At 31.2% G+C, this 62,270-nt stretch overlaps 7 protein-coding genes across 12 annotated transcripts; 4 read left to right on the top strand and 3 right to left on the bottom strand.

Annotated features, from left to right (window-relative positions):
* Positions 1 to 3,684: 3,684 nt before the first annotated feature.
* On the top strand, positions 3,685 to 8,179 carry LOC111417364 (uncharacterized). The gene is made up of 6 exons (XM_023049616.2): positions 3,685 to 3,979; positions 4,043 to 4,193; positions 4,254 to 5,211; positions 5,269 to 5,470; positions 7,080 to 7,272; positions 7,326 to 8,179. The coding sequence occupies exons 1-6, from the start codon at positions 3,972 to 3,974 to the stop codon at positions 7,476 to 7,478; spliced, it is 1,665 nt and encodes a 554-aa protein (XP_022905384.2). The 5' UTR covers positions 3,685 to 3,971; the 3' UTR covers positions 7,479 to 8,179.
* Positions 8,180 to 8,269: 90 nt separating this feature from the next.
* LOC111417365 (methionine sulphoxide reductase A) lies at positions 8,270 to 11,755 on the top strand. Of its 4 annotated transcripts, XM_023049618.2 has the most exons (6): positions 10,385 to 10,471; positions 10,531 to 10,659; positions 10,877 to 11,044; positions 11,101 to 11,221; positions 11,276 to 11,412; positions 11,466 to 11,755. In XM_023049618.2, the coding sequence occupies exons 2-6, from the start codon at positions 10,586 to 10,588 to the stop codon at positions 11,698 to 11,700; spliced, it is 735 nt and encodes a 244-aa protein (XP_022905386.2). In that variant the 5' UTR covers positions 10,385 to 10,471; positions 10,531 to 10,585; the 3' UTR covers positions 11,701 to 11,755. The 4 variants fall into 4 exon arrangements, with proteins under 4 accessions (XP_022905388.2, XP_022905387.2, XP_022905389.2 ...); XM_023049620.2 differs by lacking the exons at positions 10,385 to 10,471; positions 10,531 to 10,659 and adding an exon at positions 8,270 to 8,470; XM_023049619.2 differs by lacking the exons at positions 10,385 to 10,471; positions 10,531 to 10,659 and adding an exon at positions 9,852 to 9,948.
* A 163-nt stretch (positions 11,756 to 11,918) lies between these two features.
* On the top strand, positions 11,919 to 22,091 carry LOC111417346 (structural maintenance of chromosomes 4-like protein gluon). Its single transcript, XM_023049593.2, has 18 exons — positions 11,919 to 12,031; positions 12,184 to 12,440; positions 12,502 to 12,693; positions 12,747 to 12,923; positions 12,983 to 13,087; positions 13,144 to 13,331; positions 13,391 to 13,531; positions 13,587 to 13,776; positions 13,840 to 14,022; positions 18,631 to 18,993; positions 19,051 to 19,253; positions 19,308 to 19,728; positions 19,780 to 20,096; positions 20,150 to 20,328; positions 20,752 to 20,891; positions 20,965 to 21,377; positions 21,446 to 21,629; positions 21,688 to 22,091. The coding sequence occupies exons 2-18, from the start codon at positions 12,195 to 12,197 to the stop codon at positions 22,018 to 22,020; spliced, it is 3,975 nt and encodes a 1,324-aa protein (XP_022905361.2). The 5' UTR covers positions 11,919 to 12,031; positions 12,184 to 12,194; the 3' UTR covers positions 22,021 to 22,091.
* Positions 22,092 to 24,475: 2,384 nt separating this feature from the next.
* On the bottom strand, positions 24,476 to 26,382 carry LOC111417367 (lipid droplet-regulating VLDL assembly factor AUP1-like). Its single transcript, XM_023049623.2, has 5 exons — positions 26,211 to 26,382; positions 25,862 to 26,150; positions 25,393 to 25,809; positions 25,146 to 25,338; positions 24,476 to 24,877 (listed from the first exon to the last, which is right to left on the bottom strand). Exons 1-5 carry the CDS (start codon positions 26,249 to 26,251, stop codon positions 24,570 to 24,572), a joined length of 1,248 nt encoding a protein of 415 aa, XP_022905391.2. The 5' UTR covers positions 26,252 to 26,382; the 3' UTR covers positions 24,476 to 24,569.
* A 5,700-nt stretch (positions 26,383 to 32,082) lies between these two features.
* Positions 32,083 to 34,461, top strand: LOC111417379 (mucolipin-3-like). Its single transcript, XM_023049635.2, has one exon. The coding sequence runs from the start codon at positions 32,133 to 32,135 to the stop codon at positions 34,023 to 34,025; it is 1,893 nt and encodes a 630-aa protein (XP_022905403.2). The 5' UTR covers positions 32,083 to 32,132; the 3' UTR covers positions 34,026 to 34,461.
* Positions 34,462 to 37,417: 2,956 nt separating this feature from the next.
* Positions 37,418 to 41,150, bottom strand: LOC111417381 (facilitated trehalose transporter Tret1-like). Its single transcript, XM_023049636.2, has 3 exons — positions 40,790 to 41,150; positions 40,646 to 40,709; positions 37,418 to 38,811 (listed from the first exon to the last, which is right to left on the bottom strand). The coding sequence occupies exons 1-3, from the start codon at positions 40,868 to 40,870 to the stop codon at positions 37,514 to 37,516; spliced, it is 1,443 nt and encodes a 480-aa protein (XP_022905404.2). The 5' UTR covers positions 40,871 to 41,150; the 3' UTR covers positions 37,418 to 37,513.
* A 5,705-nt stretch (positions 41,151 to 46,855) lies between these two features.
* Positions 46,856 to 59,554, bottom strand: LOC111417413 (facilitated trehalose transporter Tret1-like). 3 transcript variants are annotated; one of them, XM_023049681.2, is made up of 3 exons: positions 59,444 to 59,554; positions 48,529 to 48,593; positions 46,856 to 48,320 (listed from the first exon to the last, which is right to left on the bottom strand). In XM_023049681.2, the coding sequence occupies exons 1-3, from the start codon at positions 59,455 to 59,457 to the stop codon at positions 46,981 to 46,983; spliced, it is 1,419 nt and encodes a 472-aa protein (XP_022905449.1). In that variant the 5' UTR covers positions 59,458 to 59,554; the 3' UTR covers positions 46,856 to 46,980. The 3 variants fall into 3 exon arrangements, with proteins under 3 accessions (XP_022905449.1, XP_022905453.1, XP_022905450.1); XM_023049685.2 differs by lacking the exon at positions 59,444 to 59,554 and adding an exon at positions 54,700 to 54,871; XM_023049682.2 differs by lacking the exon at positions 59,444 to 59,554 and adding an exon at positions 48,739 to 49,036.
* Positions 59,555 to 62,270: the final 2,716 nt, after the last annotated feature.

Genomic DNA, 62,270 nt, shown 5'->3' with positions numbered 1-62,270 from the left:
CTTCGTAACGGTTTCTTGGGTGAGCTAACAGTTGTAAGAACCCCGAGGACATGTGTCAGTAGAGTACGATGTTAACGTGACCTGAAGAAAAATTAACAATAACGTACTTAACTAGAATCTTAAATTAAATATAAAAGAAAGGCTGGGTGGAATTCTAAATATTTGAACCAATTTTTATTGTATAATTTTCATAATGATGTGGTGGGTTTCTTGTAACTATACAAGTTTGTAAATAATTGTGGTAGACTTTCTCGATTCGAACAGCTTCCTAGTTTGAATCGAACATGATATTTCACGGTAGTTTGTGACACTGATTAGGTTTATTAGGAGTAAGTTGGACGTTCAGCGAGTAAAAGGATCAGTTCATCTAGATCAGTTACAAGATGACTTGCTCAAGAAACTGAAACGGAAGTAAGTAGAGTGGAAGGATTTGACATGATTATTACGAAGAAGACTTCTATTTTAATCTGATTTTATTTTGTGATTTCAAATATGATTGAAGAGGATAAATCTCACTTCTTTGTTATTGATATTTTTTTTAATTATAATTTTATAGTAAGAGATAAGCACAATTAATTAATTATTAATTAAATTATAAATTGTCGATTAATAATAGTATTAATTTAGTAATTGTACTTTATATTGGGTGATTTGTTACGGATGAGACAAAGTAGTAAAGATAATCTTATTAAAAATTAAGAATGTTTTACTTACTGGATTCACTCTGAAAATCTTGCAATAAAAAAGTTTATTCAATAGATTAGTTTGTAGTATTGTTGGTGTTCCCAAGAGCCACATCTGTTTATTTCATTTAAGTTTTCAATCTCATTTGAAAAAACTTGCTATTCATGCACAGGTAAGTTGCTTCTTGGATCCCATCTGAAATTGAAATTGAAATCGTCATAAAACGCTTAAACACAAAAATTAATTTATTATATATAGTTTTTCTATTAAAGTCAACTAACAACTTTTGAAAGTGACAAACCAGACTTTGATTAGGAAGTATTTCAGGAAAAAGTGAAATAATCTAAAGTGGTCCCAATATTAAAGATAAAGATAAAGTATTAAACAATACCAGTGTTGTATTGTTTAATATTAATGCTGGCAACATAGCCAAAAGTATTCTAGATGGTTACGGCACGGTTATGTTGGATGTGACTGAAATTGTTGATGTTGCTTAAGCAACATTTTGTGAACTCTACAAGGTAAATTGCGTGCAGAATTCTATTCTCCTGGAAAAGCTATCATATTGTAATGTTTGGGTACCAGCAAGAATGGAATGGAATTATAAATTCTCCATTATAGAAATACAGAATCTAGAATCTCTATTATGTTCTTAATCTAGTATCATCAGTATCCTGATAATACATTAGAACAGCACTATTAGGAGTTCATTAACACAGGCAGAATTGGCAGTTGGAAATCGTTCAATAATAATGGTTTGTACATGAAAAACATCAAAAGCTAATCATTAATGGTTATGAGCAAATAGACAGTGAACCAATAACAAAATCAAAGATTTGAAATACACCGTAAAAAACCGGCCACTGCAATTCATGTTGTATGACGTGTAAGTACCTATGCTAGCCTGGCTTTCCAGATTCTTCTGAAATATCTTAGGTTCTTATTTAGGGAGATAGTGCCGCTTAATTCCGTACGATTTTGTTGGAAGGGCTTGATCTTGTGACTGTTTGGCAAAGACAATACCTTATGGTCCTATATATATGTATACCGATCGTAGACTGTATTGCCTAAGCATTCATATTATGATGTCCAACATGGCTGAATACATCAACTCCCCATGAGGCGCCTTTCTTCCATTGTTATGTAATTTAGGTTCCTGCTTTCATATTCTCTAAGGAGTCATTATCCGGCTGCATTAGTTTCAGCAGGATAGCTCGTTAATAAACAAAATGGTTTCCCAGAACTTTTAACTAAATTAAATGAAGTGTGGACACGCTAGGTATTTCCGTCTCAAACATTTTTCTTATTTAGTGACCCCATTGTTGATAGATCCAAGAATAATTCGACAATGGAAAAAACTACTAATAAAATTAAAGTCAATCTTTACAACAACAAGAGTTCATTTTGTAAAGATGCGCAACTTTTTTGGTTGTTATTGTAGAAATTTTTTTTTCTTAACGAACACCGCAAATCATTTAAATAACCGGCTTTCTATAGACTAAAAAACGGCTTGGTTATCTAACAGTGTACATCACGTAGAAACAATCCATTTAGATTCTTTGTATAGGCAGATATGGGCTTAATCGATCAAGGGCGTAGATATCTTTTAGTTCTAGGGGGGTAATATTACAGCGTTATGCTCGCCAAATAGTGCTTAGAATCAAGGTTTATGGGGGAAAATAAAATAAACGTTAACGTCAGAAATTAGAAATATAATTATTGCTAAAGCCCTAAAGTAGTAGTAAATTAAAAAAATATATACGAAAATACACATTTTCTTTTCTTTATTCTGGGGGGGGGGTAATTACCCCCTTTACCCCCCCCCTTATCTACGCCCTTGTAATCGATTGAAGCAACAGTTGTTTCCAAAACAAACAGAGCTAAAGACAACACAGATACTTGAAAACATACATATAACCAGATCTTTAAACACGGCTGTTTCTGTCATACTTTACTTCCTAAACTGGTTGTAAATATTACAAATGTCTTTTCAACTTTTATAATCCAATATTACAAGAATATCCACAACTTTAACGGCATCATCAAAAAAATTTTGGTTCACGTCGTCCAATTCCTTGAAAAGTTCTTCAAAACGTCGGGCGTCTTGTTTGTGTCTTAAAGTTTAAAAAAAAGTGATTTTATTGATAAAGTTGTAAAGTCCAAACAATTAAATCCTGTTGAATAACTATTTGGACTTTCATGGGGGGAAATTAGCAATATATTAAATAGGAAAATAATTCATTTGGAAAGTTTTTAGTTTCTGCCATATACCAATTTTTGGTAAACTTTTTTTTACTGATAATTATCAAACCCTATGGTTCTCAAAGCTTATTCTTTGATAGAACCTTTATCGCTTAACGTCCAGAAATAAAATAAGGTGTTTTTTGAAGTTTCTTAGTTTTCTGACAAGTTCCACATAACCTAAATTTGCAATTTTCTCTTAAAGATTTTTCTTTCAGTCATTTTTTTTAATCAAAGCGCACATTTCATGATTCGAATCATAAAGAGAGTCATAAACAGAGCATTTTAATGGTAATTTAAGATATAAATCATTCAGTTGCAGTTCAAAATAAAGAGGAAAAGTTTTTTTAAAGTATCTAGTTTTTAAAAGTCATGGTAATTTTTTGAAGTTTATTTAATAATGATTAAAGTTTATTACCATTAATACCGCTTAATTAACTTATTAATATTAGTTTTATCTATGTCCATACACTTTTCTTAATTTCACAAGTTTGACAAATATGTTGAAATGATTGACATTTAACTATTTTAAGTGTCAACTGATAAACAACAAGAGATGGCGCGATTATCATAACATAACTATGCAGATTTTATTAGTCGTTTCTTCATTAATTATTTAAATCCATAAAATAAAAGTTTAATTTAATAAATTTAAAGAAAAAGATCCATCTATTAAAGACTAGTTTAAATATAAATTAAATCTTTTAGTTCCTTTGGAAACACTTGTTTGATTAGATTGGCATCACTGTAATTTTTTCCTCTAACCTGCCAAACAAAACAATTTTACAAATTGACGTAAAACCTTTTAGAGGTATTTTAACTATTTATAAATTCCGACAAATGTGATATTTCGCGACCATACTTTGTTACGTGCATTACCCGAACGCAGCAATAATGTATCCCAAGTACAAACGATCGAAATCCTAGCGTAACATTCGATTTAAGGGTAAAATAGTGAGGTTTAAACATAGTTATTATAAGTGTATTATGTTTCGTTATTTATTGTGATAATAATTTCCGTCGGAACGCGTTTATTTTAATCCAAAATGGAACGGTATGTTAATCAATTCATTTACTTTTGTGAGTCACCTCTAATTTTATTCAACATCCTTTTTAGAAACACTCAAGGTGCCACTATCTCTGATACTGAACCAAGCAGTTTTGAAGGAAAAGACAAAAAATTTGAAGAACCTACTCAACCTCCCAGTCCTAATGCTCTTAAAGTCGCTGCTACCGAATGTTTAAATAGTTGGATTTATTATTTACAAGTAATATTTAATTATATTGAGTTGTTTATGAGTTAAGTATAAAATGTGGTTTTGTTTTAGATGCTAAATAGTTTATGTTCAGCTGGTTTACGTTTATCTCAAGCTTTTACAACCTTAGCTCAAATGCAAAATATTTCGCTCGCATCTCAATGTCTTGCAAGTTGGGATGAGTTGGCGAAATCGACAATAGTTGCTAGTCACACAGTGAAGACTCATATAGCAGCGGCAATGCAAGATATGATGATAGGAGAAACGTTTACAGAAGAAGACGCACAAAGACAACAAGAACATAATCAACAAATAATAACAGAAACGATTTTTACATTTATTAATTTACAATATCAATTCTCATTGGCTGGTTGTGAATGCCTTGGGGGAATGGCAATGTGTCCTTCATGTCAAACAACGGCGGGAGGAGTCCACGACCCAGAATGTAGTATGGCAACTTTACAACAATGTTTCGCACAATTAGGAGGCCCTGACGTACATTCATCGATGTCTAGTCCCCATTTAACGTCGGAAAAAGGGATTTTAGATAGTCCAAAAAGTCAAGAAATTCCAAGACCTCATCCCCCAGAACAGCATCCCCGTCAACATAGCCCTTTAAGTCAAAATCCAGAGCCCCCTCGTGGATCTTCACCATATAACGAACCTATAAGGGGAACAAGTCCTATTGGTGCTTTTGCAGATATGATTAGAGGTGCTGGCCATATTGAAAGTATAAGAGGACCTTTACCAAATCCGGGACAATTACACACAATGAAATCGCCATTTCCTAGTCGGGGATCAAGATCTCCTCTACATTTTCCTTTATTTCCCCTTAGTGGACAACGAAGATGGTCTGAAGCAGCTGCTGGGGATGTTGGAAGTGATACAGGGGATAGTACTATGAGGAGATGGTCAATGCCTTGGGATTGTGGAAGGGTTGAAGCTGCTCCTTGGCAGCAAAGGTATTTACCATCAAAATTAGCTGTTCCTGGAACGTCGTCACAAGAACGAAGTCGAAGTGCAACACCAGGTTAAAATAAAATTCTTTTTTTGTAAGTTTTGTTAATTTGATTTTTTTTCTTTTCAGATGCTTCCCCACAACCAGGTACAATAACAAGTGGAGAAGGTTTAGCTGAAGCAATACAATTGTTATCATGCAGACCAACACGATGTGTGATTCCTCATAGTCCTTATTCAGGACCAGCTTATCCAGGATATCCATCGATGGTTTGGTCAGATTCACATGAGGAACGAATTCATCGCAGAATGTATGGAAGTCATATGCAAAGGTGCAATAAAAATTTTATATTGAAGTCTGCAAATGTCAAAGTAGCTTCTTCTCCTGATCCTTATGCCTGATGGCGTCAGATAAATCTTTTCCTATTCCTCCAACCACTTCTTCCACTCCCTCCAGTTGCTGGGTAATTCCTTTATATCTGCTAGAGTCTCTTCTTCCCAACTTCTGTTATTCTTTCCTCCCAGCTCTTCCTTGGTCTTCCCTTCTTCTTCTTTTCCTTATTCTTTGCTTCAAATACCTTTCTCACTATTGTGCTATGGTTCATTCTAATTATGTGGGCGTACCAGTTTAGTTGTTTTCTCTCTATTTTGCTGATTATCTCCTCTTGATCTACTCCCAGTCTTATTTACTCATTCCTTATCCTATCCCACTTCGTTCTCTCCACTATTTTCCATAAAAATTTCATTTCAATAGACTGCCTAAGTGTGATGTCACAGAGATGGGCGGAGCTTATATCGTCTCCAAACAATTTCGTTGCTAACGATAAATCGCCATAAAAATGTCGCTGGAAATGTCATTTAAAAAGTTACTAAGGCTCGTACTACCATCTTCTGGTTAAGCTATCTAAGGGATTATTACCACAGTTACGGCTATTTTACGCTAATGGACCTTAGGTCCATTACTACCATCTTTTAGTTAAATGTATCTTATTGATAAACCCATCTACTAGCCAACCAGAGCGCGTAAAATAGCAATAACCTTGGTAATAATCCCTTAGATAGTTTAACCAGAAGATGGTAGTAATGAGCCTTAGTTTATTTTATTTTAACTAATAGACTGCCTAAGTCTGACGTCACAGAGGTGGACAGTTGCTAAAATAACCCGCCAAAAAATGTCATTTCAAGTGTCATCACTTAGTTTATTTTATTTTAACACTAATGGAAAATTGCATATGGTGATTTACCATTAGCAACACAGAAAATGTTTGGAGTCAGTATAAGCTCCGCCCATCTCTGTGACGTCAAGGCTTAGGTTGTCTATTGCATATGGTGATTTACCGTTAGCAACGAAAATGTTTGGAGTCAGTATAAGCTCCTCTGGGATGGGATTCACTGTCATATGTTAATATTGGGACTGCCACCAAGTTTGTACACTTTCAATTTTATCTTTTTATCTATCTCCTTATTCCCAAAAGTTGTTCTGTTTAGAGTATGATATACGTTGTTTGTTTTCCTTATTCTTGCATTTATCTCTAAATCTATCCTTCCATCTTGTGATATTATACTACTCAACTACTCATATGATACTTCTTACATCATTTGTTCCTTAATAAATATTTCTTTGCGGTTATTTCTTATTTCCTCTTTATTTATTATCACGATTTTACATTTATTTACATTCAATTCTAGGCCCATCTTCTCAATTTCTTCTGCCCATATTTCAACCAACTTTCTTCTCTTTTTATGGTTCTCTGCTATCAGCACTATGTCGTCAGCATATAGTAAATTATCTATTTTTAGTGGTTCCAAACTTTTATAACCTATTCTTGTTTGATATTTATTTGTTCTTGCTATCCTTAGGGTAGATTATGGTAGCATTTATTTATTTTATTATTTTCTTGAATTTTTTTAATTATAATTATATTAAATTTTTATGTCCAGAGGAAATTGGCAATCAATTGATGTACCAAGTACTAGTGGTATTCAAGGTGCAGATCATTTCGATATTTTTCCACAAGGTTTTCCATTAACTTCGCGTAAAAGTAGTTCTTCAACAGATTCGTCTTCGTGTCTTTCCATTCATAGTAGATCTACGAGTTCGTCTGAGCGAGGTTCTGAAGGATATGCGGGTGGTGTAAGTTGAAAATAAATTATTTGTATTAAATTTTTATGGTGATTTTGTTCTAGGATGCTTTAAGAATGCATCAAAATTTTTATTCAATGTGGAGTGGAAACGAACATCTTCCATTTATTCGTCTGCCAGAATCTCAAGAGCCTCAAGATGATAGCGACACAGAAGATACACCGACGGAATCGAAAACTTACCCCAAACCAACTTAAATAAGTTTTATATTGTTTTGTTTTGTTGATTGAATTTATTTCTTGCCCAATTTCAGACAGTATTAATAAGATCTAAGCACTGTCAATATTTATATCTTATTTTAATTAATTAATTTGATTTTTAAAACAAAAAGTTTATGGATTTCTTAAATCTTTATTCATTTGAATTGTTAAATTAAAAAAGAGAGTAATATTTTTATTTAAAAAACATTGAAAATTATTTAATTAGTAGCATGTTGAATGATATTTATTAGGGGCCAAATATTTTATACCTTTGTATACATCAGTGGTAGGTGTGCGTAATGTCTTTAAGTGTGATAGGCTATGGATTTATTACTCAGGTCTTTTATTACTTGATAATTATTAATCTCTAATCATTTCCATTTTACGCTTTATTATTTATTTATCAATCATTATTTATTCCAATCAGACATAATTAAAAGATTCAACAATAATAGTTTTAGTGTCTAGTTAAATATTTGAAAAAATAGAAAATTTTGACAATCAGTCTACATTTGTAGGATTAAACCCATTTTTAATAAAGTAAAAAATTATTTAGGATATATAATTAGTTATATTCAAGACAAATTAACATGTTTTATAATATTTTATGTTTCAAAATGCCCTTTATAAATTCTAAATGAGATATTAATTTTGAGTTAATATAGATATTTAGATTAATAAATATATGCTCAAATTAAGGAATATAATTATTTGAATTGGTGTCTAAATATCATATATTATTAGATCCATTGCAATAGGTATAACAGACGCAATATCTGTTGATAATGAAAAAAATAAAGAGCATTTTGCTTTATTTTTAAAAGTAATGATAAGAATATAAAACGTTTATGTTCCAATGAAAATCGTTAAATTAATCTTGTTGTTAAGTTTGATTCTTTTTGAACATTTTTGTATTAACAGATTCTTTCTTAAACAGTTATACTCGATTTTATTGAATGTCTTATAAAATTTGATTGATCTTATTAAAAGTAAGTACAATATTTTCAAATAACACATCTATGCAATACTTATTTATATCTAGTCAATTAAAAATGATCATAGTATATTAAAAAAAAGAAAGAATATTAATTTTTGTAAATTGAAAGTTTATATAATTACGTTTTAATGCTCTTTAAAAGTTGATATTTATGAATCATTACAATTTTTGTGATCTTGATGTAGTCTTTAGAAAATATGAGACCAATAAATTAGCTTGAACTAATTCAAATGTATTTTAATATTATCGTGGAATTAAATTTAAATAAAAAAGATCCCTTGTGAAAAATTAATATAATATATACGATATTAATCGCAATATAAGTACAGTATAAAACTTTATTTAAAGTAGAGGTAAAACCAGAAACATCTAGGTTGTGCCATGCACCTTCGTCACAATTGAAAGGTAAGAGCGCTGCTAAAATGCTGCGAAGAATATCCTTGGGAGTAATTTATTTTGATTCCATTACTTTTTCGTCGTGAAATAACAACTGTTTACTGCTGATAGTCATGTAGCGTTAATTCTTTTTTATGTTTTGTCAAGTCAAGTCTCTACAAAGGCCAATTTCTCGTTCAAGATTGCTTAAATTCTCCATACAGTACTTATTAATTCTGTATCAAGTCTGTATTAAATCTCTAATATGCAACATGGTGTGATAGAAGCTTAATTTAACCACTAAACTGCCCACATTCATCAAAACTGCACAGAGATAATTCCATATAAACTCTACATCATCACTGCAATTTGGTATATTCCTATGAAACCAAATCGAGACTGCATTGTAGATGTGCAATGCAGTCTCGATAGTTTATTAAGACTTCTTCTAGTTTAAATTTATACAAATTCGCTAAAATCCCCATAAAATCTACATTATACCTCCTGGCTTGATAGACGCAGCTAGCTTGTATCACTAATTTAAATCACTTTCATGCATGTATCAAGTCAGCATGGAAATAACATCATATAAAATGTACATTTTCTCTGAGATCTAATGATTTGAGTTTATGTGAAACTTTTAATTTAAAATGAGTTTTATATTTAATCCCTGAGCGCCTCTTTGTTTTAAAACGGTTATTTTATCAACGTTTATGAATTCAAACAGTTCAAGGTCATGAATATACTCCCAATGAATTCTACCGCTTCTTATAAATCCATTTCAAAACGTTAATTCATAAGATGACAAAATGAATATTATATGCTGATATGGAATTAAAATACAAGATCTTTCACGGGGTCTCAGGACAGATATTAAAAATAGGTATTATTCGAGACTTTATTTTATAATATTTAAATGGTAACGATTTAACTATTAAACTGTTACAATATTAGAATGTGTTTATAAATAAAAAATGACGTTGAATGTTTAAAAATACGTTGTAAGTATAGATTACGAAATAACGGTTGTAATTTCAAGATGTTTGGGTTCATTCATAATCTGTTTCACCAAACATTCCAAAAAATTCCTTTCAGGTAAAGCGTTTTTTATTAATAATAAGCCACATTAAAATGTAAGATTTATTTAAATAAGTATATCAATTTATATTGTGTAATTCTTGATAAAAAGGGATATCCCGCTGATTTCTTTTTTATTGCGCAAGGCTTTGTAGCGATTTTTTGTCCCAGTTACAATTAAACTGTTGTAGAATTCAGTTGTAATTGGGATGTAAGTAAACAAAGCTATTTCGTTAAGATTAAGTTATTTTATTTTATATTTATAAAGGCTTTTATCTCCATATGTTAGGTTATAGGAATGAATTGATTTGACCTACATAGATACTTTCTTTTGTGTATTACATTTTTTATAAATTTATAATCAATGTTAAATAATATAACGTTTTCAAATTTAAAAACTCAATTTTGAATGATTTTTTATGGTGCGTGATAACTTGTTTGAAATTTTTTTGTCTGAACAGTATGAAATCTTGTGTAACACTGAGGATTTTAACGTTGTAGGATTAGAGTATAAACATAAAAGATACGTGACAAATTTCAGGTATAACAAATACACTTTAATAAATTACCAAAGATGAATCATTAAATTCATAATTCCAGCTTTAGTGTTATATTTTGCGCGGATTCAATGAGAACTGTGTTTAAGTGATTTAAAATGTTAGGAAAATTAATATCTATTCTTGTGATTCCTATTATGGGATATTATCTTATTAATTATTTCAATATCAGGTAGGTAAAGTAAAACCTAGTTTTACATTACTGCTTTAATCAAAAAATATCTAAACAAAACGTTCAAGGTATCAACAATCAAGATAAACTCAATATCAAATAGCGGTAATATTTCATTTCCTTATTTATTCAAACTGATAAAATATTTTCCTCAATCAAAATTGTAAATCATTTAAGTTAAAAATAAATCAGCAAATTTTATTTCCTTTTCTATTAGTACAATGGGACAAGTACTTCACGAAGTAAAAGTACCCGTCCAAAAGGCTACTTTTGGAATGGGATGTTTTTGGTCTAACGATGCTTTATTTGGTGGCACAAAAGGTGTTATAAGAACCGTCGTGGGATACTCAGGAGGAACATTTCCAAACCCAACTTATAGAAACTTGTAAGAAAAAGGAATTTATTTTATTAATTTACTTTAAATTCTTATTTTTATTGAAGAGGTGATCACACCGAAGTAATCCAAATCGATTTTGACCCAAAAACCATAACCTATGAAAATTTATTAAAATTGTTTTGGGAAAATCACGAATATGGAGTAACAACAGTGATTAAAAGACAAGTAATAAAAAACCTGAATTAATACACAAATTTTGCATCAATTTTATTATTTTAGTATATGTCTTTAATATTGTATCATGACGAGGAACAACGGAAAATAGCTGAGCAATCTCTTAAAGAGGAAATGAAAAATCATAAAGGAAAAATTACAACAGAAATAGCACCCGCTGGAGCGTTCTATCCTGCTGAAGAGTCAGTTTTTTAACCGATAAATAAGTCCAATAATTCATTTGATTTTTTTTTAGTTACCATCAAAAATATAGGTTGCAAAAACATGCAGTTCTTTGTCAGTCTATTAATTTAACACCAGAGTTATTACAAACATCGTATGCTGCTGCTAAATTAAATGGTTTCTTAGCTGGAGTTGGTGATAAAAAAACTTTTGACGATGAACTAAAGCAACTCGGTTTATCTCAAAAATTAAATGAGTATGTTAAGAAGCAGTGGGAAGATAATCATGGAAATGGATTGTATTGTTAAATTAAACTTTATTTTTATTTTAATAATGTTTTTATAATAAATTAATGGTATCATATATTTTCCTCTGTTTATTCAGCATCGTTGAAAAAATTAAGCGAAATTAAGCAGTTTAAGAAAATTCTTGATTAAGTTTTAAAAAATAAATATACAGTTATAGGCAACTTATCTTACAAGCATTAATTTCCTACATTACCGCTTCCGTGGCCACTTTCAAAACTAATTCGGCGTTGTCAAAATAACGGCTTTTGATTTGAAAGTTTTTAACCTAATCTAATAATTAAAATAAACAATAAACTAATTTTTAAGAAAAAATAAAGTCTTTTCGAACGTCGTAAGTATATTTCGCTTATTATTACAAAATCAATTGCATTATTTACGTTTAAATAGTAACAAATTCAAAAAGATTATAAAACATAACCTCAAAAAAAGAAGCCTTTTTAATTATTTTGTCCATTTATATAAATTAAGTCGTTTTGATTTTAGTATGATTAAAAATGCCGTCAAGTAAAGAAAAAGATCCTTATAATATGTCAATACAACAACAAGGAGACGAATCTGATGAAGAATTACACTTTTCTGATGAAGAGGGTGGTTGTAGAATTGGAGATATATACATCCCACCACCTCCACGTCCAGCCTTAACTACTGAGGATAAAGGACCTAGATTAATCATCACAAAAATTACTAATAATTGGTTTAAAAGTTACGCTGGTGTGGTCCATGTTGGACCATTCCACAAGGTTAATTTTTTAATTTTTATTACTTAATTCTTATTTATACTAATTTCATTTGAATTAAAAGAGATTCAACGCAGTTATGGGACCTAACGGGAGTGGAAAAAGCAATGTAATTGATTCTATGTTGTTTGTATTTGGATATAGAGCAACAAAAATCAGATCTAAAAAACTTTCTGGACTCATTCATAATTCTGATTCATATAGGAACGTCCAATCTTGCTCTGTAACAGTTCATTTTGCTCAAATTACAGATAAAGTAAGTTATTTTTGGTCTTTCATTTAAGTTGGTTAAGAAAACTTTTATAACAGGAAGGTGATGATTACGATATAATACCAGATAGTGAATTTATTGTATCAAGAACTGTGAACAAAGACAATACTTCTTATTATGAAGTTAATGGTCGAAGGGTTCAATTTAAAGAAGTTGCCTTATTGTTACGAAAATATGGAATAGATTTGGATAATAATCGTTTTCTTATTTTGCAAGTAATAAATTAAACTTAATAAATTTTTATGTTTTACATTAACTAAGTACTTTGTGTTAGGGTGAAGTTGAGCAAATTTCATTAATGAAACCTAAAGCTGAAAGTGAGAGTGAAACTGGAATGTTGGAATATTTAGAGGATATAATAGGAACTGGTCGTTATAAGGTACTCTTTATAACTGAAAATCATTTAACTATTTTAATTTTAAATTTATTGTGTAGGAAGCTTTAGAGAAATTATCTGAAAAGCACCGTGATTTATCTGATAAAAGAAATGACAAATTGAATAGGTGTAAAATGGTAGAAACTGAATTAAATAGATTACAAGCTCCAATGGAAGAAGCTGTAGAATATTTAAAACTCGAAAATAGTATTACTTCTTGTAAAAACGCCATCATTCAAATTGAAATGTATTAAGTATTTTAATTAATTAATTTTCGCATTATTTTCAATGTGTTGTTCTTTTTAGACATAATTCTGAAATGGAACTTGTAGAAAAGAACACTGAAAAAGAATTGGTTGAAGCTGAACTTCAAAAAATTGTTAACGAAGTTAAAGACTTAGAAGACGAACATATTACAATGAAAAAATCTTATAACCAAGCGATGAAGTAATATTGTTTTTTAATTTTTTTTAATATTTCATCTGTTTACTTTTTTTATTAGAGATTACACTACCTTAGAAGTTGCCACAGACAAGTGCAAACAAGTTATAGAGAAACTAAGCATTAAAGATTTCGAAATTCAAACGCAAATGGAGGAAACCAATAAAAACAGGAAAAAATGGAAGAAAATGTTGGAAACGGAACAAAAGAAACGAGTCGAACTGGTTAGTTTGCCAGAAAAAGCTGAAACTGTGAGTGAAATTTATTTATTATTTTAAAAGAATTGTTATTATTGAAATATTTCGTTATTTTAGTCAATTAAAGAATTACAAGTACGCGAACAAGAACTACTTACAAATAAAGCCCAACTTGATGAGGAAAAACAAGAAATTCTTGCAAGTCTTAAAGATTCAACTAAAGATCTCCAAGAGAAACGTGACGCTTTGCAAGATAATTTAGTACAATTGAGGAGCAAAGTAGATGACGCCAAATCAAATGTAAATATTTAAAAACAAACTTCATTATTAAATTTGTCATAATCCTTCAAACATTAATATCATAATAGGTTTCTTCAAACAAGCATTTCTAACCCCGTTATTTTATGACTTTATGATGATACTTTGCCTCTCAGAGGTAACCCCAACATTGATCTTTCCATTGCTTTTTGTGGAATTCTAATGTTGTTCACTGTTTTCTTTGTCCATGAAGAAACAATCCTTCTTCATCCTTAGGGTCTCTGCACGGTATATCAAAAGAGGGAGTACATATTGAGTGTTCAGTTGTTGTAACAATGCCTAAGGTGTCCTGTTCTATGTGTTTGTACATATACTGGAGCAAATTGTTAAATAATTTTGGCGAAATGGTGTCACCTTTTTCTATGCTGAACTTGTTAATATCTTCATCCTCTCTAACACAAGCTGTAGCGTTCTCATATATGTGTTTGATCATTGTAATGTATCAATAATCTCAACTAAGGATTTCAACATTTCCTGCTGGATGTTGGTATTGAATGCCTTTCCTTAGTTGACGAACACCAAGACTAATGGTTTATTGTATAACTTTTTAGGATTTGAAGGTTATCGTTTGTGGCATACCCTAATCAAAACCCAGCTTGCTCTGGCAGTTGGTATTGATCTAAATTGGCACTAATTATTTTCGTATGTAGTTATTTCTGAGATGTCTTCTGAACCCTGGTTAATACCTTTGGATATATTAGCTGCAATGTTTACTTACAAATAAAGCCCATCTTAATGCAGAATAATAAGAAATTCTTGCAAGTCTTAAAGATTCAACTAAAGATCTCCAAGAGAAACATGCTTTGCAAGATAATTTAGTACAATTGAGGAGCAAAGTAGATGAGGCCAAATTAAATGTAATTATTTAAAAACAAACTTCCTTATTAAATTTGTCACAATCCTTCAAACATTAATATTATAATAGGTTTCTTCAAACAAGCGTTTCTAACCCCGTTATTTTATAACTTTATGACGGTACTTTGCCTCTCAGAGATAACCCCAACATTGATCTTTCCATTACTTTTTGTGCAATTCTAATGTTGTTCACTGTTTTCTTCGTCCATGAAGAAACAATCCTTCTTCGTCCTTAGGGTCTCTGCATGGTATATCAAAGCAGGGAGTACATATTGAGTGTTCAGTTGTTGTAACAATGCCTAAGGTGTCCTGTTCTATGTGTTTGTACATTTACTGGAGCAAATTGTTAAATAATTTTGGCGAAATGGTGTCACCTTGATAAACACCTTTTTCTATGCTGAAGTTGTTAATATCTTCATCCTCTCTAACACAAGCTGTAGCGTTCTCATATATGTGTTTGATCGTTGTAATGTATCAATAATCTCAACTAGGGATTTCAACATTTCCTGCTGGATGTTGGTATTGAATGCCTTTTTGTAGTTAACGAACACCAAGACTATTGATCTAAATTGGCAGTAATTGTTTTCGAATGTAGTTATTTCTGGGATGTGTTCTGAACCCTGGTTAATACCTTTGGATATATTAGCTTCAATGTTTACTTACAAATAAAGCCCAACTTAATGCAGAAAAACAAGAAATTCTTGCAAGTCTTAAAGATTCAACTAAAGATCTCCATGAGAAACGTGACGCTTTGCAAGATAATTTAGTACAATTAAGGAGCAAAGTAGATAACGCCAAATTAAATGTAAATATTCAAAAACAAACTTCATTATTAAATTTGCCACAATAATATCGTAATAGCTTTCCTCAAATAAGCGTTTCTGACCCCATTATTTTGGTTGCTGATCATGCATTCAAATCTGTCGAAACGTGTCATCTTATCTGGTTCGAGGACAGCCTCTGTTCCTAAAAACATCTTGTCTTGGTGTCCATTCCTTAATTTTCTTGGTTCATTAATCATCGGTTAGCCTCGCAATGCGCCCCCGATCAATTCCACTTCAAAGTAATAATTGTCTCTTCGGCAATCGGTACTTTGCCTCTCAGAGAGAGCTCCAACATTGATCTTTCCATTGATTTTTGTGCAATTCTAATGTCGTTCACTGTTTTCTTAGTCCATGTTAGGGTCTCTGCACAGTATATCAAAACAGGGAGTACACATTGAGTGACGTGACGCTTTGCAACATAATTTAGTACAATTAAGGAGCAAAGTAGATAACGCCAAATTAAATGTAAATATTCAAAAACAAACTTCATTATTAAATTTGCCACAATAATATCGTAATAGCTTTCCTCAAATAAGCGTTTCTGACCCCATTATTTTGGTTGCTGATCATGCATTCAAATCTGTCGAAACGTGTCATCTTATCTGGTTCGAGGACAGCCTCTGTTCCTAAAAACATCTTGTCTTGGTGTCCATTCCTTAATTTTCTTGGTTCATTAATCATCGGTTAGCCTCGCAATGCGCCCCCGATCAATTCCACTTCAAAGTAATAATTGTCTCTTCGGCAATCGGTACTTTGCCTCTCAGAGAGAGCTCCAACATTGATCTTTCCATTGATTTTTGTGCAATTCTAATGTCGTTCACTGTTTTCTTAGTCCATGTTAGGGTCTCTGCACAGTATATCAAAACAGGGAGTACACATTGAGTGACGTGACGCTTTGCAAGATAATTTAGTACAATTAAGGAGCAAAGTAGATAACGCCAAATTAAATGTAAATATTCAAAAACAAACTTCATTATTAAATTTGCCACAATAATATCGTAATAGCTTTCCTCAAATAAGCGTTTCTGACCCCATTATTTTGGTTGCTGATCATGCATTCAAATCTGTCGAAACGTGTCATCTTATCTGGTTCGAGGACAGCCTCTGTTCCTAAAAACATCTTGTCTTGGTGTCCATTCCTTAATTTTCTTGGTTCATTAATCATCGGTTAGCCTCGCAATGCGCCCCCGATCAATTCCACTTCAAAGTAATAATTGTCTCTTCGGCAATCGGTACTTTGCCTCTCAGAGAGAGCTCCAACATTGATCTTTCCATTGATTTTTGTGCAATTCTAATGTCGTTCACTGTTTTCTTAGTCCATGTTTGGGTCTCTGCACAGTATATCAAAACAGGGAGTACACATTGAGTGTTCAGTATTTTTAACAATGCCTGAGGTGTCCCATTCATCTGTTTGTACATATACTGGAGCAAATTGTAAATAATTTTGGCGAAATGGTGTCACCTTAACGATCTTTTTCTATGCTGAAATTGTTAGTATCTTCATCCCAGTATTCAATCGATTTTTCTGTCAGGCTTTTTAGAATTTGAAGGTGATCGTTTGTGGCATACCCTGATCAGAATACAACTTTCTCTGGCGGTTAGTATAGATCTAAATTTGCAGTAATTATTTTCGTATGTAGTTACTGGGATCTCTTCCAAACCCTGGTTAATAACCTTGGATATATTAGCATCAATGTTTTTGTTTTATTCTGTATACCGGGTGTCCCTCAGAAGTGGCTCACCCCCATATTTTTTTTATTATTATTGATATAAGAAAACCATTTGAAATGCATAATTAGGGCGTTAAAACGGATTATTACGACATGAAATCATTTACTCTGTACTTCCGGTTATACCGGATGTGAGTACTAATTTCGCTATTTTTTTAAATTTATAAATTTTTTTTCTTCAGTTGGGTAGACAGCATAATTTCACATAACTTTTACTTGAAAAAATTTTCACGATCGTTTATAATTTTTGAAAAAAAATTATTTTCATTGTTTTTTAACGTTTTAGTACCTTCGGAAAATGTACTATATCTTTTGACGCGCAGTAGCTAGGTTAATAGTATAAATTACGCTGTGTTCCTCTTGATTTACTATTTCTCGAGCAGTGCTATGCTTTAGTCAGTGGTTCTTTTTTAATAATGATGTAAGTTAACAGTTGTATTAAATTAGTTTTAAAAGAAAAACGCGAATAAACGCGTGAGGCAATAGAAAATTTATTTTCTAATGCCTCACGAGAACTTACAGGCGTATTATACCTCATTTTTGATTTTGCCATATATGACCATAGAAACACAGCGTAATTTATACTATTAACCTAGCTACTGTGCGTCAAAAGTTATAGTACATTTTCCGAAGGTACTAAAACGTTAAAAAACAATGAAAATAATTTTTTTTTCAAAAATTATAAACGATCGTGAAAATTTTTTCAAGTAAAAGTTATGTGAAATTATGCTGTCTACCCAACTGAAGAAAAAAAAATTATAAATTTAAAAAACTAGCAAAATTAGTACTCACTTCCAGTATAACCGGAAGCACAAAGAGAATGATTTCATGTCGTAATAATCCGTTTTAACGGCCTAATTATTCATTCCAAATAGTTTTCTTATATCACTAATAAAAAAAAATATGGGGGTGAGCCACTTCTGAGGAACACCCGGTATAGTATTACATCTATATATAGTTGCTGGAGCATCTTGTGGCAACTCTCTTTGTAGTTTGGGATCCCCTGGAATAGATCATCACCTTCAATATAAAAAAAATGTTTAATTTTTTGTATTATTATTTAGAACATATGGGATTTATAACCACTCATTAAATATTATAATAATTTTGGAAGTATATTCCCATATATTCTTTGTATTGATGAACATGCAACATGAATATCACCAATTATTATTATTTAGTTTACCATCGCTGAATCTGAACTGAACATTTTCACCAGCGCTGCAGATACCGAACAAGAAAAATTAAACTCGTTAAAAACTACCTATGAAAACATAAAGCAAACTGTAATTGAAAGAAAACGGAATGTTGAAAGTTTAAAACGTGAGATTCCTGACGATGAAAAACGTCTTAATACCGCAATGAGAGAGTCGGAAAATCTTACTGCTCGACAACATGAATTAACATCTAGCAGACGCGAAAAGATGGCTAGTTTGGAAAGTAGTAAGTCTGCTATGCAGTCGTCTCGGTCGAGGGGACGTGTTTTGGATAGTTTAATGCAACAGAAAAGGGAAGGAAAATGTCCCGGAATATATGGAAGATTGGTAATAAAAAATGTTTTTCTAATTTTAAATTATTGATATATTTTGTTTTTTCTTTAGGGCGATTTAGGAGCAATTGATCAAAAATATGATGTTGCAATTTCAACAGCTTGTGGGCCTCTTGATAACATTGTAACTGATTCAGTAGATACAGCAGAATGGTGTATTGAATTTCTTAAAAAACATGATATTGGAAGAGCTTCGTTTATCGCTTTAGATAAACAAGAACATTTAAGACATGCAGCAAACACTCCTATTAATACGTAAATATAACAAAATTAATTTTTTCACACCTACATTCATTAAACATCTTTTAGACCAGAAAATGTTCATCGTTTATATGATTTAATAAAAGTACAAGACGATCGTGTAAAAACGGCATTTTATTTTGCGTTACGTGATACTTTAGTGGCAGATAATTTAGATCAAGCGTCACGAATTGCTTATGGAGCAAGAAGATTCCGCGTCGTAACTTTAATGGGTGAATTGATCGAAACTTCCGGTACAATGAGTGGTGGGGGTAAAAAGGTGTCTCGAGGTCGTATGGGACAATCTGTAACTGCAATGGACATTAATCCAGAAGAAATTGAGCGAATGACTAAAAATCTACAAAAAATTGAAGAGGAATTTAATTCCAACAGAGTTCGCTTAACCGATTTAACTCAAACAATTAGAGAATTAAAACCGAAAGTTACAGAAATGAAATTAAATTTAAATAAACACACAATTGAATTAGATGTAAATAAATATAATCTATATATATTTTTTATTTTAAAATAACTATTTTAGGCATTAAAATCGCAAGAACCGGTTATTTTAAAGCAATTAAACGAACAAAATCGAAAAATGAAAGATATTAATCTCGATGCGAATGAAGTAAAACGATTAACAAAAAAAGTTGAAGCTGCTAAAGTGGAATATGAAGAGGCCGAACGTAATGCGGGCAAACTACAAGTAAAAGTTGATGCAATATCAAAAGAAATTAAAGAAAAGACGACCGGTAGAGTACAAACAGTTGAAAAGAAAATAAAGGATCTGATGAAAACTATAAATTTGGTCCAAAACCAAATTACGAAAGATAAAGTTGTTATATCAACCGCACCAAGGTTAATTTTTAAATAACTATTTAAAATTTTAAGTTAATTTAACGATTTTATAGAGATTTAAAAAGATGCGATGAAAAACTTCAAACTTTAGAGAACGATATTGCCAATAGTCAAAAGCGATTAATTGAAATGAAATCTGAACGGGAAGTTATTGAAGTTGATGCTACCAAGATGACTAAACATTTAGAAGGGCTCAATCAAGAATTACTTGAAAAAGAAGAAAATTTAGAAGGTATAGTATAGAATTAATTAAAATAATATTACCTTAATAGATTTTTGGGTAGATTGTTTTTGTTGTTTTTTTTTTAACTAATGTAAATAACTGATTAATGGCATAATATCTTAATTGTACCATCTATTCTAGCTATGTAAATTAGTTGGCTCATTTTTAACGCAAAGTTGTGCTGTAGTCAAATCTACTCTTTCACTTCCTCTCTCTCTCTTTTCCCTGCCACCACCATTCCTCTCTCCTACTTCTCCCCCCTTTGCAGAACTTCACGATCTTTGTCTTCTCAACGTTTACCTCCAACCCCTTCACCTTAACATATTTCTCCAGAACTTTTGTATAGAAGATTGTTTCAGTAATTTTTTTTTAAGAGTTATTATTACTAGAAGAGTTATTACTATTTTCTAAATCATCCCAAAACTATTTTAGGTTTAAAAAAAGATACAATTGCTTTAACACAAAAAGAAAATAAACTAAAAGGTTCAAAGATAGAAATAGACCATAAAGTAAAAAATGTCAATAAGGAAGTAGATCATTTAGAAGGACAGATTTCTACTTATAAATCAGTGGTATTTATTGAAATTATTATTATTTAATTATTAATTTGTTTGTTGTTAAACCTTAATAATATAATTTTTTTAGTTAAAAAATTTAAAATGTCACATAATTCCAAATCAACCCACAGAAGAGTTAAAAACGTACACTACAGAAGAATTGGGTGAGAAAAATGTTCAAAATCTAAAACACGAGATTAATTCCTGCAAGAAAGCTTTGGAAAAACAACAACCTAATTTTGCTGCTATTGAAGATTATAAAAGGAGTCAATCAGAGTACAATTCTAAAATGGAAGATTTAAAAGCAGTGACGGAGGAAAGAAACAAAATTACTACCGCTTTTGAAGGGTTAAAAACTCGGAGGAAAAATGAATTTTTAACGGGGTTGCGAATTATTAGGCTTAAATTAAGAGAAATGTATCAAACGATTACGTTGGGTGGTGATGCAGATTTAGAAGTAATTGATTCTTATGATCCTTTTTCAGAAGGTGTTAAATTAAAGTAAGCAAATTAAAATAGTTTAAATAATCATTTATAAACCAGAATAATTGAAATAAAATTTTTTTAAGCGTACGACCACCAAAAAAACCTTGGAAATCCATCACAAATTTATCAGGAGGTGAAAAAACTTTAACATCTCTCGCGTTAGTTTTTGCGTTGCATTATTACAAACCATCACCTTTTTATGTTATGGATGAAATTGATGCGGCTTTAGATTTTAAGAACGTTTCAATCGTTGCTCATTATATTAAGGTATTTAAATTATATGAATTACATAAAGATTATATAAATTTAAAAAAAATGTTTTTAGGAACGTACGAAGAATGCGCAATTTATAATAATCTCTTTAAGATCAAACATGTTCGAACTGGGTGATTACTTAGTAGGAATTTATAAAATTAATGATTGTACCTCTTCTATAACATTAGATGTTCACGGTTTTGAAAAGCAATGCGCTGGAAATATTGTACAAAATAATGGTGAAAATATGCCAAATTTATTAACTGAAGAAGAGTCTCAAAATCAAGAAGAAGATGATGCAGATACCATTACATCATCAACAGGTAGTTTAACTGGTTCATTATTAAACACAGTTGTTCCAAATTCATGTTCAGAATCAATGGAAGAAATGGATGTTGAATAAGTTTATTATAGTAATTAAAATGTTAACTATTTTATTAATGAATTATTAAATGTAGATAATAATACTGAAAATAGTAGGTGTTTTTTAACTAAAACTAGAACTAAAAACATTTTGGGTTAGGAGCATGGCTAAACCCGAAACTTTAATTCTAGGTCTAGTTTTAGTTCAATAAAAGTATACAAAAATCTAAATCTGAATAATAATGTAAAGCTAACTAACAGTAGCACTAGAAACATTCGGGTTTAGCTGTGCGTCTCTGAAGACACTGCTTGCTAAAGGTTAAATCTGCTTGGAAAGGACTAAACACTGTTGACAAAAGACTAGCTGCTACTATTGGAGGACTAAATACTGCTAGCAGAAGATTAGATCTACTTGCAAAAAATGGAGCACTGCTAGTGAGACTAAATGCTGCTGATGCAAGATTAGATACTGTTTGTGGCAATTACTTACTGTATGGAGACGACTAGATACTGTTGACATAAAATTGAATACTACTGAAAAAAGTCTAGTTAGCGCCAATTGAAGGTTAGATTTTTTTACAGTAGACCAGGTAGTGCTGACAAAAGACTAAATACTGTAAGCAGAAGGTTTCTTCTATTTGCAATAATAATAAGTAAATCCTTTATTGCCTAATTAATTCGTACAAGAAACCGCTCGTCATCTCATTCTATACATATAATAGGTACAATTTGGTACAATTTAGCGTCCAAATATTCTACCAAATAAAACCCACCATTCAGTAACACATTTAACCTTTTTTTGAATGTTTTTTTTTGTGTCATTAGTCTGATATTATTTGGTAATTTATTATACAGGTGAACTCCAATAATATAGTTGATACCATGTTGAATTTTCCGTAAACGATGTTTAGGTGGTCGAAAGACTTCTGCGTTTCTAGTTTCATAATAATAAACATTGGATCCTTTCTCTCGCGTATCATACACGCGAATATATATTCTGGTGGGATGGTAAGTATATTACTTTTGAATATATTCCTACAGCTTTCCTTTGAATTTAATTTGTAAAGAGCACTTACTGCTTCTCTTTTCCCCACAGAAGGATTCCGTATGTTACAACACTGTGAAACAGTGAAAAATAAGCTTGGCGAGCCGCTTCATACGTCGCTGTATTTAATACCCTGGTACGCTGTATATTATTGAACTTAATTTATCTAATACAATTCCCAGAAATTTTACGGTTTCTCTTTCCCTTTCAAGTCGCGTACAGAACCTCATAATCTGCGTTTTCTCCCTATTTAGCAGGACTTTATTGCTATTAAACGTCTTCCATTGTGATTACAGTTTTTCTAGGTAGACCTTCTTCTGTAATATTGTAATTTAAAAATGATGTGTCATCACCATATTGTAGTGTAATTGCTGCCTGTACGTTTATTGGTAAATTGTTGGTGTATATAATGTATAGCAAAGGACCAAGCACTGAACCCTGTGGAACACCCACATGTACCACGCTTTCAACGGATCTTTCATTGTTTCACTTAGTATATTATGTACGATCTGTTAGACAGAATTCCATTACTTTATTAGCAATGCCTCTTTGCCATAGTAGGTTAACTTTCCCAACAGTATCTTGTGATCAACTGTAACTGAGGTCACAAAACACTGCTTTTATCTTCAAGTTTTTATCAAACGGTTCTATAAATTCGATAATGCTTGCCCCTGCAGTTATCGTCGATCTTTGTCTGCGGAAGCCGTGGTAATTTTTGTTCCACATGCTGCCGCTATCACAATATTCTTCTATACGGTAATTTTCCATATCTTTGATACATTAGATATTGCTGGAAAAACTTGGATACTTCCAATAGAAGACTAAACACTTCCTGTAGATGACTAGACACTGCTAATAGAAGACCAGATTCTTCTAAACATTATTTTCTGAAGACCATGTAGGATTAATGACAGCCAAGACACAAAAAACTGACTGGTATTAACCCATTTAAGCATAACTTTGTCGATATCATTATGAATACAAGTTTTAAGTTTTGTTTATTATTTATATCAAAATCACCTCGTTTTTCTCATTTTTTCCCCATTTTCTACCATCTTAATTAGCGGTACTTTTTTCATAATCGTTAAGCACATTGATTTTTGCTTAGAACAGGAAGTACACGGGAACTTTACCGGAAGTTGCCTCACAGAATGGTTTCGAATATTTTATTCTTTGGAAAATTCGACATACAAAGGTAGAGCTAGAGGAATTTCACTGAAGTTTCAAAAAAAAAATTCTTTTAAATTCTTTTTCATTTATTGCAATAACATTTTCTATAAGGAACAGCATAAATATGTCATGCGACTAAAGAAAAAAAAAACAACAAAATGAAAATAATTTCGCATCACAATAAAATAAAATCAATATAAAAAAATTTCCCCAAAGACAAAAAAAAGATACTAAACATAAAAGACGAAAATACGAGTGTTGAAAGATGAATTTTTTGTAAAGATTTCGATAGATTTTTTTTTGTGAATTCTTTTTTATATTCCTTTTTTGGCACTAAACCTACGCAATAGAATATTAATAATTAATTGTGTCGGTTATGAACCGACGATATTAAGTCCGTGCTTTTCGATGTACTTTCTTCTGGCATTCTCAATTAATAATTTCTTTCGCTCCTGGAACGATAGCGTTCGTTCTTGAGGCGATTTTGCAAAAACGGCCGCGGCAGTATTTAGTGGAGTGCGTGATAAACTCGAACAACTACTATTTCCGCTTGTGGACGAGCTGGGTTCAGTCATCTTATTATTACTTGTAATTGATGTAGATTGTTTTGGTTGTTCTGGAGTGTACTCAACTATACCTTCTAAAATATTTGTTATGGTTATATCTACACTTCTTGTTTTTGCTATAAAAAAATGAAATAAATTAAATTATTTTATAAATACAGTAAAACCTTGATATAATGGACTAATATGGGGAAGGGAGTGTCCATTGTAGCAAATTTGTAACACAAAATACATTCTACATTGTTGTGTTCAATCTACCTAGCTTTATATTTATATCAAGAACTGAATGCTAACATTTATATTTAGATATACTGATGAATTAAATAGATAATTTGTCCTTTATATCGAGATTTTACTGTATATGATTCTATATATTTTAATTAATACCCAAATCTTTATAAACAACATTATATGGAACAAGAGGTAAAACTTCACGAACTTGAAGTGTCATTTGATGTAATTCTGGATTAACTGTTGGTGTTGAAAATGGTCTTTGTACTAAATTTGCTCTTTGTAGTTCAATGTGATGACGTTTTTTAAACTCTTTTAATTCATTTGCAACAAAATTAGTTAATTCAATCTAAAAATAAAAAATTTTTTTAACTCATCCACATAATTTTAAGAATAACTCAACATTTAAATCATTTCCAATGTTTTGTCTAATTCTATCACAAAATTCCCCATCTGAAACGCTTTTCTTCTCAACAGCAGGCAAAAATTTTATTTTATAAATGGTGCATGGTACAAACATGTACCAAAAAACATCGCTCCAATAATCAGATGAAATCGTTGAAATCGCTGCATTTAAAACAGGTCGATGAACGGTTATAGTTATTGGTTGAACTTTGCTGTACAGAATGAAAGGAGAAATATTAAACTTTAAAAGTCCTTTGCCGTTTGTAGCTGAAGACTCAGGTTGAAATAAAAGGGGAATTTTACTTCCGCCTAATACTTTTTCTATGCTTTTTCTTAAATCTTCAATGTTTGTTGTTGATCCAAAATCTTTAAATCCGAGTATGGACGATATTAAAGGATTAAATTTTAATCCAGGCTAAAATTAAATAATTTTTGATTTTTTATATAAATTTAAAAGAATTACTTACACTGATCGAATTAGTTAAAAAGTTAATTACTGTAGCATCGAAAGACGATACTTTATTGCTAATGTAAGTTTCAACATCTTCACATTTATCAGGATTGTCAACTTGCACAACAATTCCAAAAACAATGGTCAATAATCGGTGCAAAAAATGTTGGACATATGCAACTTTGGGTAGAATTATACTTAAAAGGTACGCCACTAGAAGGAGAGAAAGTCGAACGAGAAATAAAACACTTCCCAAGGGCGAGTAAATGAGTAAAGTAAATAAATCTCCAGTAGAATCTGATAATCTGAAAATAGGTTATGAGGAAATTTTATGGTTTTTCGAACGATTTTATGCAACGATTTACCTGTTGTAATTAAGTAGGTGTTTTATTTCGATCGATGGCATGGCTTGGATTTGTTTTTGAATTTATTTCAGGCATATGGTGATTGGTTTTTGCAAAGACATCACTCTCCTACTTAGGTTAGAAACTGACGTAAATTTGGGTTGTGAAAAATAACATGGACAGGGACGTACTCGGTACGAATTACTCTACAAAGGAATCGAATAAATTCAAGTCATAATCAATTTTTAATGTTTTTGTCGGATACTGTATCTTAATATGAATTAGAATACAAATAAATTTAATTATTTTTCTCAAAAAAACTTTAATCTATATCGTTTAATTGATTTTAGCTGTCATTTTGACATATTGGGAATGAGGTTATGTAACTTTACAATTATCATAAAAACATTCCATTTTACAAATTATAATGAAAATAAGCTATTCATTATGTAAAATAACATTAATATAAAAAAATGTTTATTTATATTTCGATATGTAACAATCGACATTTTAACTTTCAAGTTAACATTTCATTAAACGGAGGTTATTATGTTTATCCTCTCCTGCTTGGGTTTTAGAGTTCGAATTATGCTTCATATTAGGGCTGTAGTTCCAAAGAGTTCTGAACTACACAACTCTTGAACCAAAACAGACCTATTATTCCAGTAACAAGGTATTTGCAAGTATTTGTCTTCATATCTGTGGTTTAGTTGATAAAGAGAGTGAGGCTCAATGTTTTAAGAAAAATATGTTTAACGTTTTAATTTGCTATCATAAAAACTCTTATTGTATTTAAACGTGTTTTATTTAGAATATATAATTTTGCTTATTGTGCAATACATTTATGTTTATACAAAAATTTAAAAATTGTAAATTCTCAAAATATTTTTGAGTCCTAAAATAAGTTACTGAGCTAATTCTGTTCATTGGAGCTTCTTAAGTCTTAACGCCAATTAATATAAATTTATAATCAGCGTCAATCCAAGCCATGAGGCCATATAAAAAAAAACATTTTATAATAGATACAGAACAAATTATGTAGGCGATAAAATTTGTCACCAACCCTTATTCAATTGTTAGCAGATTTCTTTTAGCAGACACACGTACATATAGTTAGAGTATGTCCATATTTCGCAGTCTTGGACAATATGTTCAACGGTCTGGTTCTCCACACTGTAATCATACATGGCGCCCCACGCTTAATTCCATTTATGGAGTGAGTCTCTGCATAAGCCTTATTCGAATCCTGTTAGTGGTTTTCCAGATGCGGTGGGGTATGTCAAAATTAACTTGCTTGCCAGATATGTTCAGGTATGGCCTGGTTTCATGTCAGCCCTAACTCCGCTTTATGTTAATGTTCTCAATATGTAAAGTCCTAGCAATCCGTATTGCAGGGTGTCTAAATTTGAACCTGGTAGATCAGACCGTTTGGGTGTAGTTGTGGATTGGAAGTTATTAATTGTGCAATATTCTTTTGATATTCCTTTGAGCATTTGCTAGCTACGCGAGTTAGATGGACGTTTGGTAGAGAATTGGGAGACCATGTCGGGAGAATGTCAGAACACAGATTACAGAACTCTGCCAGAGAGGGAAAACCGCATGGGACCAACTTTAGCAGGTTACTTCAAAGCACTTCTGGAAGAAAGCTTTAGTATAAACTTTTTTGAAATTACTTATGACATGAAGCTCCATAGGCTGAATGAGAGGTTTAATTAGGTGGGAGAAACTTTATAGCAATGAAATCGAACTCAGACAAAACACAATCCTTCAAACTTGGTGGATGAGCATGTGCATTATTCATTAGTAGAAGAGCTTTCAAAGGTAGATTGTTTTCTTCGAAATAACGTTTTACACTTGGTCCAAACACAACGTTAAACCATTCAGTGAAACATTGTCTCGTTACCCAAGCTTTGCTATTTGATCTCCACATAACTGGCAGCTGAGACTTCTGGACTTTATGTTTTTTAAATGCACTCGGGTTTTCAGAATGGTAGATCAGTAAAGGCTTCATTTTACAATCCCCACTAGCATTGCCGTAAAACAATAAAGTTAATCTCTTTCATTGACTTGTACCCTGATAATATCTTCTGTTCTTGTGTGATATAGGTCCTATTTGGCATTTTCTTCCAAAACAGACCAGTTTCGTTACAATTGTAAACTTGCTGGGGACTAAACCGCTCACTTTCCACAAATTCTCCAAAATGTTTAATAAATTCATTAGCGGCAATTTTATCGCCATTAGCTCCTTCCCCATGTCGTACAACATTATGAATACCACTTCTTTTTTTGAAATTCACAAACCAAAAATGGCTGGCTTTAAACACCTCGCTTTTCACGAGATCAGCATGAATCTTTTTAGCTTTCTCGCAAATAATGCTTCTGATACGCTGTTAAATTCATTAATTGTCTTATAAAAATGTGATGTTATTAAGAAGGTAATAAATATGTATGTATTTAAAAATGACGCAAAATTCTCACCAAAATTTTTTGTCGTATACCAAATAAATGTCTCATACCGAGCAAAATTCGTTTCGTTAAAAGGGGATGTATTCCGAATTGGACGTATTCTAAAGCAATCGTATACCGAGGTTCCACCGTACTTCGTATTTTTGCCTTTGTCAAGTTTTCGTCAAAATTGGAAACTGTTTTCGACATAATCTCAACTATCTTGCTTAAGGCTTGATTTTTTGCAGTTCGGTCCTTATCTGCTGGAATTTTATGATTCCATAAACAGGGGTATTCTTCATATGTTTTTAAAAACTGTATTATTTGTTGTGATGTCCATGTTTTGGACGGTTTATTACATTTTTACAATTTTGGTGAGTGAACATGTTTATATAGTTGCTCGTTTTCTTTACCAATACTATTATTGGCATCAAAAAGTAGACGTTCTGTCAACTTTACTGGCGTTATGATTACAGGCGCCAATGGATTTTTGCTATATCCACATGGAACTAAACTGGCGCCAGTAATCCTTGCATGTGGAAAATTACCTTAAAACTTTCCAAGGGTTGTCATGCCAATGATGATGAGGATAATATTCGATAATTTTGAGTATTGACTCCTTAATTAAGACAAAAATTATCCCATAAGTTTTTTTTTTCAAATGAATGGGTCTGCAAGTTAAATAAATAATACCGCAATAAGAGTTTTTGAACTTTACACGTAAGATACTCTGATAGAATATATGACAATCCATTTGAGAGCATTTGAAGAGTAATCGTGCCAATTTAGAGCTTTTTTGAATGAACGTTGGCAGGGATATAGGGTTTTAAAGAGCATGGTGAAATTTTCCAAAAAAAACTTAAAATCAAAATAACTCGAAAAAGAAAAACGCTAGGTACCAATAACTTTTATGAAAGTCAACATATTTTTGTCCACGACTACCTTATAATATATACCTTATGAATGAGTTTTCTAAAACAAAATGGTAGTCATTTTTCACGGAGTGAATAATAGCGGTGAATAATAATCATTATTCACGGGTAGCCATCTTGACCAGACTAACAATAATTATTTCAAACGTTAAAAGTTTAAAAAACGTCAATTTAATTCAATTTTTTAAGAGTTTCTAAATGTTTGACATTAAAAAAACCTAAACAAATTCTTTTTTTCGTATGATTTAAGCATAAATTAATTAATTTTCGTAAAGAAAACGACGTTTTATAAAACTGACATTTAATTTTGACAAATTGTTATGAAGTTAATTACAGTTATACTCTGTTTTTAAACCAGGAGGAGTATTTTAAATTTGTCACCAGATTGACCTTGCACGTGATTGGTTGAATGCGAGGAAGATTCACGCACAGGCAATTTTGAATTTTGATTTTGAATTTGAAGGTTAGGTAATTGATAATTCGACAGTTTCGTGTCATTATTGTATATTTTGTGTTCTTAAACCCTTTTTTATTATATTTTGAAATAAATACACTCATAACTTCAATGTTAATTTGTATGTATAGTGTTGACGATAACAAACGAAAATAAATACAATAATAAGTAAATAAATAAATAATAATTATTAATTTAAATTTACCGCCAAAATATCTAGTGATATTTTCTGGTGATTTTTCCCAGTGTAAATCTGACTTTCGCGTTTACTCCTCCTGGTTTAAAAACAGAGTATAGTTCTAGTGCAAGTGTTAGTTCTAGTTTTAATTGTTATTCAGCGCTAAGTTGTATATTTTTAAGTTTCGGGTTTAGCCCTGTGTCTTCAGACGCTGAATGTTAGGTAAGGTTAGTTTTGTTTACAAACATTAATTATACCATGAAGTATTCTTTGGCAATTAGTAATGGCAATTATAGCGTGAAGTTTTCTTTTGTAATGTCAATTATAGCGTGAAGGAATGTTCGGTAAGGTTAGTTTTGTTTACAAACATTAATTATACCATGAAGTATTCTTTGGCAATTTGTAATGGCAATTATAGCGTGAAGTTTTCTTTTGTAATGTCAATTATAGCGTGAAGGAATGTGAGGTAAGGTTAGTTTTGTTTACAAATATTAATTATACCATGAAGTTTTCTTTGGCAATTAGTAATGGCAATTATAGCGTGAAGTTTTCTTTTGTAATGTCAATTATAGCGTGAAGGAATGTTAGGTAAGGTTAGTTTTGTTTACAAACATTAATTATACCTTGAAGTTTTCTTTGAAACTTAACCTTCGTGAATAATAGCCCTCATTATATGCTCATATAATAATATACTATTTTACGTACAATTAAAAGGTGCAATAAAAACTATAGCATTCCCTTTGAAATGACGAAGTTATGGTCTACTTCCGATAGACCGGAAGTGGCAACCATCTTGAAAATATTTTAGATCGAAAGTTCCGACTGAACAACCCATACTACCAAAATTTCAAAACTGTACGAATACTGGAACCTAAAAAAATTCTAACGAATCAGTTACGTGAGACACCTGTATAGATATAGTTAGTTTTTTTTCTATAATACTTGTCAATGTACATTTTTTAGGGTTTCTGTTGGTATTACCTAGGACCCTTATAAAATTTATGTTGTTTTCCTGATTTTTAGTAACATTTTTAGTAACTAAATAGTTGAGGTTAAAATACTAATACATTTTTAGATAAATACGATTTTAACGAAGTACATATTTGTTGTAAAAACGAGCTACAAAGTAATTAAATAGAACAAAATACCTTTTCTAGGTAAATAAATGGCAAATAAACAATCCACAACATTTTTATGCACCTTTTCTTTTTGAATAACGAAAGCTCAAACGTCAGTGTGACATATTTATTTCAAAACGTCATCTAACAAAACTCCCTGTTAATTTTGCCAACTTTACAATAATTTGACAGGTATTATAGAAAAACAATGAACTATACTTGCAAATATCAAGAAAACTTTGCATACCGATACTAACCATAACTTAAACTTTGCCAAGGTATTTTCGTTTCGGTTTATTGATTATTAGTGAAAGATTTCTTATATAAAATATTTTGTACATAAAATAAACTAGAAAAACCGGTATACTGGTATACACTACACATGACGTCTTGGACAAAACGTACTTAATCGATTAAACTTTCAAAAAAGAAAGTTTCAGACATATTTTAAAATCCCTGGTCATATTTTAAAGCCCATCAGTGTCATATAAAAGCGTGAAAAAGTTGAGCGTATGCCAATGCATACCTACACTCAAGCGAAATCAAAACACTTTGGTTTAAAAAAAACCAACTAATCTATATGAATAGGTTTTTAATGACGATACCATATTAAAATAGCATGTAATTCATCTTATCGCCATATGTTACCACAAAAATAATCTGAATCATAAATAGATAACAAAACAAAATTTAATACAAACCACTTCAAATATCGTATTTGTGAAAATTTTAAATCCCCAATAATTATAATTTTTATATTAATCCTCCTTTTTAGTTTATACGTTTAGTTTATACTGTGAATACTTAGAAATTTTAATGGAATACGTCCCTGCGTCACAAAACAGACTTCAAGGATGTTTTCTATTGTGTACTAAATACTGCAACTTTCAAGGTCTTTGTTGTCAGTTTAAAAGACACTCGTTATCACCAAGTGCACTCGAAATGTCTTCAAATTCAGAAACGGAAGAATCGCATGCGATTATTCAAGATCATGAAAATAACCCCGATGAAATGTTATCAAGCATCACCGAGGATAGAATGCGACGAAAGTTACAATTTTTTTTTATGAACCCAATTGAAAAGTGGCACGCAAGAAGAAGGTTTCCTTACAAATTCGTCGTACAATTAATAAAAATATTCTTGGTGACGATGCAATTATGTTTGTTTGCCTACAGTCGATATAACCACGTCAATTACACATGGGACAACACGATTACGTTCTCACATTTATTTTTAAAAGGATGGGATCCGAGCAGAGAAATCGATTCGTATCCCCCAGCTGCAGGACCGATGGCTGTTTATCAAAAAGATGAGTTCTACGATACTTTAAACTTTGCATTTGAAGGTTACGCAAATTTAAATCAAGCGATTGGACCTTATTCGTACGTAAACGAAGACAATTCGATGGCTCCGATGAGGTTATGTTTATATCAATACAAAAAAGGTATTATTTACGGATTTAACGAATCATTTGTGTTTGATTCGGAAATTATAGAGACTTGTTTAAACATGACGAAAGAAATTCCTGGAGAATTGTTTGATTCCAGACAATATCTCGAGGGACATTTTAATTTTTCCGCTTTAGTTCGAGCTGAGTTAACTTTTTCTATAAAAACGGTTAGTTTTAAATCGGCCGGTCCAATAACGCCACCGAGTTGTTACCAATTTGATATTAAAATTGAATTTTTAAATGAAGATCATGATGGGCAAATGGTTTTATCTTTAGTGGCTGAACCGCTACGGTTAATGTGTAAAGGAGACACGCATTACTTTACAAATAACCAATTAGACGCGGCTATTCGTAGTTTATTAAATTATTTAGTTATTATAATTTGTGTAATATCATTTGTGTTGTGTAGTCGAGCGATTTGGCGCGCACAACAATTAAAACGAATCACAAATCAATTTTTTATATTAAATTATAATAAACCACTTAATTCTGATGATAGTGGAAAATTTTTAAATATGTGGTACATTATGATTATTGTAAATGATGTTTTGATTATAATTGGATCGTCTGTTAAGGAACGCATTGAAAGACGCGAATTTACAACTGATCAATGGAATGCTTGTAGTGTATTTTTAGGTACTGGTAATATGCTTGTTTGGTTTGGGGTTTTAAGATATTTGGGTTTCTTTAAAACTTATAACGTGGTGATTTTAACCCTTCAAAAAGCAGCCCCAACCGTTGCTCGATTTTTATTATGTGCTTTATTAATTTACGCCGGTTATGCATTTTGCGGTTGGCTAATCTTGGGGCCATTCCATATGAAATTTAGATCACTCTCATCTACATCCGAATGTTTATATTCTTTAATAAACGGTGACGATATGTTTGCGACCTTCTCAATTATGTCTAATAAATCAGAGCTATTATGGTGGTACAGTCGATTGTATTTATATTCATTTATATCTCTTTATATTTATGTAATATTAAATTTGTTCATTACAGTTATTAATGATGCTTATGAAACTATTAAATTGTATTACAAACAAGGATTCCCCAAGACTCCATTAGAAGAGTTTGTTGGCAAACAACGCTTTGATGAAGTCGCGAATGGTCTTTTTAGATCAAATTCTGATAGCAGTTTGGGTGGTTTAATGAAAGATTTGTGTTGTTGCAAGAAAATTAAAAAATCTTATTCAACGTTGGCTCCATCAAACTCTACTTTAACGGAGACGCCCCCTCCAGGTAGTATGCCTGTTTAGATTCGAAGAACGAATCGTCCCAATCGTACAAAAATGTATTGGCCTCATTAAATGTGATTCGTTTAGTCACTCATTGATCAAACCTCAAACGTAGATACAAATAGTATTAGAAAATAAAACGAACTAATTAGAAAAAGTTACCGTTTATTTTACTATTCTGAGATAATAGAATTGTGATTTATTTGTTTGTAGATTTGTTTAGTGTTTTGTGTAAAATTTGTTATTTCGGTGTAAAAAGGAATTGAATGCAATTTGATGATTAGTACAAAAGAATAAAATAAATATATTTTTGACTTTCGATGGTAAAATTAAACTGTGCCTTTATGTAGTTATTTTTTGTTATTTTATTATTTTTTGTTTGATTTCTTTAGTTAAATAATTTATGTACAGATTTTAGTTGTCCAGAAAGAATAAAATATTTTGTTTTTTGTAAAAACTCTATTATTATAAAATATAAAAATTCAATTAATCCCTCATGGAAAGACATTCTCCCACCTCCTCGTCCTCTTCTCTTCAAGTATCCTCTGGCTGTTCTTGAAATATAACAATGTTTATTATTTAATTTATAATTAGAGTAATCGATTTGAAAAAATCGCTTGCGAATCTTCTAAAGGACTCAGTTATCGTACTTATATGTCTTACTTAAGAATCAAGCATCCACAAATCTGGAAGGAAAATCCGGGAGCACAAATAAGGAACTCAAGATGCTTCCTAAAAAGGCTAGATTGCAAATCACCAAGTTAGTTAACGGCATAATAAAATAGAACTTATTCCCAGAGCCGTGCAAAACGACGATGGTGTTAACAATCCCAAAACTTGAAAGAATTCTGCTGAAGCGACTGCAAGAAGACGTACAAATGAAACGACTACTCCCGAAAAATTAATTTGGGTTTAGGACACTTAGAGGAACTGTACAGCAGTCAGTGAATATCATTAGCAGGTTGGAACTTGCCCAGAAGAAAAGGCTTCACACGATAGCGATGCTATTAGATGTGAAGACTTGCGACTCCTTCTGGCAAGATTTATAGATAGTGATATCATTTGTTGCTGCCGGACTGAGGGGAGCAACCCCTCCAAAGGTTTAAGACAGATTCCTTGATGAGCCTTAGTATTGCTCCAAAGTCTTGTTCCTTTATATCAGTAGAGAAAGTTTAACAAGTTTAATCCTCAGTTTGTCCAATGTTGAGGAAATGGTAGTTTAAGGATGTGTGGCCAGTCAGGAAACCTAAAAGCGACCTTAACTCATAGTACTTACCGTTTGCTGAGGCATAAAACCTTTTTGGTTTTGTTTTGCGACGGAGTTTTCATATTCTTCCCCTGTTGGTGTCCTGATAGTTCTTTTCGCCGCAAGGCTACCTTTGAGTCCTGCCATGTGTTAATTATCTTTTTTACGTGGCTTATTTTGTAATCCACAACCAAGTTGAGGTCTAATTAAGGTGTCTTCACTGCCTCTTTGGCCAACTTGTCCGCATTTTCATTACTCATAATGTCTTTGCGACCTGGAATCTGCCATAGAGTAACTTCATTGTCCGTGGCGAGTTTTCTCAAGTTATCAAAGTATTACCTTTAGGACGGCCCAACTGTCCGTAAAGATGTTTATCCTTCTCAAGGTTCAAACGGTGCAGAAGTTTATGGCATCTTAATGCGGCTTTTTGGCCCGCTGTGCCATACCTACTCCAGATCCAACTGTCTCACCCTTCGTCCATTCTTGACAACATGACCTTATATGGCTGGTTAAAATTATATTTTGTCGGTATAAGATCCGTTTTAATTTGAATTAAGAGGGACCCATAGAATCCTGAGGATTTCAAGGTATCTTCTGAGGTTTATGCATCAGCTTGAGTGAAGAGCATGTCTTCAGTGACAAAGCACTCAAAGCTGCCTCATTTTGTGTGTACAAGTGAAGTGGGCATCAGAAGCAACCGTCGGACAAGATCTCATTGCACCCGTTATATTAAGACATGCAAGCCGCTTGGTTTGTGTTAGCTGTTGTACCGCAAGATAGTTTGCTGGTAAAAATGATGGAGGCCAACCTGGAAGTGACGGCTTCTTTTCTGAAGAATAGGTACTTTCAGGTGAAAATGGGAGATAAAGTGTTCAGGGTAACAATAATGAAAGAAGGCCTACCGCAAGTATCGCCGCTCTCCCCTCTACTATATAATGTATTTATACATGATAGCTGCGATGGCAAAAACCAAAACAGAAGTCTTTCAATTTGCAGACGATACGGGGTTAGAGGCTGAACTAAAAGGAATCTTCGCAGCCAGAAATAAAGCAGCACTTCATTCTCTGAACTGGAAACAAAGCAGGATTGCATTGAATACACATAAAACGAAAATACTAGGCTTTAACAAAAAAACTCCTTAGACGTCTTAAACAGGATAGAGATGAAGAAAGAAATCCTTGGCAGTAACGTTTAACGGCAAATTGAACGGAAAGCAATTAACCAAGAGGCTAAGTATTTCGAAAAGAGCGGCAAATAAGCTATACTTCGTGGTAAGAGGATAGTCGCCACTTCCAGCAACAACAAAGGTAAGGATAATAGAAGCAATAAGAACGCCACAGTAGACGTATGGATTACAAAGAAGATGATTGACAGACTACCTTGCAAATGATGGCCCTCAGTGCCCATCGAGATACACTGCAGATGAAGAACCAGTGTCATAGTCGAGAGCCTGATAAACAGATACAGAAGCTTAGAAGGAAGACATGTTAATAGCCTACAGAAAAATATAACAAGGCGTGAAATAGACTTGATTGTGCTTGATGTATTTTTGGGTTTGGTGCTACATACAAGGCGGTGTTGAAAGAAATTCCATTTTTTTTGCTGCCAATAAGGAAACTATTTTCCAGAAGGAATAGTTATGATAAAATATGATGTCTATGGCACTTTTCTATAAAGTAATTGATGTTGCTGCTGATAATGATTATGTAGTATTTATGAAGCAACATCACTATTATTATAATGCTGTAATTCACTACAGAAGGATGTTCTTGAAAGGCTTAGCAGAGGTATCAGTTGTGCCACACATGGAGAGGACAGCAGTTAAAGTTTCCAAGCGATCAAGCCATCACCGATACTTCAAAATCAAAACGTGTTATATGCGATCCTCGAACAAAAACCGAAAAAGTGCTGTAATATATTGTTAGTGTAAAAATAATGTTTGCGGCGAGCACAAAAATGATATATGCATAATTTTACTATATAACAGTAGATTTTGTTACTATCTATATTATTAGTGGCAAATTAAAGTACAAATATGTTAAATATACACTTGCATGTAAATTTAGAATAATAAAGTTAGTTTATCAACACGGTTTTTGTTGATTACAGGCCGTATAAATGTATGTCTTTCACGCTGTGCATCCTAGACTTAAATAAAATAAGAATCTTTAAAATATATTTTATTTAAACAATTTATAAAGTTATACAAATAACAAATACTTAGTTTAAACTATTATAAAATATAAAAGTTTTCAAATAAACTTTACAGTTCTCTTTGTATTTCTTCTGGTGTCTTTCCTTTAGTTTCAGGCAATTTAAAACATACAAAAGCTACCCCCGTAAAACACATAATGCCAAAGAAATAAAACAACACATCTTCTCCTACGACATCCTTGACGTCCAAGAAAAATTTGGTTATTAAAAAGGCTAAACCCCAATTTAAGCTGCCGGCGATTGAAGTTGCAACACCTTTTATATCAGCTTGGAATAATTCGGCGGGAATAATCCAAGGTATGGGTCCCATACCGAGAGAAAATGCGATTATGTAAACGCTTAGTGATGAAATTGGTAAAAATCCGATCGAATTAGAAATCTTAGGGTTGAAAGTTTTTAATGTGAAGAATACACCTAAAAGTAAGCAAGATGCTGCCATTGCGATTAAAGAATATATTAACATGGGTTTTCTGCCCTTTTTATCGATTAATAGTGATGAGGTAAATGTTGCTAAAACTTGAATTGTTGTTATGATAATTGCTGAAATTTGCGGGTCAATATTAACGTGAGCGGATTGGAAAATGTCGCTTGTATAAAAAATAACTGCGTTTATTCCAGAAAGTTGTTGGAAAACCATTAAGAGCATTGCAATTGAAAGAGCGGCAAATCTTCGCATTTCAAAAATATAAGTATATAAAGAAATTGTTGTAGTTGGAATGCTCAGTTCTATTTCTCTTAATTCTGCATGAGGATCATATTGATCACCTCTTAATTTCCGCATTGCATTAACAGCCATATCATATTGATTTGATTTAATATAATAAACTGGCGTTTCTGGTTGAAATAAGAAAACTAACAAGAAAATCGCTGGGATTATAGAACAACTCATCGTGTAATAATTTATTGATAGAATTTTACCAAAAACATTCGCATACAGAACACCCACAGTAACCATAATTTGAAAATAACTACCCAATTTACCTCTAATCGTTTTTTGGGCTATTTCATTTATATATAGTGGACAAGAAATACTGCTACCACCAGCAGCTATACCCGTCAAAAACCTTCCAAGAATCAACACTTCAATTGATTGAGACGCAAGAATTAGCGCCCAACCAACTCCAAAGGGAATACTTAGGAACAATAAAGTTGTTTTTCGTCCAATTTTATCACAGATTTTTCCTGCTATTAAACTTGATAGTAATGCACCTAAAACGGCAATTGAACCTATCCAACCCATTTCATGGGCATTTACTGGTATGTTATTAAAATGTCCATTTTCTAATTCTTTTGTTATTGGCGATGTCCATCCTAGGACTATTCCTGAGGCTAAAGCACTCGTTGTTGCTGGAAATAAAAAGAAACTATTAATAGTAAAGTTTAGAACAATCGAATTTTTATTAATTAAGTCTTTTTCCATAAATCCACAAGAATACAACCAAGAGGAGAGAGATCAATTATTGATTATGTATTATTAGAACATGAGAATAAGTCTTTAAAAATATCTTTAATATAATGTATGTATTTTCTGTGCACTCAAAGTTCACTTGCTTATAGTGAACGTCTACCTGATGTACGGTTATATCTTATTATATTTTAAAATTCATTTGTTGTTGGCTAGCTACCATACTAGTGCGTAAAATTTAGGGATATTCCCAAAACCTCTGATCTCTGTTTATTGGGGTTGTATCAGTTTGACTCTTGATATAATATAATACTGCTTGATTAAAGCTAAAAACAATGCAATGAAAGCTAAAGAGTTTGAAAAATTACTAAGTAGGTGATCAAAATTTTTAATGTACAGGGTGGTTCGATCTCTTTTTTTAAATAAATTCCAATGGCGAAAACCTCAAAGCGCTATCGTTTTTTGTTTTTCCCCTAGAGGCCAAAATTGAAAATATCGTAAAACCAGCAAGTGCAATTATCTTGGTTATTATTATAGGTGGAGTATTATAACTAAGACATTATATGGACACTTTTTTACAGAGAATTTGATAACGTAGTCAAAAAAGTTTCGGTTTTACATTTTGAGATATTATCACAATTTTCGTTTTTTTTAATGGAAACAACCACTGATTAATCGCTTATTAAATTCGTTATTTTTTATTTTTTTTTATTACAAAAATATAGGGTTTGACGCTAAAAAGAAAGCTAAAAATAAACTTTTTTTTAGTGTAGTCGAAGAAATTAAATTTACAGTTTCCTATAAATTACGGTACTATAGCTAAAAATTAAAAAAAACATATTTCTCCAATCCAAAACAATGCAACCATTAAATATTTCCGTATTAACAGTTGGTGTAATAAACATAATTATTTGTTTTTAAATACCAGAAAAATAATACCCGGTAATTTAAATACCGCCCCTTAATTTACAGGAAACTGTAAATTTCATTTCTTCAAGGACACTAGATTTCGGCGGTGTTAAGAAATTTTATAAAAAAAGTTTATTTTTAGATTTATTCTAAAACAATAAGAAATAGACATGTCGAACCCTATATTTTTGTAATCAGAAAAAAATAATGAATTTAATAAGTGAATAATCAGTGGTTGTTTCCATTTACAAAAACGAAAATTGTTATATCTCAAAATCTAAACCCGAAAACATCGAATTTGAACCATCCTGTACATACATACTACAGGCTGGTTTTCAATATTTATATCAATATTTTGAGATATTGTTGATGATTAATGTGTAAGTATTAATTTTGCATCTGACATTACTCACTTCTAGATTTAATGAAGAATCAACTAACATAGTTCAAATTTGTTATTACAAATCATAAAAGCTTACAAATAACAAATACGTATAAAAATCAAAATATTATTACACCATTTCTTATTATTCTTCTAAATTTTTGTCATGTTGATTTAACTTCTGGAAATATCTTTAATTAAAAATTACCTCAAAATATACATTTAAGTTTAAAAAAGTGCTAATTGTATTTCGTCACTTTACTCCTCAATATGATTTTTAATAAAAATTTTTAATGGGAATGTCAAGGCCATTAGAAATGTTAAAAATATTTCTATGTCATTGTATTAGAATTTGAAATGTAACTGGAAAATCTAAACCTAACCATAAAACCTGATTGAATTTATATTTACACAAGAATAATTATTATCAAAATCCTTATCAACATATTAGAACTTATTTCATTTTCTTTATAGAATAAACATACCAGATATTGTTGCTATATACTGACGTGTAGGTTTAATATTGATTTGCGGTATCTCCTCGATAGTCTAAAATAAAGAAAAACGATGGGGTATCAAAATTAGTTGAATATATATTTGGGAAAATATATTAAATAATATGAGCTTACCCCATATCCACTACTTCCATCATTACGTGTTGCATTTATAGGATCTGTTGGACTTACTAAATGTGCTCTATCAGTAATCATATTGATATGGTAATTGTTAATAGATATAGTTGTAAAATTTAAGTACAAGTCGTGTTATTGTACTAGGTGTCTGGTAGTATATCTGGCAATATCTGGTATGAGATTAGCTATAGAGATTAACTTCCTTGTTTATGTAGAACGCATGTGCGATAAAGACAACACAGGACCGTAACATCCAAAACCTTCTAATTCATTGTTTACTTTCTTTAATTAAACGATTCAAATTTATACTTTAAGTTAAAAATGAAATATTGAACGGTTTCTTTTAAAATGACCAAAGTTAGCTGTCATAAAAAATATTTTATGGTTATGTATGACACTATCAATCAATGGAAAAAATTTTTAAGTTGTCAGCACTGAGTTTTAGATGACAGTACATTATTTAAACTTGTTATGGTTTGTTAATAATTTTCGACACTGCAAAAATTAATAAGACAACATTAAAAATATAAATTATATATTTCTTTTATAAATTTTTAGTGGTTAGTGTTATCTCAGTGTCAGAATTTTATGGCTAGTGAATTAGTCTATTTTGAAAAACAGTTCAACCACTAGTAATGAAACTTTTACATTTCTATCATATACATAACGTGCTTATTTCGCCACAATGGTGAAATCTCTCATTCTTTCTGAACATAAATCATCTTAGAATAGGATTTTGGAATTTGAACAGACGACTTTTCCATGTCGCGATTTCGAAGTTGCACTTTTTCTCCTGCTGAGAATTGAGAAGTATTCATCTTATTTTCAAGCGTTATAGGTGATTTGAGAAAGCCGGATTGATTGAGAATGTAGCGTTGGAACTATTTATGTATTGTGCCTTTGTTATAAACATAGAACAAGGAAAACTTAACACGTTCGTCGCCCAGCGTGATTCGGGGCCTCAACGAAAGCATACCTGTCACCCAGGTATGGGTGGCGCGGCGACGATCGTGTTAATGAAAGAGAATATGTTATTGTTTGCTAGTTAGAATATGTAGAGTCAATAGTTCATTAGTTTCTGGTAAATTATGGTTTTTTGAAAGTTTGCGGTAATCTATATAAAAGCTTATTTCCATCTTTCCTTCCTTTTTGAGCTATATCTATATCATAATTATTAAATCCTCAAATACATAGCTATGTCAGAAACTGTTTATGGATTATACTTCTTTAGATCATTATAAATGCACTTTGTTCAAAACATTTTTGATCGCTTTCGTCGCTTTTTCGCTTTGTTCATACAAATGAAGTTTTATCATGTTACGATGATCAGTGATTGTTAATGTTGAAACTATGAAATAGAAGCGTTTAACTAGTTGATGACGAAAGCGATGACGATGTTGAGTGTCCTACGCAAAGTCGTAAAAAGCAGACACCACTAAATAACTTTTTTCGCCTCCCATACCTGAAAGTAAATCATATCAGCCCTAAAAAAATAACTGAAAGCTAGATTTCAGTTTTTCATCACAATCTAGTTAGTCTTCATTGACATTTGCGGACATTTTTGACGTTTCTCATAATTTTTCATTAAACGTCAGTTGAAATCAAAACTGCGACAAAATTATAAAATTAGTTTTATTTTATATTTTTGCAATTTTGTTTGGTTTAATGGAGGCGAAAAACAGTTGTGTGTCACACGTGCAGAAATGCATTAACAGCCCTTATCTATTAGTTAATCATCTAATAGCCTCGGCCTGCATAATGCTTATTTTCTGCCATGGAGACACAATATACTATTGTCCAATCCTACCTTCGAAATTGTGAGTTTCTAACTTAGATACGAGTGTTGAAAGTTGTTATTTGCATTCATTCTGCTGACTTTCATAGAAACGAGTGAGTGAAAATTTGTTCGCTCACTCCAATTTTTTTCAACCACTGTTAGCTAAATATAAAACCTTTAAAGGAACAACTCTTTGTTTAAATGTAACGGATGTTAACTAAAAAACGGTGGACAACACACGTGGAAAGTTAATTAAGTATTTCAGTGGTATAAATTGTTTATTTTAATGAACTTATTAATTTTATGCATAATAATAACAATTTGATACAAATGGTTGTTTACATATGTACATCAATTAAGAGCATGAAAATGTCAAAAGCTGCTGTCATCGCCGACATGTCGACGTGAGATTACTCAGGAATTATCGAATTTTAAAACGGGTTTTCTCTAAATAGTAGGATTGAACAAAACGCTATACAGCATACGTGGGAAACTAATATTTTCCACTAACTTGTATGTCTTTCCGACATACGCGTTAATGAAAAATCAGTTTCCTCACTTGTACTGTAATATACTATTTAAAAGAAATAAGCAATTGTTTTTTAATACTTTATTTTTTATTATTATACCTACTTGAATTTAAAATTTAATTTTTTTTTGTAGTTTGTTATGTGTGTTGCATACTTACATTCATTTTATTAAAATATTTTAGAAAATTATTTATTGTTCTTATGTCCCGATGTATTCCTCACTTCAATGTTTGTATTCCTCCAATTAAGCAGTATCGACTGTACATTTCTACTTTTGTTCATTATAAATAATAATTTTACTGCATTTTTCTGCACAACATTTTTTCCAACTGATTTTAGTTGTTATAGAAATATATTTTTAAATACGAACCAACCATTTGGATATTTTATAGATATTTTTAAGCTGTATTCCTAGAATATGGTAATAGCAAGGTTGCAATTAGTTATGTATTTTTTATTCATTAGGTTCGTTCCAACCGCACTTTTGACTGCCAATTGACAGTCACCAGCCTGCGTAGTTGAAAAGTGCTGTTCCATCCGACCCGTGGACGTGCCGCGGACTGGTCGGCGATAAGTTGTCATGAGTTCCAACGACCGTCGGACGCGTTCATGTACGCGTCCGCGACAAGTCAAATGCGTACCTGGTTTCGACGATGTACGGTTTGTCACGTTCTTTAGCGCTTGCGCATAACAGCGCATAACTCATTTCCAATTGTGCAGCCGGTCTGTTTGTATCTCTTATGGGTATCTTTACCATCAAGCGTGTCTGTCACGATGAGCTGAGTCTATATCTATGTGGCAAACTACTGGCACTATTTCTCTGAAAATTTGTATATAGCGTTTATCCGAGGTGCTCGTTTCAGCTAAAATATTTTCAGTTTTCTCCAACTTCCGGTTATACCGGAAATGGACCCAACTTCGTTATTTTAAATGGAATGCACCAATTTTTATAGAATTTTTGAGATCCACACTAAATTTTAATACAATTTGATACAAGTCATCACATGTCTAGAGTCACCATTTATGAATTATTTCAGTTTTTTCGAAAATTATGGCAGATGCAACCCTTCATAATGAAAGTAATTTTTCGAAATTACAGGAGTCCGGCCAAATATTCTCAGGGTTTGCACAGAGAGGACCCATAGGTTACATAACCCTTTAAAAGTTTTTTGAAAAATTATACAGAGTTGTCAGAAATTTGCCCCGAATTTCCCTATCTCGAAAAGTCGAAAATTTCATCTTTTTAAATGGCAACCCCATTTTGGGGTTGCTTTTCAAGTATTATGTAAGCTGTGGGTCGTCTCTGTGCAAACTTTGACAATATTTGGCCGGACTCGACCGTAATTTCGAAAAATTATATTTATTGTGAAGGGTTGCATCTGCCAAAATTTTCGAAAAGACTGAAATAATTGAAAAATGACATGAAAGACATATGATGACTTATATCAAATTGTATTAAAATTTGGCGGGGATCTCGAAAATTCAATAAAAGTTGTTAAAATAACGAAGTTAGGGTCCATTTCCGGTATAACCAGAAGTTGGAGAAATCTGAAAATATTTGAGCTGAAACGAGAACTTCGGGTAAACCCATATGCAAATTTTCACAAAAATAGTGCAGGTAGTTTGCCATATACATATAGACTCAGCTCGTCGTGACAGACCCTGTACAGGGTGTCCAAATTTCGATGGGTTTGTAGGGTATCTCAGTTATTATGAAAGATAGAAAGTTGCGGCTTTCGCGAACCTGAGCTACTTTTTTGTGAAACTTACAATGGCGCAAACCAAATTTTCATAGCCCTCTTCGTTTTTGATATACAGGGAGTGTTTCCAAATTTACGATTTTCAGACACCTCCTGTATTTCGGCTATCCGGAAACGTAAAAACGGGTTCTAATAGATTTTTTCACGTAGAATCCAATGGTGCACGTAGAATTTTTCTAGTCGTCACGGTTTTTGAGTTATTAAGAGTTAAGTATTTTAGAAGTTGAGTATACAGTATTTGAGTTGTCTCAAAAAGTCAAAAACCGTGATGACTAGAAAAATTCTACGTGTACCATTGGATTCCACGTGAAAAATCTAGTAGAACCCGTTTTTACTTTTCTACTAAGTTTCCGGATAGCCGAGATACAGGAGGTGTCTGAAAATCGTAAATATCAAACACTCATCAAAAACGAAGAGGGCTATGAAAATTTGGTTTGCGCCATTGTAAGTTACACAAAACTAGTAGTTCAGGTTCGCGAAAGCCGCAACTTTCTATCTTTCATAATAACTGAGATACCCTGCAAACCCATCGAAATTTGGACACCTGTACATTTGGATTTGGATTATTCTCTACTCTTTTACATGTTTCTGGTGTTTTGTTTAACAAATTTTTAAGAACTTTTATTTTATATGTATGTTTTATGATAAGTTTCATAGACAACTTAATCAAAAAAGTGAAAAGACATGCATATTTTTATTTCATTTTTCTAGTAAGAGTTATTATGGGGTTATTACGCTTTTCTTACATTTGTAATTAATGCTACTTTAGTTCATTATTGTTAAAAAAATGATTAAATGGATTTCGTTTGAAATGGTAAATTGTGGTTGCAGCGCTAACTATCGGCAGGGTTGGATATAAAACGTACATAGAAATTGAAAACCGTTCCAACAGCGTTGACGAAATGTACGCGTACACGAACGTGTCCACGGACGAACATGCGCAGAAAAAAGTCCTGTACTAGTCGTGTACGCGTACACGACGAGTCAAATTTGTGCGGTTGGAACGAACCTATTATCAACAATTTTTATTCACTTTATTTTTTTGATTGATGTTAACTCTTGAGTATTGACAAGTTTTTGTAATGAAAACAATCCATTTTAAGTTTTATGGAAATTTCACTTTATTATGCTGTCTTGGTTCATTATAAACCATTTTTGTGTTTAACATTTTTCTCGATTGGTTTCAGTTTTTGACTGAAATGATACATTTTTTAATATAAATTATCCATGTTGATAGTTTTAGAGGTTTTCACTTTACTCTTAGAAAATGATGATAGCTAAGCTTGTATTTGGTTATGAATTTTCTTTTTTTGGTTCCATATGACCAGTTTTAGCCTTTCTTGATTAGTTTCAGCTTTTGAATTATGATAGATTTTTTTAATGTAATCCATCCATTTCAACATTGATGGAGATATCGCTTTATTCCCAAAAAGCTGGTAATGACTAACTAAGATAGTGATAGCTAAGCTTTCATTGGTACAAGAGATTAGATTTAGATTTTGCTTTTTTGGGTCAATATCAACAACTTTTGTGCGCAACATTTTTCTTGGTCAGTTTAATTTTTTGAATTAGGATACATTTTTTAATAACATCCATCCATTTCAACGTCTTTGGATGGTTGGATTAAGTTGGAATTATATCATTTATCGAATTTCCTACAATGGAACACTTTCAAAATATAACAATTAACAAACATTGCCATCTATCAAACAATAATTTCACTAAATTGATTTAAATGTAGAGATGATGGTATGTTCTCTGTGAAGTATTATTTTATGATTGAATTAAACATAGATTATTTTCAAAATAGAAGGCACAATAATTTTTGTATTAATTTCTTAAACTGCACTTGAAATATTTTATGTTGTACATAATTGGACGATAAGATATATGTTATCTGGATTGATGAAATTATTAATAACAAACACTTGATCATTTTGTGCTTATTTTTGTCAATTACTGTTTTTCTAATATTTTAAAATAAAACGCAAAAAAATATTATTTACAATAAATAAATTCATATATTTACGAAATGTTCGTATGAATAACAATAAAAGAACTATAATACAGTATTTACAAACACAAATACATATTAAAGATTAAATTTTATGTTTGAAGTTTCTATCTCTGTCCCCCTAACATTTCTTGAATTTCATCGAAAGATTTTCCTTTTGTTTCTGGCACAACGAAGAAAATGAAGACGACTCCAATGAATGATAGCCCAGAGAAAATATAAAAAGTTATGTCTGTTCCAATACCGTTTTGAATATCATTGTAAAATCTGGTTACAATGAATGCTAAAAGCCAATTAAAAGTTCCGGCAGCCGAACTTGCGATTGCTTTGATTTCAATTGGAAATAATTCGGATGATATTAACCAGGGAATGGGTCCAAAACCCAACGAAAAAACGGTTATAAAAATTGATAGAGCTAAAACTGGCAAGAAACTTATATCAGTAATTATATCTCTATCCATATCGGATTTTTCTAAACTGAAGTATATGGCTAAAAGCAGAGTAGAAAGTCCCATAAAAAGTCCAGAAATCAACAATAAAAGTTTTCTTCCTACTTTATCGATGAATAATGTAGAAATAAAAGTGGCTACAACTTGAATGCCACCAATGATTAATGTAGCGTGTTGCGGAAGTAAGTCGATTTTGGCATCTCCAAAGATTTTTCCGGTATAAAAGATCACAGCATTAATACCTCCCATTTGTTGGAAAAACATCAAAGAGAAGCAAATTAACGAAGCTTTTTTAGCAGCGGGCGTTTTCATTGATTCGAAAAACGGCTTATTCATTCTTTCTTCTTCCTCTATAGCATTTTTAATTTGTTCTAATTCCGGTTTTGGATTATACGCGTTTCCTCTAAGACGTCTCAATGATTTCTCTGCTTCATCTATTTTTCCTTTTTTATATAAATGAACGGGAGTTTCCGGTTGGAAGAAGAAAACTACTCCGAAAATCAATGGAAATATCGCGCAGAGTATTGTATGAATTAAGGTACTACTAATATCATTAGATTTAATTAACGGAAAAGTGTAAGCTAGGAGAATACCAACTGTTAAAAGTAATTGGAAAAAACTTCCTAAACGTCCTCGAATAGAATTTTCTGATATTTCACTTGTGTATAATGGTGCAGCTATACAAAAAGCACCTCCGGCTAAACCGGTGAAAAATCTTCCCGCGTAGATCATATCAACATTTTCCGCACATATAATTAATAACCAACCCAAAGTAAAAGGTACCACAAGAACTAACATTGTCCATTTTCTTCCAATAATATTGCAAAAAAATCCAGTTGAAAAACACATTAACATTGCTCCTAATGTTGCTATTGAGCCGATCCATCCAAATTCTCCCTCATCAACAGAAATACCATTTAAATTTCCATCTCTTAATAATTCATTGATGTTTGCTGTCCAACCAAGAACAGTACCAGCTGCTATTGATCCCAAACATGCTGTAAAAGAATGATAAAATAAGTTTCTTTTTGTTTAAAAAACTAATCTCTTTTAAGTAACATTAATTTAAATGTAAAAAATTACTTAATTATGAAACATCACTTAAGAGTTGCTTAAAGGTCAAGTTTATTATCAACTAAAAAGAGAATGATCGTTAACTTAGTTGTTTTTTACATTTAAGTAAATTTTTTAAGTGTGATTTTGTACCTGAGAGAGCTGCTACGTACTGGGGAAGTTGTTTTGAATTCCCTAATGAAGAAGTATCCATCATGCTAGAAAAGAAGAAAAAAAAATTAAATAAACTTATCTTAAAAAATTTAATGTGTGATTGATGTATGAAAAGATGTTCTTTATTTCAAAAATAAACGAATTTTTATTACTAAATTAATTAAATGTGGTAAAATAAAAATTAGCTACCTCTTTGTTTTCACGTTGAAACTCTTTCAAGAGTCACACCCGAATGAAGTTGATTTTGTTGATTCAAATTTCATATCTATCACTTGAAATTTGATAACGACGGGATAATAAATAGCGATAAACTTTAATCCAAGATTTTTTATACAATCTTTAAACTATGCAGAAAAAGTGTCTATTTTAAAATTATTTTGGGGATTTCTATAAATTGTTTTTCATAATTTCGTAGTACACTTAATCATATCTTTTTTGCAACTTCTAATAGAAAGATAAGAAACGATACAGAATGTTCAAATCACAAACTTTCCGTACTATTTTATTAAATTTTGTTATGTTATAATTTTTATTTGATTATTGTACTAAACCGATTAATTGGTCATGAATCAATTGAAAACTTATCTAGAAAACTATTTCATTGTTTTAATTTTATATATACTATAAATTTTGTTATTACACGGTATAATACTTCAATCTTATCTAGTGTTGTGTAAAATATAAACTTTTAAAGGTGCAAAGGTTTTTAAAATTCCCATTTATAAAATCTTATATGTAATAATATTATAAGTTTATTAATATATTAAGAATTTTATTGGGAATAATTTATTACACCACTAGAATGCCTCATCTTTTCTTCAATTTCAATCGGGTTTTGTCCAATATCATGATATCAACAGCGGAAAAAAGTAGAAAACGTGCTGTGTACTGAATACACCTCATAAATATCAAACTTCAACCTCGAGTGCAGCCGCTATGGAACCCAATTAAAAAATAGTTTTATCAATTTGAAAAGAACACACTTTGAGCTTGCTAAATCCAGGTTTTATCCGTTCAATATCTATCGGCCCTAAACCCTAAACGTAGAATCGATAGATTGACCTTTCTGAATACAACGTTTTTATTTGGTGAGAACAAAAAACTAAAACAGTAGGAAATCTATAGGAAATTTTCTGTTCTACGTAGTGGTATATTACTGTAGTAGATCGCATGGTTGCACAAGCATGATGTTAATGTTTGTTGTAATCATTTACATACGGTAATTATATGCGGTTTTTGCAGTTTTTGGAGGAAAAATTGCTTGTGCAATCATATCACAGACAAAACTGATATATCACTGCATAGAGCGGAAAATTTTCTATAGATTCTATATAGCTACGGAGTTTTGTCCGTATCATATAAAAAAGTTTTGACGCCGTAAACATTTGCATAAGGCAATTATACGCGGTTTTTGCAGTTTTTGGGAGGAAATGTTTGTGCAACCATGCGATCTACTAGAGTTATATACCATTGTATAGAGCGGAACATTTTCTACAGATTCTATATGGGCATGGAGTGTTGTTCGTATGATATAAGAAAATATGACGCCGAAAATATTTACATACGGTAATTATATGCGATTTTCGCAGTTTTGGAGAAGAAATTACTTGTGCAATCATGCCATAGACAAAACTGATATATCACTGCATAGAGCAAAAACTTTCCTATAGATTCTATATGGCCACGGAGTTTTATCCGTATCATCTAAGAAAGTTTTGAAGCCGTAAACATTTACATAAGTCAATTATACGCGGTTTTTGCAGTTTTTTTGAGGAAATGTTTGTGCAACAATGCGATCTAATAGAATTATCTACCATTGTATAGAGCGGAAAATTTCCTACAAATTCTATGTGGACATTGAGTTTTGTTCGTATCATATAAGAAAATTATGACGCCGAAAATATTTACATACGGTAATTATATGCGGTTTTCGCAGTTTTTGGAGGAGAAATTGCTTGTGCAATCATATCACAGACAAAACTGATATATCACTGCATTGAGCGGAAAATTTTCTATAGATTATATATGGCTACGGAGTTTTGCCCGTATCATATAAGAAAGTTTTTAAGCCGTAAACATTTACATAAGGCAATTATACGCAGTTTTTGCGGTTTTTGTGGGAAAATGTTTATATAAACATATGATATAGTAAAGTTATATACCTTTGTATAGAGTGGAAAATTTCCTACAAATTTTATATGATCACGGAGTTTTGTCCGTATCATTACATTACATTACATAGAATACATATCGGGTAGGCGGACCAATCAACCTTGCACCGCGACCCTAAGGATCTATTGTACAGTTCTGTTCAGATATAATGCGAAAAGAGCCGCTCGTAGAGGCATAAAATTGTACTAGAAACGACCTACGTTCACGAGGCATTCAATCCAGGTTTTACCTGCTCTGTAGTGTTGTAAAAGTTCCGAACAGGTAAGCGGGGTGATGTGATTTATGACCAAGATGACTGTGAATCACAAAGAAAAATTAAGAAAATAAATAAGTATAAGCAATCCATTTACTTTACACAATTCCTGTAGTAAATGAAAATAATTACTAATAATTACTGTATTACTTTGGTAATACGGTGGAACGATAAGTCGAACCTCAAAAGAAATGAAAATTATATATTGATAGTAAGTTATATATAAACTATATATTGAAATATACCGCAAACCATTTTAATATAATAAAATCAAAAATCAATATAATAATAGTATATTATTCAACAAGCGTATGATGGTGGCTGTTACCCACGAAGAAGAAGTTGCAAGCAAAGCGAGCGAGTGTTGTAATCTGAGTGGGTAACATCCATTATACGCAAGTTGAATACTATACTTTCAGACATTTCAGACATAACCTCAATATAAGAAAGCTGTCATTTCTGTTAATATTTTATTTTTTGATTAGTAGGCCGTGTCAGAACTGTGGAATAATGGCTTCATTATTCAACACTTTGTCAATCATGGGTAATGCGTGTCATTACCCGTCAAAAATCAATTGTATAACGAATAGATAACTCAATAGTTGTAAATAAAATATAATACTCCTATATAAGAAAAAATATAATATATTATTATACATATAAAATATAATAAATATTATAATAATCTAATTGGGGAGAATTTTATAAGGTCCATGATACCATCAAATATTATCAGTATTTTGTATAATACCTATTATTCTCCATGCAACATTGCAATCTGGTGTATATCAAATTTACTAATCTTTCGCATACATCCTTGCCGTGAAACAAATCCCACACAACTATAATGTTGCGGCGCAGATTATCCACGTTGCGAATTGGAAAGTTGGCATATTTATTGAACTGTTTTCCCACCAAAGCCCATAGATTTTCTATTGGGTTAAGATCAGGTGACCGCGCTTGTCAGAGTATTCGCCTAACCTCATTATGATCGTTGAACAATTCTTGACGAATGCACGGGTGAGTTGTCTTGGACAATCATGATGATCCCTTCTGGATATAAGGTTCTTACTGATGGTATCAAAACATCCTCCAGCACTCGATTGTATTCAATCGAATTAAATCCTTAATAATTGTGGACGTTGTAAAAGGATTGGCGGTGACGTATTCAATAATTCCCGTTCGTTGAGCATTAATAAGAATACGCCTTCGGCCTGATCTAGATGTTGTAAGGCCAACTTTGAAGCCAAATTTGAAGGAGAGTTTCATAAAGCTTTAGTTATAAGTTTTATATTATATTAATTATATTACTGAGATTTTTATCTGACGTTGTATTTATAGAAATACTCTAAAATCATTTATTAGAGCAACATATAAAAAATCGTGTATTTGTTGTTCTTGAAAATATCAAAAAAGATTTCAAATAAAATAAAATTAACACATTTAAAAAAGGGTGATCCATTCTTCGGCCCACTTCAAACTGGGACGGTTTTACCTGGGTTAAGGAAGAGGGTAACTTTCTTTAGTCTCAGAAATCGAATTGAATAGAAACAAAAGATGTCTCCGTCTTCTTCCAGTACCAGCGTCGTGTCGGAGCTAACAGCGGACGATTCGCATTAAATCTGAACAGAGCTGTACCCCGATAGATATCGTTATCAAATTTCACCGTATCATAGAAGAAAGATATTATCCCACAAGTAAGGTAATATGGGGTGTTCTTGTGCCACCGACGATATAAGAGTTTTGAAAACCGGATTGCTCGTTTTCGAAGTTATTAGACACAACATATGCAACTGTGTGAACAAGCAGTGAACTGCTTGTTCACTGCTTTCTTAACAACATTTGATAACGTTGGCAAAATGTTAATTAGGCGAATATTCTTTATATTCTCTGTAATAATTTAATATCGACAAAGATACAACATAGGCAATGTTCCCTATCTGATTCATTTTCGTTTCAGTCATTGAATCAAAAAATAATATCTTTTAGAATGCTTTTCCAATTGGTGTATTTTTTCTTTATGAGACATTATTTGATGGGAGATAAGATTCAGCACTTAAATTCACACAAAAGGATCCAAAACTGATGACTGATGATAGTAACATGTAAGTTGTGTTTTGATTATGTTGTGAAGTTTGTCAAACTACTAAATCTGACTTAACAGATTAAAGGAATCCTATTCTTCTATTATGTCCTTTTAGCTTATGACTCATAATGATATTTTACTTCCAATTATATTTTTCTACTCTTATAATACACCATGAGGTCACATAAAGATTCAAAGCTAACATGTGTAATATCTACTCTATAATAACTACAGAGAAGTCCCCTGTATGCTCCCCTGTAAGTTAGCAATCTGTTGTTATCTGTGTTTATCGCTTTGGTTCTTAGTTGGGAAGGATCTGTTGGTTTATTTCTGGTGGTACTTTCGAGGTGCAGTCTTTTTCACACTCACAATCGTTGCAGAGTTGATGTTGCAGTTCCTCAGCAAGATTTAATCGAGGGTGTCCGGATCTGAGGAAAGAGGTCCATAGGAAGGAGACGAAACTTATGGTTGAAGAACTTTAGGAAATGTTTGTACCATCAACAAATTTTGAATTTTTTTTACATTTCTTAGTAAATAGATAGTAAATAAAATTAAATTTCATTTTTAGAAATTAAAATCAATAATGAATTACTAAAAACAATAAATGAAAAACAAAATGACTTTGTATAACTGAAACATTCATGATATTCATTTTTCGAAATTTTTTATTTCTTGGAATTTTTTTACAGTTTATCCCAAAATACTTTTTAAGTTATTCCAAAAGAGTCGATGTTCTACCAAACAATGCAAGACGAAGCACATGACGTGAATATTAAATTAAATACGCCCATCATTATTTATGAACCTGTTTCACAAAAATAAGATCCAGGTAAACCCCAATGGTAAGATTCTTTCATGGAAAAGTAATGACGACTTTAACACGAAATTCCCACCACTATTGACGTGTTTGCAAATTAGAAAGAATTACTTTTACTCTCACAATCAGTCTACTCACGTAACATGAATTTTTTAATTCTATTTATGCGTTTAAGTTTCTTTATTTATCTTTCTCGTTAATATATACTTCAATGTGTTTCAGGGTTATAAATTGTCAAGTTCATTTGTTATTTCTTTATACTATTACTTTAATTGATCAATAGATTAATGATAAATTTCACAACCGATTAACTACGTTATTATACGTTATTACTTTATTTAAACTGATAAATGTTACAAAGAATAAAAAATATTACGCCGCCCTTTATTATTTCTTATCTTTATTTTGTTGGAGGCTTGGTCCTTGTTATCATTCTAAAATTTTTGTAAATCCACTTAGGGTGAAAGATAAGGTATCGAAAAAAAAATCCTCCGGATGTTATCGCAAAAATCGCGTTGATACAGATATTATCGGTTTTAAAATACAATACATTGAATAGTCTATTTTAATTTCATCGAATTTATGATAAAGATAGGGAACAAATATTTTAGATAATTACAAAAAAAAAGTTACGAAACAACAGGAAACTGATGCCTTAGGTGAAGTTGATAAAATAATCCCTTTACGATAAGATTTTTTAATACCCAAACGAATTATACGCTAATTATCTATTATTAACTCAAAACGTAAAAGCAGTTAAAACAAGAAAACATCTATCTTTTTTATGTAACAGACCTTAAAAAAATTGGTTGTTAAACTTACATTATTTATGTTGTAATTTTAAGATTACGTGATTAAAATCATGTACCCCATGGGTGATTTCCCATTTGCGGTTAAAATTTATTTATTAACTTAAATTATCGTCGTTTACTTATGCAACTCACACTCACTATTAAACAGTCTACGTTGAAGTAGATCCATATTTATACAACCAGGAACGTTGACAACAATCACAATGATATATGTAGAAGCATTTAAATAGGTAGAAAATGTTCTGGGCAGTACACTTAAACTAAATATGACATTGTTTTTCGGTCCAGAACGTTTCTGTCAAGGCCGATCTTTTCATGTGTAAAGTTTACGTTTTTATACATTATTTTAAACTCTTCTATTTAAGCAATTCCGTTACATTTATAATTATTATTTATCATTTTTTATAACATTTTATTTCGCCTTGTTCGTCGAGGCGCTGTGCGCAGAGTTTATGTTGAAATGTTCTTTAAGGTCACATTCCAAAAATATTATGAGTTTTAATTTTCTAAAACGTAGCATGAATTTTAAGTTAAAAGAAAAATAACATAAAACGGAAAAAACAATTATTTAATTTTCAATTAATAATAATTAATAGGAATACTTAGAACGTCGTAGATTTCGGGTTCCACAAAACCAGTTCGAATGAAGTTATGCTAATTGTTAAATCCAACTTCATAAATATTTGACGAGCGATAATTTTACGTTTGAATCATTATTTGTTTGTATATTTAAAGGGATTAACGTCAGAAAATTTAAAAATTTATTAATTACGGTGATTAAAAAATCATATATATAAAGTAGATTAAGCGATTATTAATTATTATTGGATAAGATAACCGAAGCGGAGGATAAATTAATGAATTTACGAAAATCTAATTAACACATTAACGAGGATGTTTTCAAAGTAATGTGTTAAAAAGTAAAAAATAGAAACTCCAACAAAAAAATTTAAGTATTAACACAAAGTTTACCCACAAATTATCAACATTTTTCAAATTTCAATCTTTAAGCGTGTTTGTTTCTAATTAACTTTAAAATTATTAAATTACTAATAACCATGCACTTAAAGGTTATTTTTCCAAATTTTGAATTGACAAAAATCATACCGAATTGATGTGTTGTGGCTTTAGTTTAATCTGGGGCTTTCTATACTTTTCTATGATATATTTGGAAGTACTCATAGAAAATGTTCAACGAGATTCCTAAAGATAGCAGTTTAGTTCCAGAAACTAGTTATATAAACTATACAAAATATAAACTGAACAAAAAAATGTCGATTTTGTGTGGCTGAAGTTATTCTCCATCAAATTTCAAATGACATAAACAACAACTTCCGCCTTCATTCTATAGAAATGATTACTTCTATCACTACAAGAATAATAGATTTTGTCAAAGAATTTTTAGCTAAGCTAATTTTACAACTGAAATCTTATTTATAACCACTACCAATTAAGTAGTACCTTTCTGGAAAGCGGTTGTAATTCAGTTCCAGCTAAAAAATCTATCTTTAAATAGCCTAATTTTGCCCTAATACTGACAACCCAATAATGAATTGATTAAAGAAGAGCTAAATCGTATGATAAGCTATGTAGGATTATCTCTTATGTAATTTTGGGTCAAATTCTTACACTTATTAACAAAAACTTAAACTTTCCATTCATTAACAGTAATTAGGTATCACACAAACAAATTACTTTTAAACCTTCTACTCATAAACCCATAAACTGGTTTGTAGATTGGAAAAATTTCGAATAGTGGTGGAACGCATATTCGCACCATTCACAGGAATTAGTATCTCCTTTAGGTGTTGGACACTGCAGATGATAGTCAAGTTCAACCCCAATAGGACTTTTTTCATTGAATACATCTTTATTTATATCAGGTTTGTCACTAGCAACCTCATTATAACAATCCCAATATGATATATAAAATCTCTTCTTGCAGTTTCGTCTAGTTTTCTTCTCTTCGCTTGTAATTCATCATCACATACATTACTAACAGAATTGTCGCTGTTATCACTTTCGATTGTTAATTAAAGTATCCTCTTTTTAATGCAAAATGCTGTTTTGAAAAATCACTTTTAGTTCTTAAGAAATAAATTTTTGAAATAATCGACAAATTTTTCGAATTTTGCAATTTTCGCCGATTAAGTTTTAAAAATTCGTATAAAATGCAGTTCTTGGAATATAAGTATAAAAATTTCCCAAAGTGTTAATAAAAGCGCCCTCTTTCCAATGAACCAACCCGTTTTGAAAAATAACTTTTAGTTTTTGGGAAAACAATATTTGAAGGTTATATAAAATTTTCGATGTTGCAATTTTCATCGATTAATTTCTTGAAGAATCCTTGTGGAAATATGACCAGCTATTAATAAAAGTATCCTCTCTTTAATGCAAAATGCCCTTTTGAAAAATCACTGTTAGTTCTTGAGAAATAAATTTTTGAAATAATCGACAATTTTTTCGAATTTTGCAATTTTCGCCGATTAAGTTTTAAAAATTCGTATAAAATCTATTTCTTGGAATATGAGTATGAAAATTTCCTAAAGTGTTAATAAAAGTGTCCTCTTTCCGATGAATCAACCCGTTTTGAAAAATAACTTTTAGTTTTTAAGAAAACAATATTTGAAGTATTGATAAAATTTTTGATGTTGCAATTTTCATCGATTACTTTCAAAATTCGCTATAAAATTAATTTCTTGAAGAATCCTTGTGGAAACATCACCAATTATCAATAAAAGTATCCTCTTTTTAATGCAAAAAGCCGTTTTGAAAAATCACTTTTAGTTCTTGAGAAATAAATTTTTTAAATGATCGACAATTTTTTCGAATTTTGCAATTTTTACTGATTAAGTTTTAAAAATTCGTATAAAATCCAGTTCTTGGAATATGAGTATGAAAAAGTGTTAATAAAAGTCCTCTTTCCAATGAACCAACCCGTTTTGAAAAATAACTTTTAGTTTTAAATTGAAATATCGCCAATTATTAATTAAAGTATACTCTTTTTAGAGTTGCTTCGTTAGTTAAATCAGCATCAAGAAAGTTTATTTTGTATCCTGGATCCAAAGAAGTTGACATATTATCTTATCAGCTTTCTTATTAATTTCATTTTTATTCAAATATCGCAATAATGTGGCAATGTAGGGTATCACTTCAGAAATGCACCAGAAATTTTTTCCTTCCGCTATTCCATTTAACTTAATTTCCCTACTTTTTCTTTCGATTCTTCTTCACTTTCAGTTTGATATTCTTCTATTTTGCTTGCTTTTTCAGTACTATCTAATTGTTGAAAAAACTCTCTCATGTTTCTGGCGGGTTGTTTTTTCTTTGTACATATTCGTTTTAAGGGATTTTCTTGTTTCTTGATTTTCCACATTCTCTTCTATTCTCCATATAGGTCGTGATCCATATCACTGGTAAAGTAAAGTAAATTTGAAGGTAGAGTAAATTTGCTCCAGTGATTTCTATTAATTGGCTTGATTCATGAACTTACTCTATTTCTAGTTTCCACACATATATAACATTGCTCTTCTGTTGGTGAGCTTTTGTAGATAGCTTTTCCGTTTTATGACTGTGAGTTCTTACTTTTCCATAAAATCACGGTTTCTTATGGTTTGTGGTATTTATATTAATTGTATATACAGTTTGTTGTAGTATACAAGATTAAATTTGTGTGCCAACAGCTTTCTATTTTACATTTCTCTGTTATGTTAATATTTACCAATTTATGTGCTAATCTGCTCATTAGAGTTTTTCTATCAAACAAATTACAATTACATACAAACATTACAAGTAGAGCCATAATCATCATTAGAACCATACTACCACCCATCATCTCCTATGGCTACGAAACATGGATTTTAACTCAAAAACTAACAAACGATATTTATCATCAATATACATTAAAAGATGTATTAAAGATAAATCTCTGTTCAGGAAAATTTTATGCCCAATTCAAAACAATGAATGGATAGGCACCAGAGCTGTTCAATTAACATCAGTATCCAGAGAATAAAATGGGCGGATCATGTTTCGAGGATGAAAGAAGAAAGACACCCTGAAATGCTAATAAACAGAAAAATGGAAAGAGACGATTGATAGCGATGCAAAAGAAATGCTATTGTGCGGGAATTGGAAGAAAGAAACAAGTTAGAGAAGTATGGAAGTAAAAGAAATGATGCCAAGAAATGGTTTGAACGACATTTTATAGAAAACTTTTGACGAGATTCTTGTAGGTGGTAATGTAGTTCCTGAAACTAATTATATCTATTCTTTATAATTTTTTTTTCTGCTTTCTATTTTTTATAAATATGTTAAATACGAAAAAGTAACCGTAGAGAAATATGAAAGGACGAATGATAAGAAGGCAAAACAAGAATAAGAGACAAATGTTTAACTTTCTTTTTCCATCTTTCTGGATTTTTTGACTTCTAATAATAAGCAAGCAAAACAGGATCGTATTAATTTTATCGTTTATTGAGAGATTATTGTAAATTTTTTGAGACACTTGTTGAAATGTTAGGAATCAGTAAGTACTTTAATAATCCATAAAGATGCGAAAAGAAAATCAAATAAATCAGCAAATAATTTTAATTTCTTGTTTACTTTAGAAGCTAGTTTGTCCGAAATTTTTAATTAAACAAAAAAGTTAAAAGAAAATAACCAAAATAATAAATTTATAATATTATTTATTTATTAATCTTATTATATTGAATAAATAAATTATGATATAATTACTAAAAATAGTTACTTACAATTTTCGAACCATATTTATAACTTTTTGTCACTTTAATAATTCACTTTTTCACGTTTCTTTCCTCTTCCTCGTATTCTTATTGTATTGGTACAATGGTCTGGTAAAAATAACCCCACCAATATGCACGGTACACATTTTATAAACGTTTTGTCGCCGTTGAATAACAGTAGAGATCTGTTGATATGGCTATAATATACTTATGTTATTTATTATACTTATGGATTTTCAAACCGTTTTGATACACAAACAATTTTGAATAAATAAACTTATGAAATCTCACGATAATCGTAAACAAGAAAATCATTTCCAGTAATCGAAATGAATTCTCGTCTCGTTTCAAAGAAATAATTTTTTTATGTTCAATTCTGTGATTTATGTGGTTTTTACGGTTTTGTTTATTGCAAACTTAAAAGTTTGTTTTAAAATTCCACGACGAGAATAATTGAAGTAAAAGGAATTTAAGTTTTTGTACGCTGTATAATTTCAGCTATAAGATAAGTTAGGTTATCTTATCGTTCTTTATGGTAGTTGACCAAAAATTTTTGAATTCAATTTCCATCTTTTGTAATAATTAAAGTCTGGATATCATAAAAGGAAATACAACAAAGTTTTACGTAAAATGTCCTCAAGGTGAGAAAGTTAATATAAACAAGTTTGCAAAACATCGTAAGTAAAGTGATTGATTTACAGTTAAATTTTATTAAGATTGTATAATTCATAGATTAGATACCAAGTAAAATGTAACAATTTTGAAAGCTTTAATTAATTGTCATAAATCTGTGGATGTCCTAGAAAATTGGTGTAAATCTGCCAAAATTTTTCTATATACTTTTGGAAATATATCTAAATTTTAGAAACCTTTTTATCCTTTCAAATCTTCGAACATAGCTAAATATTTATCAAATCTTGCTTGGAAATCTATTCGAAACCCTCTAGGAATTCTTAGATATATTTTCAAAATTGTTGAAAATTCAGATGTATTTCAACTTCACTACTAGAAATCTTGGATACTGGAATCTATTCAGCAATTTTAAGTTTATTAAGAATAATTAAGTACCTATAATAAATCATAAAAATACTTAGACATTCTGTATTCTAGGAAATGTTTTTCTAGAATATTCTTTGGAAACATTTATAAATCCTTGAAAATGCTCGGCTAATACATGGAAATTACTGAAAATGTATTACAAATTATTGGGAATATTTGGCAATCTTTGAAAACCGTCAATTTTTTAAAAATATAAATATTACTTAAGTTTGTGCTATAATTTGATGAGCACTAAAATATTGAAATTAACTGATGGTAATTTTGATTCTCCATAAAGAATGTTTGTTGAAATAAGTAACGCGTGTTATCATGTTAGGAGTGGGTGGGAAAGCTAAATCAGCTATGTGCTTTCATAGACTGAGGGATGAGAAGAATTTGCAATTGTAAGAGTCTATCTTGATGAATGATTTGTACAGAAAAATCATTGGATGATTGCTCCTGTGAATGATGAATGAGACGATATTAATAGTAGTGACACCGAAATAAAACATTGTTTTGTTATTCGAGTCGAACTTTATTAACTAGAATTTCTCTGTAACTCGAACTGAACTACTATGGAATTTCTTCAACTTTTACTTCTATAAGTCGAATTTACCAAAGAATAAAATATTCGAATCTGTTTTGTAAGTAATTTTAACTATAGAATCAAACCACATAGACTCAGGCTCAGAAACTACAGACTCTTGAACCAAAACAAACCTAATGTTCTTATTATTTCAGAATCAGATGAGGGTTATGATAATCTTGAAAATGAAATACTTATCGCTGTGTCTACATTTGATGAAGCTTATTTCTATCTTAGAAAGCATAAAACCTTTGTGTTATCAAGAGAGAATGTTCCACATAATATTCGTAATTCTTTACATTTAATAGAAGCTTTTAATTTAAGCCAAAAGAAAATTACGGATTACTTTAAAAAACTTGATTAATTTTCTACTTACAATAGTATTAAGGTTTCTGTTTTAAATATACGTATTAGAAAAGTACATTTCTAATGTTTATCTTTAGAGCTGAAATTCTACTAATTTTTCTCTAACTCGAATTCTCCATAACTCGAAGTTTTTTTCCACTCTCTTAGTGTTTCGAGTTAGGGGAATTTCACTGTATTTAATTATGCAAAATGTAGAAATAAATATGTTATTGAAATAGAGTTCAGAGTCTTAGAATTCAAGAGCTTAGTTGTTTTGCAAAACACTAATTCCAAATATTTGAACCTAGGACTTAGATTACAGCATTTTTTTTGAAAGAATAGGCAACCAAATAGACGGTTATAAACAGATATAATTTAATTATAATTATAAAAAAGGGACTTTATTTCAATTGGACACCAAATAATATTATAAAATTTGAGAAAATACGTGTTTTTTTGAAACAAAATATTTATAAAATACAAAACACGCTAAAAAAGAAACAAAAAAACACTATTTCGATTCAAAACTCTAACATTTCAGTATTTAATCCTAGGAGTGAGCTATACATTTTGTAATGTTGTATTGAAAAGGTCAGTGTTAATCTAATAATCTGCTGATTTAGACGTTGAGAAAATAACAGATCTGCGCCCAGTATAAATCCACTACTAGCTGATATGCAGAATTACATACCTATAAATTGTTTAAATTAAAATTCAAAAAAAACATATTTTCTTTCTGGACATATCTTTTCCCTTCTTAAATGAGATTCTTTACTAACAGACTTTTTATCTTCATCATGCCAACCTTTTAATGAGATTCTCTCACAAAAATCCAAAAGTTTCGTTAAGATAGACAAAGTCAAACAG

This window comes from Onthophagus taurus, chromosome 1 (genome assembly GCF_036711975.1).
Source record: "Onthophagus taurus isolate NC chromosome 1, IU_Otau_3.0, whole genome shotgun sequence".
Lineage (NCBI taxonomy): Eukaryota > Metazoa > Arthropoda > Insecta > Coleoptera > Scarabaeidae > Onthophagus > Onthophagus taurus.
The sequence above is the reverse complement of the archived record's forward strand: the minus strand, read 5'-3'. Positions and strand labels throughout refer to the sequence as shown.

Bases quoted from the DNA above. Each gene is read 5' to 3' on its own strand.
- LOC111417364 (XM_023049616.2), top strand. The intron at 5,212-5,268 runs GTTAAAATAAAA...TTTTCTTTTCAG, and splicing joins AAGTCGAAGTGCAACACCAG to ATGCTTCCCCACAACCAGGT. The intron at 5,471-7,079 runs GTGCAATAAAAA...TTTTATGTCCAG, and splicing joins TATGGAAGTCATATGCAAAG to AGGAAATTGGCAATCAATTG.
- LOC111417365 (XM_023049618.2), top strand. From the start codon at position 10,586: ATGTTAGGAAAATTAATATCTATTCTTGTGATTCCTATTATGGGATAT. The intron at 11,045-11,100 runs GTAAGAAAAAGG...TTTTTATTGAAG, and splicing joins AACCCAACTTATAGAAACTT to AGGTGATCACACCGAAGTAA. The intron at 11,222-11,275 runs GTAATAAAAAAC...TTATTATTTTAG, and splicing joins CAACAGTGATTAAAAGACAA to TATATGTCTTTAATATTGTA.
- LOC111417346 (XM_023049593.2), top strand. From the start codon at position 12,195: ATGCCGTCAAGTAAAGAAAAAGATCCTTATAATATGTCAATACAACAA. The intron at 12,694-12,746 runs GTAAGTTATTTT...CTTTTATAACAG, and splicing joins TTGCTCAAATTACAGATAAA to GAAGGTGATGATTACGATAT. The intron at 13,532-13,586 runs GTAATATTGTTT...TTTTTTTATTAG, and splicing joins TCTTATAACCAAGCGATGAA to AGATTACACTACCTTAGAAG.
- LOC111417367 (XM_023049623.2), bottom strand. From the start codon at position 26,251: ATGCCATCGATCGAAATAAAACACCTACTTAATTACAACAG. The intron at 26,151-26,210 runs GTAAATCGTTGC...ACCTATTTTCAG, and splicing joins CACCTACTTAATTACAACAG to ATTATCAGATTCTACTGGAG. The intron at 25,810-25,861 runs GTAAGTAATTCT...ATTTAATTTTAG, and splicing joins TTTTAACTAATTCGATCAGT to CCTGGATTAAAATTTAATCC.
- LOC111417379 (XM_023049635.2), top strand. From the start codon at position 32,133: ATGGAATACGTCCCTGCGTCACAAAACAGACTTCAAGGATGTTTTCTA.
- LOC111417381 (XM_023049636.2), bottom strand. From the start codon at position 40,870: ATGATTACTGATAGAGCACATTTAGTAAGTCCAACAGATCCTATAAAT. The intron at 40,710-40,789 runs GTAAGCTCATAT...TCTTTATTTTAG, and splicing joins ATGGAAGTAGTGGATATGGG to ACTATCGAGGAGATACCGCA. The intron at 38,812-40,645 runs GTATGTTTATTC...TTTTATTTCCAG, and splicing joins GTATATAGCAACAATATCTG to CAACAACGAGTGCTTTAGCC.
- LOC111417413 (XM_023049681.2), bottom strand. The intron at 48,321-48,528 runs GTACAAAATCAC...ATTCTTTTACAG, and splicing joins GTACGTAGCAGCTCTCTCAG to CATGTTTGGGATCAATAGCA.